This window comes from Thamnophis elegans, chromosome Z (assembly GCF_009769535.1).
Source record: "Thamnophis elegans isolate rThaEle1 chromosome Z, rThaEle1.pri, whole genome shotgun sequence".
Classification (NCBI taxonomy): domain Eukaryota; kingdom Metazoa; phylum Chordata; class Lepidosauria; order Squamata; family Colubridae; genus Thamnophis; species Thamnophis elegans.
The window spans coordinates 120,813,892-120,885,980 of record NC_045558.1 but is presented as its reverse complement, the minus strand read 5'-3'; the positions used below and the strand labels follow the sequence as shown (position 1 = coordinate 120,885,980).

The 72,089-nt window shown below is 42.0% G+C and overlaps 2 protein-coding genes across 2 annotated transcripts in view; one reads left to right on the top strand and one right to left on the bottom strand.

Moving 5' to 3' along the window:
* The window catches only part of DBP (D-box binding PAR bZIP transcription factor), a 27,699-nt gene extending 7,720 nt beyond the window's left edge, over positions 1–19,979 (top strand). The window contains exons 3-5 of the mRNA XM_032235412.1: positions 3,018–3,350; positions 11,378–11,598; positions 18,261–19,979. Coding sequence (XP_032091303.1) covers positions 3,018–3,350; positions 11,378–11,598; positions 18,261–18,476 — 770 coding nt within the window. The 3' untranslated portion in view covers positions 18,477–19,979. The remainder of the gene's footprint in view (positions 1–3,017; positions 3,351–11,377; positions 11,599–18,260) is intronic.
* Positions 19,980–38,690: 18,711 nt separating this feature from the next.
* On the bottom strand, positions 38,691–71,245 carry SPHK2 (sphingosine kinase 2). The gene is made up of 6 exons (XM_032236724.1): positions 70,972–71,245; positions 69,504–69,966; positions 49,305–49,454; positions 47,073–47,167; positions 45,427–45,542; positions 38,691–42,019 (listed from the first exon to the last, which is right to left on the bottom strand). The coding sequence occupies exons 2-6, from the start codon at positions 69,925–69,927 to the stop codon at positions 41,005–41,007; spliced, it is 1,800 nt and encodes a 599-aa protein (XP_032092615.1). The 5' UTR covers positions 69,928–69,966; positions 70,972–71,245; the 3' UTR covers positions 38,691–41,004.
* Positions 71,246–72,089: the final 844 nt, after the last annotated feature.

Here is a 72,089-nt window from a genome sequence, read left to right as displayed (position 1 = left end):
CCTGCATCCATGCAAGTCAATATCAGGAGAAACTAAAAAAACAATGAAAAGATAAGGAATCCCATAGCTGAGAGGTGGTGGGTTTCTCTTGTGGGCACTCAAGCCAAAGCTGGAAGGCCATCTGTTCAGGAACCTTTAAATCTGATCTTTGAATGGAACAGGCAGATGGACAGCCTAAATTACCCTATGATTATTATTAAGTGTTGTACCTTATGATTCGTGGTGAATGTATCTTTTCTTTTATATACAATGAGAATATATGCACCAAAGACAAATTCCTTGTGTATCCAATCAAACTTGACCAAAGAGAATTCTGTTCTGTTCTGTTCTGTTCTGTTCTACTCTACTCTACTCTACTCTACTCTACTCTACTCTACTCTACTCTACTCTACTCTACTCTACTCTACTCTACTCTACTCTACTCTACTCTACTCTACTCTGTAGTGTGGTTATTAAGTGAATCTGGCTTCCCCATTGACTTTACTTGTCAGAAGGTTGCAAAAACCATAGCAATGGTCATAATATGAACCAATTGCTAAGCATCTGAATTTTGATCATAAGATCATGGGGATGCTACAAAGGTTGTAAGTGTGAATAATGTTCATGTCACTTTTTCCAGTGACTTACATTCTAACAGTTGTAACTTATGTTGTAACTGTTGTAACTTGGAGCTTGGAATGATTATTTTATTTGACACTTTACAAATCTCTCCACAGCACAATTAATCACTGTAAGTAAGTTGATTCAAACCAGGGGTGGGTTCCTGCCAGTTCTAACCTCTTCTATAGAAGAGGTTCCACAAATCTTCACTGCCGTTTAGAACCAGTTCCAGGTCCCTCCCCCCGCCCATCCACCCATCATCAAGATGAAGAGCGAGAGGAGGAATTCTGGGAGTTGAAGTCCACAAGTCTTAAAGCTGTCAAGTTTGAATACCCCTGGGTTTTTTTTCCTAAAGGGTTAGGGGTGCAAGGGTCTTGTAACTTAACAGCTTTAAGACTTGCATGCTTCAATGCCAGAGTTCCTGAGCCAACATGACTGGAGGAGGAATTCTGGGAGTTGAAGTCCACAAGTCTTAAAGCTGTCAAGTTTGAATACCCCTGGAATTTTTTTCTAAAGGGTTAGGAGTGCAAGGGTCTGACAGCTTTAAGATTTGCATGCTTCAACTGCCAGAGTTTCTAAGCCAACATTTTGGTAGCTAAGCAAAAGTGTTGTTAAATGAGTTTCACCACATTTTACAAATTGGCCACACCCACCCAATCACATGACTGCCAAGCCACTCCCACAAAGCAGGCCACACCTACAGAAGAGGTTCTAAAAATTTTTGAAACCCACCACTGATTCAAACAGACCTGTGTGTGAAATCTAATTTACTTAACTTGCAAACTATAATAACTTAGTGCTAAGTTAGTTTTTATTTTTTACATTGCATTCTGTATCCCTTCCAGACAAGAAGTTCCTCTTCACTTTGTCTGTTAAATAATCTGAAGCCTCCAGTTGTATGTAGGAAGTCCTCACTTTAGGACCACAATTGGCACTGGGACTTCCATTGACAAGCGGGCAGTTGTTAAGTGAATCATGCCTGATTTAATGAACTTTTTTTTGCTGCTGTTGTTAAGCGAATCCAGCTTCCCCCACTCTGACTTTGCATGTCAAAAGCCCCTTGGGAAGCTTGCAAATGGTGATCACATGATTCCTGGATGCTGTGACTATTGTAAATACATGCCAGTTGCCAAGTGCCTGAATTTTGATCATGTAACCACTGAGACAGTCATAAGTGTGAAGACTACCTTTTTCAGCAGTGTTATATGTTTGAATAGTTATTAAACAAATGGTCATAAGTGAAGGACTACCCGTATTGCCATTTCCAAAAATTCAAGGTAAGTAGGTAAGTAGGTAAGTAGGTAGATAGGTAGGTAGAGATAGATGATAGATAGATAGATAGATAGATAGATAGATAGATAGATGATAGATAGATAGATAGATAGATAGATAGATAGATAGATAGATAGATAGATAGATAGACAGACAGACAGACAGACAGACAGACAGACAGACAGACAGATTGATTGATTAACAGAATTGGAAGGGACCTTATAAGTCATCTAGTCGAACCCCCCTACCCTCCCAAGTAGGGGACCTATACCATTTCTGACAGCTGGCAGTCCAGTCTCTTCTCTTTTGAAAGCCTCCAATGATGCTCCCACAACTGCTGAAGACAAGGTTAGAAAACTATAAATGGAATTGGAGCTAAACATTTTGAACTTTCTGGAGTTGGAAGATGATGAGGTTCAATGTTTTCTGCTTTTGAATGATTAACTTTCGGTTTGGGAAAGGCGCTTATCATTGCTAAAGGCATTTTTTATTCCTTTTGAATTATATTTTCCTTTAAAACGGGTGGGGAACAATGGCCCTTTTATGATTTGTGGACTTCAGCTCCCAGAATTCCATGCTGGCTCAAGAATTCTGGGAGTTGAAGTCCACAAGTTATGAAAGGGTTAAAGTTCTCCATCTCTTCTTTAAAAGAACATCACCTTTGGTTAAACGGCTTAAATATGCATAGCTGTAATTTATATTCATTCATTGTTTTCCCTTTCCTCCTCACATTAGGTCGTTCTTTTTTTTAAATTATAAACTGCTTTGGCAAGATATGGCCCTTGTCCCTTTAAGATGCAATGTATGGTGTATCGGGGAAACAATTATTAACCAATTAATTAATTATTCTTCCTGTCCAAGTCCACTTTGTTTCTAAAAGACTTTTATGTATGACTTTTTGGCACAAGTTTTTCAGTTTCCTTAAGCATCTTATCTCAAGATTTTCAGCCTTCAGCCTTCTCCTCACAGCATGAGCAAATTCTGGTCTAATTTTCCAGATCCTGACTTTCCAGTTAATTGCCTGTCTTGATTTTGATCGCGTTTCAGTAGATTCCTATTCTTAGATCATACACATCACACACATCTTGTTCTTTAATCTGCGTTTCTCCCTTTTGCCCTCCCCTGCTGCTTCTGTTCCATTGCAGGTGTGATCAAAGACAAGGAACGTAAAATGGAGGACGATATGAGCGTCGCAAGGCCTGGGCACTGTGCATATCTGGGGTCCCTGCTGTGGGAGCGCACCCTGCCCTACAACGAGATTGAATATGTTGACTTGGACGAATTTTTGCTGGAAAATTTGCCCCCAAGTCCAGCTCATCAGTCCTATTCCCCAAGCAGCCAGCCCACCGCCTCGCCTTCCAGTGGGGTAGTGGTAGACCTTAGCCGACCAGCTTCTTGTGCGTCATCATCTTCAGTCTGTTCTTCATCTGGTGAAGGTCTAGTTGGCAGTGATTATGACCAAAACTGCAGCAAGACAGGTAAATTTGGCTGTACATTGGGTAAGAAGATAGTGGGGGGGGAAGATGAAAACCTAGTTATTGGCTTTTGTGGGTCTGCTTTTGGGATGAGATTTGTAAGAATCTCCTTTTAACTCTTTCCCAAAGTCTGTTTTTGCTATAGGAGAGAGTATTTGTAACTCAGGGTTGAACTGTGGGATCCTTGTTACTTCCTGAGGTTGGTGGTTGTTTTGCAGATGTTTCATTACCCAACCAGGTAACATATGCACTGATGGTGTTACCTAGTTGGATAATGAAATGTCTGCAAGAAAACACCAAGCTCCAAGAACATCAAAGATCCCACAATCTGGATTTCCCCCCCCTCAGTTTCCAAATATTTTAGCAGTCACATCCAGCACAAACTGGTTGCAGGCCTAAAACCATAGATGGCCACACAAATACTATTTGTTGATAGTATTATAAAGCTAGGGTGCAAATTAGAGTTGCATTGCTATATGCTTTGCTTTGTTTTCCTTTTGTAGTGCCTCTATGGCAGAGGTGGGGAACGATGGACCCTTTATGACTTGTAGACTTCAGCTCCCAGAATTCCTGAGCTAGCAGGGCTGGCTCAGGAATTCTGGGAATTGAAGTCCACAAGTCATAAAGGCGCCATCGTACCACACCCCTGCTCTATGGGATAACAAGAAAGCATAATTTAAACTTGTCCTTTAAAGTTATAAGGGGCAAAGTCCTACTGTAATTTATATTTTATTTAAAGACACACAGGCTTGAGGACCTGCATCCAGGTTACACATGGATGCATGTAACAAAGCATTCCTTATTTAAAAAAATTGATTTGCAATGAAAGAGCAGCAAAAGAGAGGAGTGCGTATAGGTTCCCCCCCCCCCCCCCCCCCCGTTAGTCATTTTTTCTTTTCTGAATCATTCCTTTCAAGTTACTTTTCTTCCTGTGGCTAAATCTGTAGGAAGAGAAAAGGACTTAGTGCGCTGAGCAGAGAAAATTGCATTTTTTTCTTCCTTCTGCTCCAGATCTCAATTTTAACCCCCTATTTTGACCCTTGTGCTAAATGTACTCTTGTTTGTCCTGTTTGGCTAGTTCTTACATTAAAAAGAACTCTAAAATTATTTAAAATATATTTATTCTTGGATTAATAAAAAGACTCAAAGGTGCTTTTTTTTTCTTCAAAAGACAATTGGATAATTTTTTTCCTTGAGAAAGAAAAAGGTTTGCTTCCCATCTAAGAAGCTTCATCAGTTCTGATGGTGGGGGATGGAAAAATAGATTCATCAGAACTGATGAAGCTTCTTGGATAAGAAGCAAAACATTTTATCTCCCCCCCCCCCTTCTTCCTCAAGGAAAACACAGCCCAGTTGCCTTTTGAAAGGGGGAAAAAAACACCTTTGAGACAGCTATGACCTGGATGATTGAGAATCTCCATAGATAACTGCAGAAAGACTATTCTTTTGAAACATGGTGTATTTTGCAGACTTAGCAGTGGTGTGGAGGTGATAATTTTTTTTATTTTAGCATCCTCAGTGGGTTAGAGAGGGGAAGGAAGGCAGTTTCGTGTTCCTCCCTAATTGTGGCAAGAACTATCAGTTTCATCTCCTCCTAATTGCAAATAGTTTTCAGTCCCACCTCCTGGTTGTGGGGGCAGTGACAGGCTTCTCCTGGCTGTTCAGAAGTCCAACCTCTCATTCCTACCCTAGTTGTCACATGCCACTACAGACCAATACACAAGGAATTGTGTACTGCTACCCCACACCATGCACCTAGGAAGGAACGTTATTTTTAATCCCAACCTAATTTGTATAAGAATTATTTTCTCTACCTGTTGGAAGTTTTAGAATTTCAGAGACGTTTGAAGCTTCTTTGTGGTTGTGGAGAATTGTGAAGAGGACCAGGAAACAGATTTTATGGAATAATCTGAAGGCAACTAACGGTGCAATGTTCTGTAAATAAGCCTATCCTAACTTGATCAAAGGTTCACAGTAATCTTCATCAATGTGTGGACTTCAGTTTCCAGAATTCCCAGCCACTGAATTTTAATTATAGATATTGCAAGGAATTCTGGGAGATGAAGTCTATACAGCTTAGAGCTACATCTATTGAGACAATGGATGAAAATCCCATGTTTTAATAAAATTGATATATTAAAAAGTACATGGAATGGGATGGAGATTTAAGACAATTTCCAACAGTAAAAACATTGTGAATTAATGCATATAATCAACTTTATTTTACTTTAACTGTCTAATAGTCTTTGGGGATGTTTAAGACGTTTGAGGTGGATATTGTGTTCAACTCCCATGCTGAAAACAATCACTTCTAAACTTCAATTTCTTTGTCTAGATTTGCACAACATGCTAAGTTTGGTTACTTTTAACCTTGTTTAGGGTTTTGGTGGAAGGATTAGCACGTTGTACAAGTCCAGCCTGTTTGAATAGTTTATGGTTCAACAACATTAGAAAATGGATTAATTCAGTAAACCAAATTCACTGCATTGTGCAAACCCCACCTCAGTGGTAATATTATTGTTTTTAACTTCATTTCTGACTGAGACTTGTTCTGATTCCCAATAAAAAGGTGGAGAGTGTGGATTTTTAAAAAAACAGAATAATAAGAAGTTTGAGTTGGATAATATTTAGAAAGCTATCCTGAATATTGCTTTTTGGCTTCCATTTAGAAGTGTAATTGTTGAGAAGTTGGAGGAAGTTTACAGAGCTTTGGATGGGAAAGTGGTGCTTGCAGTTATGCTGAAAAATATCAAGAGTGCAAGTTACTGGGGATCAATTGATTCCATCCATTGTGTTTGGGACTCCTTGGAGGATATGCAACACCAGAATTGTGCTCTAGAGCAGTGTTTTTTAACCTCAACAACTTTAAGCTGTGTGGACTTCATTTCCCAGAATTCCTCCAATTCCCAGAATAGCTGACTGGAGAATTCTGGTGCACATGCATGTGTAACAATCAGCTGGAACAATCATGCTCATGCTGGGAAACGGAAGACCAGCTCTTCCAGTTTCCAGCACTGCCGCACGCACAAGCCCAGGTGAACATTGTGTGCACATGTGTGCCAGAAACCTGGAAGAGGAATGGACAATGCCATGCATGCCAGACAACATGGCTCCGGGTGCCACTTCGGGCACACGTGCCATAGGTTCTCCATCAAGGCTCTAGAGTCATTCTTAGACCAGTGATGCTCCAGTTGATTTGCACATCAGTAATGTTTTGATTGCCTCAGTATCATCAGTAGGGTGCAAAAGTGATGCAACTAAACTAATGTTCAAGATAATGCAGGCTTTCAAGTGAATTTCTAATTCCTATATTTGATAAATGTATAGTGTCCCCCACAAACTTTAAGACTTGATGCTACATCAGCCCTCCCTACTTCCCCCTACCTCCCGTAAAGTTTCTTCTCAATAATGATTCTTCACTTTCTCTAACTTAATTAGCTCAATGTTAATTGGAAACCCCCCCCCGTATTTCTGAATGTTCCATTCAGACATAGGCTTGTAAGACATAGGCTGGATTCTCACAACACACTAAAACCCCATGGAGTTTGGTGACCCAGCACGGAAAGACAACCCAGCCATGATCTTACCTTGTGGTGTGCACCAGGCCATCACATTGTGCCATAAAGTTTTAATTGTTTGAGCACATTATGTGAAATGAAGACAGAAATTGTTTTGTTCATCCAGATGTATTAGTCAGTGAATCTAAGACCACTGCAAATATTTTTCTCTATTATTCAAATCTAAAGAAAGTAACTGGAGCTCTTGGGGTGTGTGCGTGTGGGGATCCAAAACATTAAATACAAATTGCCTCCCCCCCTCTAGATGTTCTTACATTTAAGTCAACCTGTAAAACCTCTGTGGGATCCTTTGTGCTCTCTGAGCTTGGTGGTTTTCATCCAGATGTTTCATTACCAAACTAGATAACCTCATCAATGCACTAATGATGTTACCTAGTTTGAAAATGAAACATCTGCAAAAAAATCACCAAGCTCGGAGAACAACAAGGACGCCACAATTCAACCCCGAACGACAAATATTCTCTTCTGTCTAAAAACTCTCTTGCCTTCCAGGAAGTATGGAATCCTGATATTTGCCCTGTACCCTTTATCCCCCCACCCCTTGTTGCTTCATCAGCTATGTTAGTATTTCTGAATACCAACAAACCTCCATTTAAAAACAGAAAACCCTCCCCTTTGCATGAACACTGCCCCATAACCTGGAGATCCTAGATGTAAGGCTTTTGCCCCACTTACAAGAAGGAGAACTCCCCGGGATGAAGCTTTCCCCTTTCTTGAACATCAGCTGTAGGTCTCTCTCTCCCCCCCCCCCCTTAAGGAGCATGTTTGAATGTGTGTGCACGTGTCCTGGAGTAGAGACCCAGCCCTAGCGTGCCAGGAGGCTGCGGGGAATCCCGTGTTACTGGTGTGCCAGAGCCCTGTGTCAACCACGCCCGCTCGGAAAGGCCCAGTCTCGTGTCTGTGCACGGAGCCTCCTGCTTTTGCTCACGTTTCTCACCCTGCCTCTGCGAACACATGTCGCTCGGCTGGGCTCTGCGCTCATCGCTCCTGCCAGCTGGCAGCCTGCCCCTTCCTCTCCTGCCAGCTGGCAGCCTGCCCCTTCCTCGGCGCAGGGCGGGGCGAGCGGGCACGTGGGGCTGCGGTGTGAGGCAGGCAGGGCCTCTCCAGGGGTGCCTGTGTGGCTCTCCCAGCGGGCAGGTTCCCACGAGGGGCCAGCAGCAGGGGCTTGCAAAGCGGGGCGGAATAGCCGTGGGGTTCTCCTCCAAAGGGAGGTGGGTGGAGCACTCCAGCAGGGCGGTCATTTAGGGTCTCCTAGGGGGAGATTAGAAGGGATAACTGGCAGATGTCTGGGGGAGGGGGGGTACCTGGGTTCTGCAATAGGCAGGAGCACCTGAGTTCCTCGGCTCTGTTACAGTAGAGCGGCGGGGGGGGGGGGGGAGAGAGACAGCATTAATTTGTTTACAGAGGAGGAGGAGAGGGAGATGGTTTGCTAACAATAAAAAGCTAGAATGCTGATAGGGAAAATGTTGGCTAGAACAGGAAATGGAGGTTAAGTGCAAAAGGGACTTTTGGATCCAGGATGGATCTTAGCAGCTGATTGAGTTGCAGGTTGTTGGTGGTGAGCATTTAAAACTGCACATTATAATTTATGAAGGTTATATTACTTTGTGACCTGCATTTTGAATTCACTTTCTAGGTCCTAAATCTTGAGGAAGAGGGAGGGAAGAACCAGGAAATTTGGAGTTAGGAAGTGGGGGGGGGTGTTTCAAGTTGAGGATTTCAGGGGAGCGTTAAAGATTGGGAGGATTGTCAAGATATATTGAATATCTGTTTTCTGGCAAGTGCTCTCATTATCCATTGCACAGGGGTGTTGCAACATTGCAAAATTCCAAGCCATCGGTGCTTTTGCTAGCCACAAAATGACCTTCTCCTTCTCTGTCACATCCCCTGATTTCTGCAGGCAGGGTAACTTAATAAGCTTTTAAAGCGATGTTTCTCCACCTCAACAGTTTTAAGAGGTGTGGACTAACTCCCAGAATTCTGGCTGGGGAATTCTGGGAGTTGCAGTCCATGCCTCTTAAAGTTGTTGAGGTGGAAAAACACTCTTTTAAATCAACCATCCCTTGATTTGGGGGTTGCCAGAACAAGTTTGCTTCTATGCTCTTTCTCTGACTGCTTCTTATGTCCTGTCAAACATGGAGGGCTCCAGAAAATCCAAATGGGGTTGTTGGGATGCTTTTTAACCTGCATTGTTTGTTTGTTTATTGGATTTATATGCCGCCCTTCTCCCAAAGGACTCAGGGCGGCGTATAACATTAAAAAAACAAAACACATATTACAAAAGTTAAAAAGGAAATTAGATAGAGTATCCAAAAACAAACCTAATTAATATTAACAATAACTTTTTAAAAATTAGATTAAAATTAACAATTAAATAAATCATTTATTTTGTTTTGTTCAGGCCAGGTTGCTGGAAAAGTCAACTTTTTAGGGTGTGCCGGAAGGACCGGAGGTCGGGGATTATGTGAAGCTCCGGGGGCAGCTCATTCCAAAGGGAAGGCCCTCCCACAGAGAAGGCTCTCCCCCAGGGTGTCGCTAGCTGACACTGCCTGGCCGACGGCATCCTAAGAAGGCCAACTCTGTGGGATCGCACTAGACAGTGGGAGGCTACTGGTAGCAGTAGGTGGTCGCACAGGTACCCTGGGCCTAAGCCATGGAGCGCTTTAAAGGTCATAAGTAGTACCTTGAATCGTACCAGGAAAACAACCGGCAACCAGTGCAGGCCGCCTAAAAAGGGCGTAACATGGGAGCACCTAGGTACCCCCATGATAACCCGCGCGACCGCATTCTGGACCAGCTGAAGCCTCTGGGTGCTCTTCAAGGACAGCCCCATGTAGAGAATGTTGCAGTAGTCCAGGTGAGAAAGGATGAGGGCGTGAGTGACTGTGCACAGAGCATCCCGATCCAGGAAGGGGCGCAACTGACATACCAGGCGAACCTGGTAAAAGCCCCCCCCCTGGTCATGGCCGTCAGGTGTTCTTCTAAACTAAGCTGTGTATCCAGGAGGACTCCCAGATTCCGGGCCCTCTCTGAGGGGGCTAAAATTTCTCCCCCTATCATCAAAGATGGAACAAGATGCATAAATCGGGATGACGGAAACCACAGCCACTCAGTCTTGGAGGGATTGAGCTTGAGCCTGTTCCTCCCCATCCAGATCCACACAGCCTCCAGGCATCAGGACATCACGTCGAGGGTATCGTTTGAATGGTTTGGGGTAGAGATGAAAAATTGGGTATCATCAGCATATTGATGATACTGTACCCCAAAACCACGGATGATCTCACCCAGCGGTTTCATATATATGTTGAACAGGAGGGGTGAGAGAACCGACCCCTGGGCCACCCCATAAGTGACGGACCTCGGGGTCGATCCCTGCCCTCCAGTCAACACGAACTGCGACCGATCCGACAGGTAGGAGGAGAACCACCGTAAAACGGTGCCCCCCACTCCCAACCCTCCGAGTCGTCGCAGTAGGATACCATGGTCAATGGTATTGAAAGCTGCCGAGAGGTCTAATAGGACCAGGACAGAGGAGCATCCCCTGTTCCGGGCCCGCCAGAGATCATCGACCAACGCGACCAATGCCGTCTCCATGCTGTACCCGGGCCTGAAACCTGACTGAAACGGATCCAGGTAGACAGCTTCATCCAGGTACTGGGGAAGCTGACATGCTACCGCACTCTCGACAACCTTTGCTACAAAGCAAAGGTTGGAGACCGGACGATAGTTGGCTAAAGAAACTGGGTCTAGGGAAGGCTTCTTAAGGAGAGGCCTCACCACTGCTTTCTTCAAGGCGATGGGAAAGAATCCCTCTCTCAATGAAGTGTTGGTAATCGCCTGAAGCCAGCCTCGTGTCACCTCCCGGGAAGCCAAAACTAATCAAGGGGGACACGGGTCCAGCACACAAGTGGCAGCACTGAGTCTCCCCATAATCCTGTCCATGCCCTCGGGAGTCACAGGGTCAAATTCATCCCAGATAGTCTCCACCCAGATTCAGCCCCGTCGACTCGCCCGAATCTACCCAGTCAGAGTCCAAGCCTGTCCGGATCTGAGTGATTTTATCCTGCAGATACTGAACAAATTCTTCAGCCCTATCCTGCAAGGGGTCTTTTCTAGTTCCTTGGTTAAGTAAGGAGCGGGTCACCCTAAACAGGGTGGCTGGGCAGTTATCTGCGGACATGATAAGAGCGGAAAAATGTTGCCGTTTTGCTGCTTTTATCACCACTAAGTAGGATTTAATATGAATTCTTACTAGTGTTGGCTCAGCAGCACTTAAATGTACTGAGTTGCTTTCCACAATATTTGTTAATCCCTTTCTTGAAGAGTTGAAGTGCACCGAGAAGCAAGAGGGGCGGTTGGACATATGTTCATCAGGAAGGAACAGGGACCAGCAGGTAACTTTTGATGGTGCTTTGTGCAAAATTCACCCGCCTTCTTCCTTACCTGCCTCAGGTCCTATCACGCCAGTATCCCGAAGCACACCCAGCCCGGTAGACCCTGAGGCTGTGGAGGTCCTCATGAACTTTGACCCTGACCCTGCTGATTTGGCCTTGTCCAGCATTCCAGGCCACGAGACCTTTGACCCTCGCAAGCATCGGTTCTCAGAAGAGGAGCTTAAGCCCCAGCCAATCATGAAAAAGGCCCGGAAAATACAGGTTCCTGATGATCAGAAGGTGAGTTGGAATAAAGATAGGCTGCTGTTTTGGGGTTCAGAGGCCTTTGGCTTTCATTTTCCCATCCTCCTCCATGTGGTTGAAATAGCTTGGATGTTTCTTTAAGGAAGGGAGTATAGTATTCAGATAAAGAAAGAACAAAGTTTACTCACAAACCAAGCAATGAAAACAAGACCATAAACAGTTTTTATGTGTTCATTGCACGTATAATAAATTCTTGGGTTTTGCAGTTGGTTGAAAATGATTTAGGAGGAGTTTAGATGTAGCGCAAGCCCGACACTTATGTGTAGTCCTCTTATGAAGGGCTCATTTAACAACAGTTTGAAGTTATGATGGCCTTGGGGAAAAAATGACGTATGACTGGTCCTTAAAGTTATGACCGTCACATCACTCTTCCAGTCACATGATTATGATTTGCAGTCTTCCTAGTTAGCTTCTGACACACAAAATCAGTTGGGGAAGCTGGATTTGTTTAACATCCATGTGATTCATTCAGTGACCATGTGATTCACTTTAGAAGATTAGAGTAGAATAGAATAGAAATAGAATAGGAATAGGAATAGAATAACAGAGTTAGAAGGGATCTTGGAGGTCTTCTAGTCCAACCCCCTGCTCAGGCAGGAAACCCTGTCATTTCAGATAAATGGTTATCCAATCTCTTCTTAAAAATTTCCACTGTTGGAGCGTTTATAACTTCTTGAGGCAAGTTGTTCCACTGATTAATTGTTATGACCGGCAGGAACTTTCTCCTCAGTTCTAGGTTGCTTCTCTCCTTGCTTAGTTTCCACCCATTTCTTCTTCTCCTGCCTTCAGGTGCTTTGGAGAATAGGTTGATCCCCTCTTCTTTGTGGCAGCCCCTTAGAACACTGCTATCATGTCACCCCTTCTTTTCATTAAACTAGACATAATCCAATTCTAGTAAAAACGGATTTGACTACTTAATGACTTACTTAACAACTGCATCACTTAGTGACTGAAATTTTGGTTCCAGTTGTGGACGTTAAGTCAAAGATTACCTGTATGACCTTTTTCAGGCTAAAAAGAAAGTACATGGTTTAACAGAAAGCAGAGAAGTGGTCTGCTGGTCAGGTTAGATCTGAGTATTTTCAAAAAGTCCATGGACCTAAACACAGGGAGATAAAAACAGGATGCTTAGGCCTTCTCCCTCGTCTTTTCTCTTCACAACAATGAGGCTAAAAATAGGAATGAATTTCAGGGACGCTTTATGGTAGAGTGAGGATTTTAACTCCCATCTTCCTAGTTCTTTCCTTCCATTGTAATGGATTAGTAATGTTTGGGGGGCGGGGGGAGAGAGAATAATACAGGAGGAATGAGAAGTTTTACAAGTGGTCAGTCACCTTGAAGCAGGGTCTCTAACCTCCAGGCCACTGACTGGATAGGTGGGTGGCCTGCTAGTTGTGCAACAAATGAAGCTTTATCTGCGCATGCACAGGATCTGGGTTGCAAGTGAAACCATCTTCTCTCCCCCCCCCCCCCCCCCCTAAAAAAAAATAAGTGGAAAAATTGTCTTCCACGAAACTGGTGCCAGAAAAGTTTGGGCTGTCTTGAAGGATTTCACTTGTTATTCATTTGGTTGCTTTTCCCAAATTGGAGTCCCTACCAATGATGTACATATATCCTTTTACTCTAAGAATGCCTTTGTTAGCATTTGTTTCTTTATTGATTTATATCCCACCCTCGTTCAGAAGACCATGTCCCTTGCTAACAGATGTGCAAGATTCTGAGTTGAATCTTGCACATCTGCAGGCCGTGTTGAAGAGCCGAGGTGGCACAGTAGTTAAATGCAGCACTGCAGGCTATTTCAGCTGACTGCAGTTCTGCAGTTCGGCGGTTCAAATCTCACCGGTTCAGGGTTGACTCAGCCTTCCATCCTTTCGAGGTGGGTAAAATGAGGACCCGGATTGTTGTTGGGGGCAATATGCTGACTCTGTAAACTGCTTAGAGAGGGCTGAAAGCCCTATGAAGCGGTATATAAGTCTAACTGCTATTGCTATTGCTATTGAAGAAAGATTGGAGTGCCATCGAGTCCAATTCCCCGCTCAACGCAAGAAACCAGGTTAAGGCTTCCTCCGTGGAGGGATTTTCAGCTTTTGCTTGGATGCAGCTGTGAAGGAAAACACACCATCTCCAGGCGTTCCTATTCTACTGCCAAAGTGCTCTTAGATGTTCGTTTCTAATCTTACAAAGCCTTCTTGTAATGTAAATCCAGCATTTCATGTTCTGTCGTTCTGGTCATGCATGACATCCTTGAAAGTATTGGTACAGAGCTGTCCTATTCCCACTCTGCCCCGTTTTTCCGTTCTTTATAGAACTTGATTTCTTCTCCCAGAATCACATTCATTGATCTTTTCCAAACCAGTTGGTTTGGTTTCCCTAGGGTTTGTTTTCCCTTCAAGTGCAATGATCCCTTGAACAATTGGCTGAAAATTTGACTGGGGAATCTGATCTGTGTAGGATGTAGTGAAACTATTAGTTGTGTAATGTGAAAATAATCCTCCTTGGCATTCCCCTAACCTTAACAAGGAAGCTAGAATGAAATGAGTAAAATAAATTTAGAAAAGCTTGTCTTGAAGTAGCCATCTTGACTTCAGGTAATTATTGCATTGTTTTCAGGATGCTTATAGATCGGTTGCTTTATGGTCCCTAGAATTTCCCCAGGTATCAGTGACAGGTTTGTGACTTCTTAGATCCACCTTTCCTTCTTTTTTAAAGACAGATATAATGCATCTTCGGTCACTAGATCAGTTCTCCAGGGTTCCTCAAAGGTTCAGCCAGAGTGGAAAAGGTGCTGTTGGATCCAATACAGGTGTATTCAGAACTTTTCCTGGGCTGGGAGATGTGTTTGAGTTAGGAAGATAGCAACAAGGAGTCCAGGTAAAAGAATCAAGGGGCTGCCCACAGTTAGAGCAAGTAACACCTGCTCTGAAACACGTTTTCTGCTTTGGAGCCAAATACTGCGGTTCCACCACAAAAGCGCGTAGGACAAAATCGCGCTCGACAAAAGCGCGCTGTGACGTCATCACAGCGCGACGAAAAAGATCGAAAAATTGTAAAAATAAAGCGAAAACCTTACCCTAAGCCCCCCAAACCTAACCCTAAACCTAACCCTAAACCTAACTCTTAACCTAACCCTAAACCTAACCCAAAACCTAACCGTTAAAGTAACGAAAAACCTAACGCTAACCCTTATCCTAACCCTAACGCTAACGCTAACGCTCTAAAGCTAACCCTAACCCTTAACCTAACTCTAACCCTAACCCTAACCCTAACCCTAACCCTTACCTTTATGTGAATCGGCTTGCTTTAATTTAATTTTTATTAATTTTTATTTGAATTTTTCGATCTTTTTCGTCGCGCTGTGATGACGTCAAAGGCGCGATTTTGTCGATCGCGCTTTTGCCGTCCGCGCTTTTGACAGGTCACGAAATACTGCAGGCTACAGGTAGTCCTCAACTTACAACCAATGGGTTGGCAATCCTTCAAACTTACAATGGACCCCCCTCAAAGAATACTTAGAACCTGCTTTCAAAATTCCAACAGCCACACACCCTTCCACAGTCATGTCACACTTGCAAACTGGCCCATATTATGACAATTTATTGTTTTTGCTAGCAAACACAACCCATTGGAAACAATGAGTTCACTTAACGACTGTGGCATTTGCTTAACAACTGCAGCATTCACTTAGTGACTGTGGCCGTTGCTTAGTGGCAGCAGTGTTTGTTTAATGACCACAACAAAAAGGTTGTAAAATTGTACATGGTCCCGGGGTGGCCTGCGTAACGGTCAGCATGACTTATAATGGTAAAGCAATAGCAATATAGCAGTAGACTTATATACCGCTTCATAGGCCTTTCAGGCCTCTCTAAGCGGTTTACAGAGAGTCAGCATATTGCCCCCAACAATCTGGGTCCTCATTTTACCCACCTCGGAAGGATGGAAGGCTGAGTCAACCCTGAGCCGGTGAGATTTGAACCGCTGACCTGCTGATCTAGCAGTAGCCTGCAGTGCTGCATTTAACCACTGCGCCACCTTGGCTCTTAATGGTAACTCTGGGCTCAATTATGGTTGTAAGTTGAGGAGTATCTGTAATTTCTTGCTTTATCTCAGTCCTGTTCCTTCATTTCAGCTTCTCAAATTAGAGAAGAGAATCAAAATAGAAGTTGAGTAGATCTGGTTTTTTATTTGTTACTTGTTATCATTTTACCACTTTTGCTCAGCTGCTTAATTTAATGTACAGGTAGTCCTCAACCTACAACAGTTCACTTAGTGACCGTTGAAAGTTACAATGGTACTGGAAAAACTGACTTATGATCATTTTTCATACATATGACCGTTGCAGCATTCCCAGGGTCATGTGATTTATATTCGGATGCTTGATTCATTTTTATGACCGTTGCAGTGTCCCGGGATCTTGTGATCCCCCTTTTGAGACCTTCAGATAAGCAAAGTCAATGGGGAAACCAGATTCACTTAACACACCTGTTACTAATTTAACATCTGCAGTGATTCACTTAAGAAATGTGGCAAGAAAAGTCGTAAAGTGGGGCAAAACTCACATAACGAATTTCCCACTTAACAATGTAAATTTTGGGGCTCAATTGTGGTCGTAAGTTGAGGACTACCTGTATCTTCTTCTTTTTAATTCTTCGATTTAGCTAAAAAAATTCTTGTTTATTATTTCTAGCATCCTTCATCCACTCAGCGCCTTCTTTTAGTTCTGTTCCCTAGCACTTTTTCTAGTATTCTGGACTAGCTGCCTGTAATGTTTCATTTTCGCTTTTCAAATGGTCGCTAAACTTTTCTTCTACTCTTTTGAAAGAGAGCGTTGCCAGGAAGACAAAGTAGGAAGCTTTGCAGCAGATATTGGAGTAACTAAACTCCTTAGTTAGTTCACACTCCTTGGCAAAATCTGCCACTCATTTGCATGAATGGATTACTTTTTTGTCTGGCGCCACTGAAAGGTCATTGAATGGAGATTCTTCCTCAGCTGAAACCCTCCTGGTGTCTTGGACTCCGGCCCTCTCTCATTCTTTTCAGCCAGGGCAGTTGCAGGCCCATCAAGTTAGGAAGATGGGAAGCATGAACTAAAGCAGCCATTTTCAAACTTGGAAGCTTTAAGATGTGTAGACTTCAACTCCCAGAATTCCTCAGCCAGTTTGAAAAACACTAGTCTAAACCCAGATTCCACTGTTTTTGGCAGGACAGGGATCACTTTTAGGAGGGTCAGCCAAAGGGTACACTCCAGAGATGAGTTGCTGCCAGTTTGGCCTGGTTCAGCTGAACCGATAGTGGAATTCAGGCCTGGGTCGCAGAACCGGCAGCGACCCAGGACTGCCATACCCCGGAACCGGTTCCCTCGCTGCCGCCTAACCGCTGCCATTTTGTATTCTAGTGACTGTGTATGCACAGCTCATTGTAAATTGTTCAATTTACATTGAGTAACGCACGCGCAGGGCACAAGCAAATGGAGATTGGTTTTAATTATTTTCAGTTAATATTGAAATTCCCTTGAATTTAACAATGTTCTTATCACAAATACTCTGTGATATTTTAACTTGCATTTTAGAGGTTTTGCTTATGTAAGTTGTTTGTGCTAGTCATATCATCCCTGATTAACATGACATCAATCCTGCGTTCTTGTAAGATATTATGTCTACAGAACTAAAAACCCACAGATGGTTTAATATTTTTGGCTGTATAAACATAATTTTACAAGGTCGTCGACTCGTAGCTCGTTTCCACAATTCACCTAATCACAAAGCCACACTAGGAAAAGCAGAGAGCCAGATAACTTCCCCAAGGACTTGTTGAACAGCTGGCGTCATATACCACGCATTCTAAACTAAATTGTACTTTATTTTTCCAATGTGGTTCAAATTTGGGTTATCTGTATAAATTTGACCATGAAGCTGCCTTAACCACCAGACCAAACAAACTCTCCTTTATTCAAAAGGTGTGGATATTTGTATCAAAAGCAGGAGTGGGTGGCGCGGTGGCACAGAGATGGACCTCTCGTGTCACAATCAGGAGGCTATTGAGTTCGATCCTAGGTAGAGGCAGATAATTCTTTTTCTGGGCACAATGAGAATGTATCTGCTGAACAAAAAAATCCACACTGGTGACAGGAATGGCTTCCGGCCATTAAAACACTGCTAGCTCCATTCAGTTGCCCAGACTCCACCCCCCCCGCCAAGGGATTAAGGGTTCATATGATGATGATTTCTATCAAAAGTGGGAAGTCCAGAGTGGGTATGCTCACTATAGTTTTCAGTCTCTTTTTTAAGGTGATGGCAGATCAACAAGGTCAGCAAGAGATCCTGTCCCAGATGATCCAAGCACGGTACACCTTTACTTGAAAAGATCATTTTAAAATCCATTTAAAACCCTTTGCCTTAGGCCCATGAAGCTGGCACAGGATTCGGCACCTTCAGTCGCTTTTCCTAGTGTTGTTTGGCTCATAAAAGTAAAGCAGTGTATTTGTATTTTGCATAGAAACATTTAAGTGATGCAGAGCCTTGTGGGAAGTTGTCAAAATTATCTAGTGCATAATACTTATGTGATAGTTTCTTTGGCATGTCACTTTTTTCTTCTTTGTCTCCGCCTGTCCCCCCCCCTTTTTTTCCCCCATGTTGCACCAGGATGAAAAATATTGGAACAGGCGGTACAAGAACAATGAGGCAGCAAAACGCTCAAGAGATGCTCGACGCCTGAAAGAGAATCAAATCACCGTTCGGGCAGCTTTTTTGGAGAAGGAGAACGCGGTCCTTCGCCAGGAAGTGGCCAATATCCGCCAGGAACTAACCCGCTACCGCAGCATCCTCTCTAAATATGAATCTCAGCACGGCACCTTGTAAAACCCACAGCAGGGCGCTGTGCTCTTCTCCAAGATCCTGCCATTGAGATGGTAGGGCCACCCTGGTTTTTCAACCCAGACCCCCTATCCTCCCAAACCAGGCAAACAAATAATCCAACGACCGATGTTTGGAACAAGGGAAAAGTCTGCGGTGAGCACTTTCCACCTGCAGGGACTAACCGTGGTTCTGGGTGCACAAAGGAGAGTTCCTGGGTGGGCATGTCCCTCCCCTCACCCAGAACAGGACAGCAGCCAAGATGTTGAACTGGGCATCGTAGATACCTGGAAGGCACAAGGGCTCTGTAGCACGTTGGACGATGTATTGCACACACTAACACATACATGTGCACGTACGTTCTCTCTACACCTGTATCTTAGGGTTTGGCTTGTAGATGAACTCTCGATCCAAAGGGCAATTCAACCAGAGACCGTAACATCTGCAAACCACTGTTCTGTGTGGCATTTGGACGGGACTTGGATATGGTTGACCCAGGAGCTCTTTAGGCAGATCTTGGTGCCTAGGCTCGGTCACACCAATAGTTTTTTTTTTTTTCCAGCAGATGATTGCACACAAGTTTAAACCCTTTCTCATTTCATCCATCGACCGTGGGGTTACGATTAAGGGACAGGCAAGCCAGCTACAAAAGTGGATGTGATATCCAGGTTTTCTGGGCTCATTCCTACCACTATGACTTTACATGCCCCCCTTGAGGAAGCCTCGAAGTCTTGGACACCCTGAATGGAAAATCCTTCTTTTTGAGATCAGTAAACATCAAGACTCTTTTGTCTATAGAACGCCAAATTAAATCAAACGGGTTGCTTACTCATTTTATTTCCACACTTGGCCGAAGGGGACTTTACATCTGATGGCAAAGCTAGGAGTCCTTAGTTTTAATTGTTACAGTTATATTATTCTCTCTTGTTTTTAGTTAAAAAAGGCAAGTGACTGCATCTGTTTCCTCCTAGCACTGCCCAGCGCAGTGCCATGTGTACAGAAATGATAAAACACGAGACCTCATTTGTGTCCCTTCTGAATATGAAATCTATACAAATACTTACACACACATAGATATATAGAGATATAGATATATAGATATTAAGTTTTGTTTCATCTCTTCTTTTGTAAAACAAGACAAAATTTGTGGTTGCTATGTGTGTGTGTGTATATATGTGTATATGTATATACACGCAGCCACATTCACTCCAGGCCAGATTCATGAGATTAAACTATGTTCTTCTATTAAGGGAAGAATGGTTCTTTCGTACAGAAAGGGAATGCTGGACAAACATGTTTAAAATCTCCTTTGGAGAGATTCCTAATCTTTTTAATTTTTCCATGTAACAGTGTTGTTAAGAACTTTTGGAGAGGGCCCGATGGCAGTTCCCACCCACCTACCAACCCTACCAAAAGATGTTTACAATTATATGCTACAAGCAATGAGGAATAAAGGAAGATGGGATTTTACAAAATACAATCACTAAATAAATTTTCTGTCTCTGTTCACATACCTGTCTGTAGATGTAATGCAGACATACACACAAGATAGTTCCTTGGTGCTGTATCAGCTTCTATTTTTACAGGCTGGCCCATTTTTGGCTTTGGATCAAACAACCACTTTCCTTTTTGTTTTGTTTTTTCATTTTACAATTCCCTTTCTATAAAGGTTGTTCATATGCATGGGAGAGAATGTGAACAAGGAAAGCAACTTTGCTGTAATAAGAACATCTTGTGACACCTGGAAGACTAACATATAATAAAATGCCACATACTGGTAGGCCTTGATTTAATGACCACAATTGACCCCAAGATTTCCATTGCTAAGCAAGACAGTTGTTAAGTGAATTTTGCCCATTTTACAACCCTTCTTGCCCTTGTTCCATGATGGTGAGCTTATAGCACATGTGCCCAAAGTGGCAGAGATACAGAGCTGTATCTCCAGGCATGCCAGCCATCTCCTGTTGGCCTTCTGGTTTCCAGGGCTGGCCAGCTGGTCTTCACACACACATGCATGCCAAAACCTGGAAGACCAGGTGACTGGCGCACATGCTGGAAATTGGAAGCTCAGCTCTTCCGGTTTCTGGTGCTCCTGCGCGTAAGGTTCACCAACACTGCCCTAGTTGTTAAGTGAATCACTGCAGTTAAGTCAGTTACATGGTTGTTAAGTGAATCTGGTGACATGCCAGATGACAAGGGTCTGAATTTTGATCACGTGACCATGGGGAATGCTGCAACAGTCATGTGAAAAACGGCCATGAGTCAGTTGTAACTTTGAACGGTCACTAAATGGATGGTTGTAGGTTGAGGACTACCTGTAATGATTATGTGCCATCAAGTCATTGTTGACTCTTAGTGACCATTGAGATTTTCTCCATGGTGATCTGTCCTTACTGAGTCTTCAGCTCTCATTGCTACTCTTAACTGGAGCGATCTATCTTGTTGCTGGTCACCATCTTCTCTTTCTTTCCCGGCATTGGAGTCGTCTCCAGGGAGTGAGATCTTCGCATAATGTGTCTGAAGTAGGATAACTTGAACCTGTCTTTTGTGCCTCAAATGAAAACGCTGGATTGATTTCTTTTATGATCCATCAGTTTGAATTGTTGCTGTTCATGGTACTGTTAGGAGTCTTAAACACCAAAAAGGGTTGATATTCTTTCTATTTTTGCTTCGACAAAGTCCAACCTTGGCTTCAGGGGTGAAATCCTACTAGTTTGGACTTGTTCAGGAGAACCAGTAGCGAACATTGGGCCTGGGTCGCCGAACTGGTAGGGACCACTGGCTGGCCACACCCCTGAACCGGTCCAGCTGTCACCGCTCGCTCGTCCTGCCTAGTCTCTGCTTTCCACCATCCCAGCCTGCATCCCCTACTCCCACGCGGCCGGCAGCCTTTCCATGCTTGCCTGCTTTCCACACAGCCTTCTCGGTGTCCCGGTGGCCAGCTTGCAAAGGCAGGCAAGCGGAGGGCCGCATGGAAGGTAGGCAAGCATGTTGGGGCTGGCTGGCTGCGGGGAAGAGAGTCCCTTCCCCAGAGCCCTACCATGCTTGCCTGCCTTCCACATGGCCTTCCTGCCTAATCTCTTCTTGGAAACCTCCAGTGATGGAGCACCAACAACTTCTGGAGGGAAGTCATTGCATTGATTAATTGTTCTAATTTCTCCTTAGTTCTAGATTGCTTCTCTCCTTGATTAGTGCCAATTTAACCCCCTGGAAAATCTTCCCCCAAGATTTTACATAACAAACATGAGAAGTTATGCATGAACCCCTTTGCAATGCCATGTATATTTTATTTTATTTGCCTAACCCCTCTCCTTCTCCTCCTCATCCAGATCTTTCAGGGTGGGAACTTCCTCTCCCTGCCCAGACAGATCTGGAGGAGTGGGGGAAAGGTTGGAGGAAAGCAGCTTGACTCACCCACCCATACCTTTGGACACAGCAATGATTATAAATATGAACCAGTTGTCAAGCATCTGCATTTTGATCCCATCATCTTGGGAAAACTGCAAAGGTCGTCATGGTGAAAAGTGATCGTAACTCACTTTTTTCAGTGCTGCTGTAACTTTGAATGGCTCATTAAATGACCTGTTGTAAGTCGAGGACAACTTGTACAGAAGACAAGTTGGGAGATGAGGGAGTGGGAAGGGATGCTGCATAAGGAAGAATCAGATAAAAGGCGGCATAGCCCGCAGCTGCATAACGGGCAGAGAAAAAGAAAGGAATCTCCTTCTCGGGCGGTAAAAGTGACAGGGGAAAATTGTATTTCCAGATTTGCAAGATTGATGTCAACTTTCCCAGACAGGAGATATAACCAGATGAGTTTATCCTATTTTATTGTAGCAAAATCTTGCAAGTCTGACATTACAGATCTCCTGCAGTCTTTTTTACAATCTGAGAAGCTAGGGAAGTTCCTTTCTGGATTTCTTTCTCTGCACTTTATGCAGTGATGGGCTATGCAGTCTCTTATCTGATTGTTCCTTAGACAGCATCTCTTCCTTGCCCCTCTAGGCAATGACCTTCCTCGAGATCATTGCCATATATACAGGGAATGTTTTGTCCCAATTCCAGCTTCTGTGCTCCTAGATAAAATATTAGTCATTGAAATTTGAGTTCAACACCAAATCTAACTGTAGTCTTCAGCTGCTGTTGCAGACTCAAGCTAGTCTCTGATCCCTGTGGATGTGTTCAACGCACACAGCCCTCCAAGCAACAGTGGCCTTTTGTAACCTTCAGGTGTGTCTCACATTGCCCTACACTGGTGTAATAAAACTACAGTCTCAAAGGCTCTTTGCTCTTGGTGACTTCAAAGATCCTTTTCATGAATCTTTTTGGCAACAATAGGGAAGTGACTTGCTCCTAACACCTTAACTTCATGAGCTATCCTGCAACACCCATTTTCTGCTGGTTACTCTTCCATGTAACCTAATAGGATTCAAGTCAAACTAATAGCTGGACTCCAGATTAGAAAGGGAACCAACAGCAACAGCTCTCCTAACTCCAAGGTTGGGAGATACACAGCTATATGTCAAACTTGGGTCAAAGCCTCTCACTTCACAAGAAGTCCATGCATATTTTTAGAACGGAGCCTGCTTAATTACTGCGGAGAGGGTAATCCTTTAATGAATACACCCCCACAAAGAAATCCTGAAAGTGATAAAACAATTGCTCTTATTACTCAGAGCAACCACATCCCCTTGTATTAAAAGTGAATTTTTCGCTGTTTCTCAGAGTCACTGATGCAGTGGGAGAGTTGCGTGGTTATTCCACATGAACTAGAAAGTCAAGCAAGGTAGCTATGTAAAAACAGTAATAATAATATTAATTCAGCATCTGAAAAGAGTAAGCAGACTCCAAATAACTTTTGTGATGGGAACTTGTCAAATGTTTAGAATAGAATAGAATTCAATTCAATTCTTTATTATTGCGTGATTGGACACACAAGGAATTTGTCTTTGGTGCATATGCTCTCAGTGTACATAAAGAAAAATGAAATAGAATACATTCATCAAGAATCATACGATACAACACAGTGATAGTCATAGGTTACTAATAAGCAATCAAATCACACTAGGAAACAAATAAAATAATATAAATTATAAAGATACAAGCAACATGGTTTTAGTCATCAGGAGGAAGAGATAGATATAATTTGACAGTGTTGTGGGAATTAGTTTTTTAGTAGAGTGATGGCATTCAGAGGAAAACCTGTTACAGGCAAAAGAAATGAAAACATTCACATACTACATATTTCTTTTAAGCAGGGGACAATCACTGGCTACATAAACTATGCATAAGCGGCATGGGGAATTTTAGGTAGAGAATGATGCATGATTAACTGGGCCAGAGTCTAAATATCTAAACACAAATTTAGAAAATTCCTAATTTGACTCTTACTTGTATCTATCTCCCCCCCCCCTTTTGTCATACACACACACCTGAAGCAATTAGCTATCCCCCTCATCTCTATCCACCACCACCCCCAATTCTAAATCCGCCCCTATACTCTGAATAGTCAGTAGCAATTAACAGGGCCTAAAGTAGAGGCCCAGGCTTTTATTTTTAGTCCTACAGCCACCACAGCGACTCAAAAAGGCCTCCTTTCAGCGTTCCCCATGTCACACAAATTTTAATGAATGGTGCAATTGCCCCAGTAACTCAGGACTGCCCAGGAACTTTCTGTTGACAGACAGACAGACAGACAGACAGACACGTGGCTTACCCACGGCTGCTCCAAATTGCACAAGGCCTTTATTCTTGAAGTGGCTTTTGAGAATGCCACTTCAGTAGCCTCTGAAAACTATGCAAAGCACACCCCATTCTTGCCCAATTTTCAGAGTCTCCAGAGGCACTGAAAAAGCAATGGCCTTCTTGCCTGACTTTCCTGATGATCTGTCTGCAGGCCTCTCAAGAGCAGTTCTCACACAGGCTCCGCAGCTTTGAAAATTACATAAGGATGGGACGGGGGACGCTTTCGAGAATAATTGTTGATGAATGTTGGTGAACACTGGCACATCATCGAAAATGTCATGACACATGTATCATAGGTTTGACATCACTAGCTTAGCAAGTGGCCAAAAGGAGCTATAGAACGGATGGTTTATTCTTCCTCTTGCCTTTCTTTCTTTTTCTTTCCTTCTCTCTCTCTTTCCTTCCTTCCATCTGTCCTTCTTTCTTTCTTTCCATCTCTTCGTCTCTCTCTTTTGTTCAAAGAATTTTTTATTTTTTTAATTCTCTTACATACCATTTTAACTATACATTCACATGATTTCTTCTTCTTCTTTACATTTATCATTCTTATACATTTATTATTTCATTTAATAGGTTACAATATACAGTTTGAGTTGCTTTATTTACCATCCCCTCCTCCTTTTGTAACAGCACCTTGTTTTCCCTTTCTTTTCTCCCTCCCTTATCTATTTTCTTCCTTCCTCCTCTCCTTCCCCTTCCTTCCTCCCTTACTTTTCTCCTACTCCTACTCTTTCTTTTCCCCTTCCTACCCTCTCTTCTTCTCTTTCTCTTCCTTCCATCCTCACCTCTTTCTTCTTCCCCCCTTCTTCCTTTCATTCTCTCCTCCTGTCTCTGTCTCTGTCTCTTTCTGTCTGTCTGTCTCTCTCTTTCTCTGCCTTTCTCTGTCACTTTTTCTTTCCTTTTTCTTTTTTTCTTTCTTTCTCTTTTTTCTTTCTTTTCTTTTCTTCTTTCTTTCTTCTTTTCTTTCTTTCTTTCAACAAAATTCTGACCAAGATTGTAAATAATCCTCTGGATGGCGGTACAAATAACTTTTGAAAAAAGGGAGGGGTAGCAAAACAGGAACTGACCAACAAACCACAAAGCATGTAAACTTGGTTCATCTGTAAAATGGATTCTGAATGCTTTGAATCTTTAATAAGCCATGTTCAAAACAAGCCATGACTTCTTAGCAGTGTTTGCATATGTGTATGTGAGAGACAGACAGAGAAATGAGACAGTCAAAATGAACCAACCTATTTATTATAGTGCAGGATAAATAATCGACAATACACCCATCTATTGTCAACAAAGTTAAATAAATAAATAAGATATATGGTATGAATGCCACCTGAAACCAAGACCAAATCAATTTCAAGTCCAATATAGCTAACATTCTTCTACATTAAATGATGATGGCTCATCTTCATGATCAAACTGTGTTTGGAAAAAGAAAATACTACATATGGATTTCTATAAAGAGGTTTAAAGTAGAACCTTCTGTAGTTCTGATTTACAAGAAAAACCCTCAGCTGGAAGAGGCCAGAAAGGAAACTTTCCTACTATGGTGCTGTGGAGAGAAGCCACAATAAAGTTTTTGCAGCTCATTTTATTTGTAAATTCATATTTATGCTCAGTCTCTGCAAACCCCCCACCCCCACCCCACATCCTTTGATTGTTCTTTAGTTTTAGCATTGGCTGAAAAAAAAAACGTTTGATCCATAGCATGGCTGCCACCTTGTGACCAAAGTCACAATTACAATTCTAGGTCTCCTGTTTAGGATACTTTATTTTATTTTTATTTTATTTATTTTGTCAAGCATCAATTAGACAACAAACATAAGTATAAATATGATTATGAATACATGAAATGAATATGAATACAAGGGAATATTATGACATGGACAGAGGACACACTGGTGCGTTTATGCACGCCCCTTACAGACCTCTTAGGAATAGGATGAGGTTGACAGTGGATAGTCTAAGGTTAAAGTTTTAGGGGTTTGGGGAAAGAAGCCACTGAATCAGGTAACACATTCCAGGCATTGACCACTCTTTTACTAAAGTCGTATTTTCTGCAATCAAGTTTGGAGCGGTTTACCATAAGTTTGTATCTATTGTGTGCTCGTGTGTTCTTGTGGTTGAAGCTAAAGCAGTTGTTGACAGGTAGGACATTGTAGCAGATAATTTTATGTACCGCACTTAGGTCGGATCGAAGATGGAGAAGTTTTAAGTTGTCTAAGCCCAAAATTTCGAGCCTGGTGGCATAAGGTATTCTGTTGTGAGCAGAGGAGTGGAGGGCTGGACTCATTCGATTGTATTAATGTCTGATACATTTGATAAGAGAGAGGAGAACAATGCTGGGTATCTTTCCAGCCTTCTTCATAGCCCCCTCCAACAAAATCTTTCCCATTCTTTAGAGATATGGAACATACAAAAATTGTAGTGCAATCCCATTATTATTATTATCGCAACAACAGAATTGTACCACAGCGGCCAGTTGTTTTGCTGGATTTGGCATTAGTTACTAGTCGGGCCCCACCCAGGGGCCTAGGACGTTGTAACGTATTTTTGTAATATGCATGCGGATCCAAGCAGTGCGGCTTTTTGCATTTGACTGATGGTGATTTTGTCAAATCCTGTTTTAAATGTAATTCCAGTGCTTTTGGAGTAGCAGCCAGTGTGCCGATTACCACTGGAATTACCACTGCTGGTTTGTGCCATAATCGTTGAATTTCAATTTTTAAATCCTGGTATTTCACAATTTTTTCATATTCCCTCTCATCGACCCTGCTATCACCTGGTATTGCAATGTCTATGATTGTAACCTTGCTTTTCTCAACCAGTGTGATGTCTGGTGTATTATGTGCCAGTATTTTGTCCGTTTGTATGCGAAAATCCCCCAAGATCTTGACCATCTGATTTTCAGTGATTTTTTCAGGCTGATTATTATTATTATTTGCACAACAGTGTGAAATCAATCTGCCAGTTCTGCCAGTCCACTAGGCAGATTCTTTTGTCTTTCTTACCAACAATTGTTAAGCATTGTTGCTATTTTGTGATGCTGTTGTTTGTAGTCAGTCTGTGTGATCTTGCAGCTAGTCCACTCTTTCTTCAGGTTCTCTGCACAGGCGACATCGTCTATTGCTTTCTTCCCAATTCTGACTTTGTATGCATTTGTTCTTAAAGTTTGGTCTTGTGCAACCAGAATTAGGCCCCCGACTCTTTCTTCAACTTTCCTGCTCTCCACCATTGCCAAGTGTTGTTTCTGCTTCACCCATTACCTTTTTTTTGTAACAGCCATGTAATTTTTTTGTTTTGGCATTTTTAAAAAACTTATTCTTAATGTAGTTTGTCTTGTAAGCTAATTTGGTCTCTCTAGTATCCATAAATTCTCCATGGTGTACTAGCTTCAGTGCAGGGGTGGGATTCAGCCGGTTCGGACCAGTTCAGGCGAACCAGATGTTAATCTTAATCTGGTTCGACGAACCAGTAGTTGGAAGGACTTGCTGACCCTGCCCATCCTGCCCCTCCTCTCCCAGAAGTCTCCATGCGGTCCACTCTTCATGCCAGGTAAGTGCAGGACCTGCACGGAGGATCTGGAGGGCAAAAAATGGGCCTACCAGAAGTCCGGAAACAGGCCCATTTCCAGCCTCCAGAGGGCCTCCAGAACCCAGGGCAGGTCGTTTTCACCCTCCCAGAGGCTCAAGGAAAATCTCCAGAGCCTGGGGAGGATTAAGACGTTCCCCCACCCAGCTGTGGTGCAGGAAGCCGACTAGGCCATGCCCCCATGGCCACGCCCACCTAGCAACCAGGCAGAGACCCGGTTGCTATTTTTTTTCAATCCCACCCTTGCTTGAGTGCATGTTCTTCAGTGTCCTTCAGATATTCTTCCAATGCTCTTTTCCTCTTCTTCATCTGTCTGGCGCACTTTGAACATTCCACAACTATATATCCTCCATGTTGAAAAACAACATTGAGTCAATGAAGGGCATGTTTTTATCTTTCTGGTCTTCCTATCTTATTAGTTCAGCTTGAGTCCAGTTCACTTTTCTAGCTGTGTATCTAATAATTGGAATTGCCTCAATATTCATTGCTGTTCATTGAACAGCCAGGTTTTAGTGGCTTTTCGGAAGGCCGAGAGAGTGGGAAGGGTCCGGATCTCTGCGGGTAGATTGTTCCACAGGGTCGGAGCAGCTACAGAGAAGGCCCTCCCCCGAGGGGTCGTCAGCCGGCATTGTCCGGTCGACGGCACCCGGAGGAGGCCCAGCCTGTGAGATCTTATCGGCCGTTGGGAGGTATGTGACAGGAGGCGGTCTCGCAGATATCCAGGTCCTAGGCCATGTAGGGCTTGATGTTCTAAACTTGAAGGATGCCCAGTTATTTGTAGTGGCTTTCTTCATTCAGACTCTGTGTTATTTCCATTGGATATTCTGATACCTTCAGCTTTCAACCATTTTTCTTCTATTGATGAAAAAGGAAACACATTTGTCCAGTCTAAATTTAATTGCAATATCTTGGCTGCATATTTAGACAGTGTTGACCAACGATTCTATGTCAGATTATGCTTTTTCATACAGCTTCAGATCATCCATATGAAGAAGGTGGGAGAGCCTGAAATATGTCTTTATTGTTTGATAGTTATGGTCTAAGTTGTCCAATATTGTTGTCAGAGGAATCAATACAATGACAAATAGCAATGATTGCTGTTTGTCATTGCATTGATCCCTCTATTAACAATACTGTTGTTATTTTTGTTGGTTGCACCGTCAGTCAGATATTTAGACTGAGTTTGGTATTTTTATTCACCTATCTAGTCCTTCCTAAGAACCTTGGATAGGCAGATGTTGTTGTTTAAACATTTAAACTTTCAAACGTCAGGAAAAGCAACAAAAATCCAGTTTTGCCAGGGCACCATCAAAATTATAGTTCCATACTTGAGGGTGCCAGTGTTCTACCCTGAATGTTGTCTATCTATCTCCTGACTACTGAAAACGTGTCTGCTCTTGAAATTGTGTGCGTCAAAATGTTTTGCAATCATCACAAATATGAGCCAGTTGTTAAAACATCTGATTTTTTGATCACATGACCATAGGGATGCTACAATGTTTGTGTGAAAAACAGTCATGCCATTTGGTTGCCATTTTAACTTCGAACAGCACTAAACAAATGGTTGCTAAGTAAATGTCTACCTGTATGTTAGATTGGCAGAGGAGCTGTTAATCTCTAATCATAATTAACCATTAAACTCATCTAAAGTCAAGAGACTTCTAATCATCAAAGCTTATAAAAAAAAGATTAATAGATGGTAGATGTTGCTGATGGGTCCTAATAGCCCATCATCCAGGGGAGAAGTTAAAAATGAATCTCGTGAATACTGCTGCTTTCAACATACTTATAAATTTGGATGAAGGTGGCAAGAGATGGTCATTCAATTTGCACTCCAAAAAAAATGTCAAGGACTGGAGCCACATCCAAAATAATTTCAACGAAGGTGAAATGAGCCTGAAGAAAAAGGAAGCAAGCTGCCCATAAATGTAAAGTTCTGCATTGAGGTAAGAGAAAGTGAAATACATAGGTAAAAATAGGTGTGAAAATAATTTAGGGACTTCAACAGACATGTTAAACTGAATTGACAAGTGTGATGTGGTTGTTAAAAAATATTAAACACTATTCTAGGCTGTCTCAACACAGTACAACATAGTATAATTTCTGCGTTTTAAGATATGTGGTCTTCAATTCCAAGAATACCCCAGCCAGACCATTGGGTTCCCAAAGCTGATTGGCAAAGCCAGTTTTCAGGCCCTTTTGGAAGGCCAAGGGGGAGGTGGATCTCTCCTTGAGGAGCACAACATACCAGAGAGTGGGAGCCATGGCAAAAAGGGTCTTTTTCTGAATCCCACCAGCTGAAAGTCCTTGGTCGATGGGGTCTGCAGCATGTCCCTTATATCAGGGTGGGATGATCCAATCCCATTGGGATTACATGGTTCCTCAGGAGACTTGGACTCATGCCATAAAAGGGCTTTTTGTAGAAAAGGCAGAGCCGAGGAGTGGAATTAAACAAGTTTGTCAGCTTAAGAGTCTTTTTACTGTTGTTAGTCGTGAAATTGTGTCCAACCCATCGTGACCCCATGGACAACGTTCCTCCAGGCCTTCCTGTCCTCTACCATCCCCTGGAGTCCATTTAATTTTTAGAGTCCTTACAGCACCATAAATGATTCAAGTCCAGCTCCCTGTTGTGACCCGCCAGTGGCCAGCAGAGCTGGAAGCAGATTCAGACAGTGAAGAGGTTGGGGAGGAACATGGGCCAGTCCTGCAGTCTAGGGAAGGCTCTGATGAGGGCTCTGCGTCGGAGGCAGAGATGGGGCCAGGGCAGTCCGACAGTTATTAGCTGCGTTTGGGGTTGGAGATCAGTGGGGCAGAAACGCAGGAGCCCGTTCCCAGTGTGTGGCACGTGCAGAGTTGCCAGACAGAGGGAAAGCTGAGGAACAAGGGTTGCCTTGGGAGTAAGGCCACAGGTGGACAGTGAATGGCCCCTCCCATAGGGAATAAAAGAGGAGTGAAAGGGGAGGGCTGTTTGCAGGAGACAATTCATTCCTTCATTCTTGCCAAGTATTGCTTTTGGCCTGGCTACTCTCCTAGCTTGATAAAAGTCGGTAATTGTGAACTATCTTTAAATTTTGTGGTAGAGGAAAGACTTTGCTGGAGAGGAATTCACTGTAAATTAAATAAAAGGGGTTTATCAGGACAAAGGCTTGGCTTCGTGCTGGTGGGGAAGCCTAGGTCAGAACACTCCCCTTAAATTCCATTGACCCTTATCTAGTGCAGATTCGAATTTGAACTTTAGGTGACCAGATTTATTGCTCAAGCCTATATACAAGACTCTAAAGTTCAAACCTGAATCGACACCAGATAAGAATCAATGGGATTCAAGGGTGGCTGGATTTGGATTGCTTGTAGCAATGTAAAGATTCTAAGATGATGATGCATTTAATTCCATCCTCATCTCTGCCTGCTCTTCTCCTCCACTTTTGTTGTCCTTCCCACTGCTGCACTTAAGTATTTCCCACCCACTCTTGGTTTGACAGAAAACTCTACCAACATGGACTCTCTACATTGCCAATCTCTATGTTGTGTCTGCTGCCTCTGTTCCCAGTCACTGCAGCCACCTGGAAAACCACCAAGATCCTAGGTGACTAATGCAGTTCGCTTAACTGGGGGATATCTCTGGATAGAGCTGGACTCAGAAGGAACAGGCTGCTATAAAGCTGGAACAGTTGAGGACAGCCTCAGCTTGGTCACTCATGGGCTGGGGAGATGAAGAAACTTGACGAGAACATAGTAGGAAGAAGCAGATTGCCAGTGCTGGTCTATGTTGTGCTTGGGTTAAGGACTTTTAGGAACGACAGCTATGATTTCATAGTAACTGTGGTCATGGCTTAAAAATAATATGTGTGCCATAATGATTTGCTAACGGTTGACCTGGAATATGAGACTCAGCTAGCAGGTTCAGATTACAAGGAAGCAAATTTAGGCTAAACATTAGGAAGAACTTCCATCTGGCCTGGATAAGAGAATAAAGACTCTAGAAGTTGTCAGAGGACTGGTTCTAAGTCACTTAACTGAATAACAGAGTTGGAAGGGGCCTTGGAGGTCTTCTAGTCCAACCCGCTGCTCAAGCAGGAGACCCTATACCATTTCAGACAAATGGTTCTCCAGTCTCTTCTTAAAAACCTCCAGTGTTGGAGCACTCACAACTTCTGGAAGCAAATCAACCTACCGATTAATCGTTTCTGTCAGGAAATGTCTCCTTAGTTCTAAGTTTGTCCTCTCCTTATTTTCCTTGATTTTTTTTCAGTGTTGTTGCAATGTTGGTCGCTAAACAAATGGTTGTTGAGGGCTACCTATATTATTTCTTAGCCAAGCCCCCGGAGAATGTTGCCATCTGAAGTGAAGCAAGTACCCCTCTGTTCTGCTAACCTCCCAGTCAGCACAAGAAGACAAGGACCAGGGCTTCATGCTATTGCTTTTATTGCATAGGATGTTTTTGCTTTGCTGTTGTTTTACCGAGTTGCAGAATATTCACTTTAAACATGATTTAGCTGACAGGCAACACAGTAGGGGCAGCTAGAAACAAAATGTTTAAACTCTACAACACATTCAGAGGGATAAACATCCCAAATTACTCCCCTCTCCCATTTTCTCCAGTTGTTAGGTGCCAAGGAAAAGATTCCCATAGCTGGAGGATCATAAAGGTGCCATGGCTAGAAAGGAAGGGGGGGGGGAGAGATGAGACTAGAAAGCCTTTATTACAGTTGATGACTGTCTAGGAAGGAGACAGAATAAGGCAGGAGGAACAAACAGGCAAGGCTGAAATGCATTCATGGAGAAAAATAAGTAGATGCTGTGGAAAGAGAGAATTATGCCTTGTAATTAAGATGGGTCTACCCTAATGGGACCATTTTCTGCATTTTTACAGTGAAGGTTTTACAGAGAAGGACCAGAAACACACAAAAAAACAGCATTTGCTAATGGAAGGGGATGCATTGATGCCATTCTCTCACCGTTTCTAAAGCAGCTTGGTACACAATTCTTGGCATTTTCAAAAGTTGGCCAAGCCACCTGGGAGCCGGAAAAACTTCTATGGCTTTTTCCCAGATAATGCAAACAAAAAAACCTTAATACAAAACAGCCAATTTAAATGTCTGACCTAGAAAAACATTACAACCCATGAAGAAATAAGCAACCACTCCACTAAAAACATGCAATAAGTGGAGCTTGCCAAACCCAGCTGGAAGTTTTATACTGAGGAAGTGAGATCATTACTGAAAAACCTTTTTTTCAACTTCACCCTTTGGATTGCTGGACCTCAAGCCCTTGAGTTTATATTGCAGGCAGGAAAAAAAAAAACCCAACCAGGGGCACCCTTTGCAACTGATGGGATCTGAATGTTGGCTAAAATTTGTAAGCCAAAACTAGCACTTAAAATCGAGCTACAAACTAAACAGCTGCAATGCGGAGGTTTTGTTTTCAGATTGCCTCTAAACAAGAATTATAGTCATCTAATCTCAGTGGGAGCATTGCATTCCAGAACCTAAGCAAAAAGGCCTTTTACCAATTGGGAGTCATATGGGCAAAAAATAAACCTCTTTTGGGCAATACTAAGCAGACAGAATTGCATCAGAAAAGCAAGCTCTTTCCGCTGTTGAAAGGGTGAGATATGAGAATAAGAATGTGTCCATTTGCACCATTTATGAAACCTCGGCAAACAAAGAGGTACAAGCCAAGTTTTAATTCACACAAATATAAATGAAAATGACACTGTTGGTGTGGAAATGTTTCCTAGGAATGGTAATGGGATTACAAGAAGAGAAAACAAAATTTCAAATGTCATCTACTGAGACAACTGAAAGGAGCAAAGGGCACTTATCCACAAAAACTACATTTTCGAGCATTTCTACATTTCTATAAACATAACATTCCAGCAGCTGTCAACAGAGTTTGGGTTTCAGCTATTATATTCTTTTTACACTGTCTTCTATTCCAACTGCAAAGTATAATATAACATGCTATGCATTTGGCTACCCATTTAATCTGTATTTTCCCTTTTTTCCCAGGGGAGGGGAGATGAAAAGTTATTTTTAAGTGGTCTCCTGCTCCTCCTCCCCATTTTTTCAACTTTGCTTAATTTCAGCAACGCTGAAACACAAATCACTGTGTGGGTTACACCAAAGCTGTGGTGTGTGCGATAAACATGAATACCACCCAAGTAGTGGGACAGGCTGGAATAATTTGGAAAAGGAGGCAAATAATTTTTAAAAAACCCACAGAAAATCAGTTTGGTACAGTGATTAAAACACAGGCTAGAAACTGGGAGATTGTTAAATTCTGCCTTAGCCACAAAGCCAGCTGGGTAACTTTGGTCAGTCACAGTCTCTCAGCCCCAGGAAGGAAGCAATGACAAACCACTTCTGAAAAATCTTGCCAAACTTGTAGGCAACCTCTGAAAACCCAACACAATTGAACAGAAGAAAAAATATAGCCAAGGCAGGAAACATACTTAATATTTTTGCCTATTTTTCCCAAATATCCACCATGTGAGGTGTGTTGGGCTGAGATAGTAATTGGCCCAAAATCATGCCTAAGGTGGGACTAGAATTCAGTCTTCTGGTGATTGGCCCAAAGTCACTCAGTTGGCTTTCATGCCTGAGCCAGACCCATATGATGTCCCTCTCACTAAAAAAATAACAATCCCACAAACCTCCTATAAAATTAATGAGACAGAAAAAAAAAAGTGAGTCGCAGAGTTTACAAAGTCAAATAACGAAATAATGAATCGGGATTTAATTCTTTCCCGTATAATAGAGCCAAGATCATTCTTTCTACATAATTGTTTTATCACGTCTGCTAAATAATTCTATGTTGTTGAACAATGGATCGCTCAAGTCTTTGTAACTATGTTTTTCTTAATGAATTAACATTTCCTTCAAATTACCAGGATGAAAACAAACAATTCACTGGCAGAATTGATAAGGATTCTTTACAGAAGCTCAACTAGTAATAAACAGGTTTAAATGTGCAATGTAAATAAGTCTTCAGTTCTGTAAAGTAAAGGTTTTTAATCAAATAATTAATAAATTATAAATAAGCCTTCAGATGATGCCCTACCCCAGGGGTCAGCAAACTGCAGCTCTGGAGCCACATGTGGCTCTTTCCTCCCTCTGCTTGTGGCTCCATCACCGGTCGGTGCCACAATTTTGAGAGGAGCTTCCGGGGGGGGAGGGGGGAGAAGCACAGTGCGCCAGGAGAAGACTCTATGGTAAGGGGAGGGTTTTCCAGTTTTCTCCACAATTGTTAGGGCTTTCGGTTATGACAGGTAGAGGAAAAAATACGCCATGCTAGGAGGAGACTCTATGGTGGGGGAACTGAACCGCTTAGGACTTTTGTGGCTCACGGTGTTTTCTTTTCTGTGGGAAACGGGTCCAAATGGCTCTTTTCGTGTTTAGGTTTACTGACCCCTGCCCTACCCCATTACCAATTGCGTGTGTTGCAGGATATTTACAAAATATATGTCACATTTTTGCCATTACTCCAAACTTCTGAAACTGCCAAGCAACGTGAATAAGCTCCATACTGCCGGTGTACCAATTTCAAATGGCCTAGAAGGGATTGGTCTCTGGGAAAAGAATTTGGCCACGAAAACAAACGTTAGAAAGTAAGAGAAAGAGGGCTCAACAAGAAAGCGAAAGGGCGTTTAAAATGAAAGAAAGGGATTATTGAAGAGGAAAGAAGGAAGGAAGGAAGGAAGGAAGGAAGGGGATGGAAGACATGGAGGGAGGAAGGGAAGAAGGGAGGGAGGGAGGAAGGGAAGGAGGGAGGGAGGAAAATAGGGTTTCACTGTAAAACCTTGCTTAAAATTAGCTTTCTTGGGAAGCTAAAATTTACAGCAAATCCCAGACAAAGATACACAGCATTACCTGTTATAATCTTTATTCTGAACTGGACTCTTACCCCGTCCCTAGACCAAGGTAGGAGGGACTTATAAGGCTAGCAGCAAAAAGAAAGGCATCTTCTCACATTCTAGACTTCCACAAAAATGTTAATTAGGTGAGAGCAAGTACCAGCACCCAAACACAGATATATATAAAGAGGAAAAAGTGAGGAAAGAGGGGGGGGAAATGAATTTGGCAATTCTACTGGCTTTAAAATCAGTTAAGCAATCCAAGAATTACTCCTATGTGCATATATAAGTAACAAGCTGTTAGGCTTAGAATCCAGAAAAAAAGAGAGATCCCTTAATGATCTTTCATGCCACCAGTGCCAAAAATACTCCTGAAGAGGTTAGAGCAGAAATATTCATGTTAATGCAGAAGAAGAAGCAGAGCTGGATTTTTAAGATACCTGCCAGAGCCCATAACCCCAAAGAGGCCCATCCTTCAAAGCTCCCTGGCCCTCTTGCCCAGCTTTGCCACATGGACAAACAAAACGAGCACAGGAAGCGCTCCATTCTTCAGGAAAATTGTGAAGAAGGGCAAACCCAATCAAGATGTCTTGACCAAAACACTTTCTCTTTTTCTCCAAAACACTGCCAGAAAAGCTTCATGTTCAACCTCAGCTTGGAGGCAAGTAGTGCAGCGCGCGAGGGGAGGAAGCGTGGGTGGGAGTTGTGCACGCATGCGCATGTGGGGGCATGCTTTGCCAGCATACATGTGCCATCACATTTTTGGCACCCAACAACGAAAAGGTGAGCCATCACTGCTTTAGGGGAAGTAGATTGTATGTTCCACACCAGTGTTTCTCAAATCTTGCCAACTTGGTTGGACTTCAACTCCCAGAATTCTCTCTTTTGACTGGGGAATATAGGAAGTAGAAGTCCACATGACTTCACACTTCTAAGGTTGAGAACCACTCTCCAGATCTGTCCCCAACCTCTCCACATTGATGGGAGAGATTTCTAGTGATGGTGCAACCACATTTGGAAGAGCTACAACCTTCTCTGAAATCAAGAATCCCATGAATATAATTGTGTAACTCAATTCAGCTAGTAGCTGCACACCCATTTCAGATATTTCTCCAACAAGAAAGGATGGGGATGAAGGGGCCGAACACCAGCACCCTAATATTCCCAAAACAGTTTTTACAAATACTTCATGGTAACTATCCAACCCCTCGAATTCATAGCCAGGCTCAAGATAAGAAACTTTTGTGCATTGTGCAATATTACTTATGAGCATCAGTTCAGTTGTTAAAGAGGAACAAGCAGCGGAGTGACTTAATAGGCTGCCCATGAGGTTAGCAACAACTATAGTCTTTAAAAATGGGAGAAGAGGGGTTTCATCCTTGGGAAGGACATGCTCCAATTTGTCACCTGGAGTGCAGCAGCAGTGACTTCTGCCATCATGTTCCCAATGCCATATTTTTTGGGGACATAATTTGAGGATCTCTCTCTCTATATGGTCCAGGAAAGAGAGGGATTCAGGCTTGCATTAATCCTTTCTTTCCCCTTGCACCAAGCAGAAAATCAAAGCATCAATTAGGATGCAATTTGAAAAGCAGGAATTTGTGATGGCATTCAGAAATGGAATACATGGGTAGTCCTCGACTTATAACCAATCACTTAGCGACTGCTTGAAGTCACAACAGAGCTCGAAGAAACTAGTTGCAATCCAGATCTCAAGTTCTAACATCTGCCCCCCTGCCCGAAGATCATGTGACTGTATTATGGGCACTTACAACCAGCCTGCATTTAGTCATTTGCATCATCCTGCGGCCATGTGACCACAAGTTATATTATATTTGCTGAAAACCAACCTTTATTTCTAGCTTCTGGCAAAAACAAAAACCAACTAGCCATAGCAAACAATGGCTTTGCTTAAAACCATGGCATTCTCTTAACCTCCACCAAAAACAATTGTCTGTGATCATGTGGTAATCCAATTTATGACCATTACAACTGGAATTGAGGGCTCAATTACAGTCCTAAATCCAGGACTACCTGTATGGATCATTCTCCACCCTGGAAACTCCATATTTTGCTAGGTTTGCTTCAGTTTCAGCAAGCACTTCCTAAAATTGAGGAAGGTATTTTGTCCCTACTGCTGTTGCCAACATTTAACAAAGAACACCCCCCCCCCTCTACATTTGATAAATGGATCCAAATTTACTTTCTGCTCCTACTTGCTCCCCAGTAGTATCAGGATGCTTGTTACTAGGGATGGGTTGCTGGGGGTTTGGGAAAACCTCTAGCTAAGATTCTGTGCAGTTTGGAGAACCCCCAAATCCCACTCTTGGCTGGCCCTCCCCTCCCCTCCCAGGAGCCCCCACATGGCCCATTTTGGATGTAGGTAAGTGCAGGGCATGCGTAGAGGTTTGGGAGGGCAAAAAACGGGCCTACCAGAAGTTCGGAAAGGCCGTAAATGGGCATGTTTCCAGCCTCCAGACCCTGGGGAGGCCGTTTTTGCTCTCCTGGAGGCTTGAGAAAAGCATCCAGAGCCCGGGGAGGGCAAAAATGTTTCTCCCCTGCTGTGGTGCAGGAGGCCGGCTAGGCCACACTCACCATGGCCACGCCCACTCAGTGCAGAGAACCCCTTGCTAAAATTTTTGAAGCCTACCTGTGCTTGTAACTGAGGCAAGTACAAAGTCACACTATCAATACTCCATGTTGGTAGGGGTGGGGAATAGAAATTAACTCCTGAGAATAAAGGCTGAACCGGGAACACTGAGTCTTGAAAAGACAAGATGGAGGTCTCTTCAAATGCCTGAGAGTATCGCACAGTAGAAAAGTCAAGACCAGCTTGCCTCTCATTTCAGTCTGCAGGACATGGGGTTAATAGGTCTACGCTACGAGGAAGCAGATTTCAATTCAACGAGAGAAAAAGGATTCTTAACAACAAGAGTTAAACAGTATTGAAGCTCATGACTAAGGAAGGTGATGGCTTTTCGTTGCTAGATACTTTCACCGTTATATAGCTTCCTATCTGGGATATTTTAATTTGGATTTTTTTTGAACTATGGAAGGATTGAACTTGGGAGACCTAAATGCCTAGGTTTCTATGATCTGGTTAATGAAATACATCCCAAGGTATCAGCTTCTGGCCTTGTCCCCTTGTTTTTATGGGCCAGATCCTGTGCTTTCATAACTACCCCCTTTCTTTACTCTTGTCATCTTTTTTGCCCATTCAATCCTCTTCTTGCGACTCTCTGAGAAGACAAGGCAGACCACAAAAGGAACAGCCATCACTACTGGCTGCTTCTTCACTCATGTGCTTTCTTCCAGCTTGGAGCTTGATGACAGAGCGGAGAAAGGTCGGAGCAATAGGACATGTCCGAATTTGTATGGTAGATGTCCCAAAACGTCCACACGAAGGAGAAAGCCTCGTGCCTTCGCATTTATCTTTCCCAATGTTCATAGAATAACCCACGGTCAAGTCAGTGAAGGCCAAAGGTTAACTCCTGGTATATTTATGTCCACGCAGTTTTCTTGGAAACATAGTAAAAGTAGTTTGCTGTTTTCCTCCCAGGTTCAGGATGTTTTTTCCAGTTATCTTACAATTTTGGCTTTCTAAGGGGGCCTCTCACTGAAGAATTAATCAGGCACTCCTGCTCAGCTTTTTGAGATCAGCCAGTTTCTACTAAACTTGCCATAGAACCTGAAGCCACTTGAGAGCCAGTCTTAAGCAATCACTTGCTCTAGGGATTATCACTGTATGAACCTGGGAAAAGTTGGGCAAGGGAGATGTTAACCAACTTGATCTCCTGGTTTGAAATTAGTTACAACAGAGAAAGGGAGAGGGAGAACACATATTATAAGCATTGTCTCATATACAGACACTTATCTATTACAGTTTTTGGATCTTTTAATTTCTTGTTAGCCCCCACATAGTGGGGAAGGGAAAAGCAGCCACCTTAGCATAATTTTCCCACAAGAAAAATCCAGTTACATTCATCCAGTGTATTCCTAAAATGAAGCCATCTTCAAGTCATGATATGAAAGGGAGATGTTACTTCAAGCTCCCTCTAGCATACCCTAAGCGGGTTAGAAACCAACAATTGTAGGTCTCAGAAAACAGGGTTCTCTTCCTTTCCTTATATGGCTTTGGTCATCCATGGAGAGGAAGAATAGCAGGACCACCCAAGCGCAACCCCCTGTAAACCAGGAGAGAAGACAAAACAATTGGCCGTAATTAATGCATCTGAACAAAACAGAGAACAAAACACTCCAACAAACAAGCAAGTTATCCGGTACATTCAACGTCCAATTTCAGGTGCATTTCCCTGGCCTGCATTTAGGCTGGGAAGCCAGGGGAAAACTGTAGTGTTCAAATATTTTATCTTGGCCCCAGCCCATATGACCAGCAATCAAGGATGGGTTTTGTAGTCCATCAGTATTTGGAGGGACCTAAATTTCCCAACTCCGGTTTATATGGAGGGTAGGTAGCCTATCAAGTGCATGTCAACAGTGCAACCATCAGGGCCTCTAAATGAGTCTGCCTTGCTCAGTCTCCCTCCTCTAGGCCTTATGAAATGTGAGCAAAAGAAGGCTAAGACCTTGGAATAGGAAGGAGACTGACTTGGCCATTTGGGGAAAGGGGACAGAGGAATCCCGTATCACCAGTGGAACCTAAAGTTTTGCTTAAATGCAAAGTCCAGTGTTTTAAATCAAGTGCTGAAAAATCAGGCTAATTTCAGTTCCAAGGACTAAAGTACAGAGGGAGCTTTAGTGTTCAATTCTTCTGGGACTTCTTCAGCCAAACCACCATCCCGGCCCTACAACTTTAAATAAAGATTTTTGAGGGACTGGCAAAAATATAGGGCAGATAGATGGCTGCTCACTGCCTCCAATCTTCAATAGTGAGAAAGGCTATTGCCAAGGTGCCTCTAAGTCCTACAGGAAGAGGTAACTTAGCGTTGGAAAAGTATGACAGAAAGAAATGATGGGTGGAATGATGGAAACCCCGGGTGGATAATTGAGGCATTAAAAATACATATAAGGGTTCTACATTTGTATTCCACCTCACTCAAACCAACAGATTGGGAACCCGGTGGCTTCTGAGTGATGGAAAATCTTGAGGCAGCCTGTCCAGGTACTGAGTTGAAAGAAGGAAGTCATCCTTCATATTATTGCATCTCTTGGAAAGCAATGGTTAAAACACTCTAGATGCATTAATTAGGATATACGATGTGTGCGCTCAAATGCCTAGAAGGGTAATGAGTCATTTTAAGCAGCTTGCCCTCTAGTGGTTGGAGAACAGATAGAAGGAAACACACGTCAAATTAGAACCGTTAGTCTCTGTAAGAGAATTAACACAACCTGTCAGAAGGTAGTCACCTTAGACCGGTTGATCCCAGTAACTAAGTTGGCAATCCCATGATGGATTTGTCCCTGAATGGGTCCATATTCCACCCTTTCACCATCAATGGTGATGATTCCCTTGTGAGTGAGAGGCTCTATTCGGAAAGCTCGGACGGGGAGGTGCGTAAAATAAGGATTCTCGTGGTCAATATGAGTGCCTTTCTCCATAGCTAAGAAGAGGCGAAGCATGGTTGCCCGGGAGACGCCTGCCCTGACAAAGCAAAGATGGATAAGACCATCATTAAAGCCAGCAGTGGGCATGGTGAAGAGGTCTGCCCCTAAGTGAGTTTGGTAAATGGCCAATACCAGTACAAAATCATCCTCCACCGTCACCCAGGATTTGGGCACCGGTTGTTCAAGAGGGGCCAGAAAGTCATCCAAAGGGCCATGCATTTGCCGGGCAGAAGGCAACCGGTTTGGTAGAACTTTGGGCAGATCAGCAGGCTGGGACTCCTTGTCTACCGTCACTTCTGACAGGCTTTCAAAACTGAAGTTGGATGCTTGGAAGCTGGAAGAAGGCGGGGAGCTGGGTGAGGGAGTGGGCTCCTCCGCTGACTCCATCTCACGGTAGCAGAAGGATTGGCGCTCCTCGCAAAGGCCCATATCGGAAACCGTGCGGTGGAGGGGCAGGCGTTGGAAGGGAAGGCTCCCATTGGCGGCTACGGTGATGCTGCGCAAAATCGGCCGATGAGTTGCACAACCAAGAGCAGGAAGGTAAGAGAGCCGGCCACGGTAAATGTTGAGGGAAGCCAGGCGAACCATGGTCCCTAAGGTGAACCGGGCTGGGCCCATGTGCCGATACTTCTCACTTTCGATATCCACATCTGAAATGAAGCCCCAGGCCACACTCAGGAAAGAGAAGACACGGGTTCCTGATGTGGTGGTGATGGAGACCAGGTCCAAGGGAGAAACTGCCCCATGGCAGAGAAGAAGAGTGCAGTTTGTCAGCAGCTCCTGGCCCAAGACCTGCTCAAACCTGGCCAATAGGGACAAAAACAAACAAACAGAGACAGAATAATGAAAACTGCTCAGAGTCACTTGCCAAGTGGATGGCAATCCAACCCATCAATCTTCATCTCTTTGGAGGGGCAAAAAGGGCAGGGCAGCCTCAGTGAATAAGCATTCAGAAACAATATATAAGTAATCATCAACGTACAACTACCATGGGCCCCAACCTTTCTGTTGCTAAGGGAGAAACTTGTTAAGTTAATTTTGCCCCATTTTACGACCGTTCTTGCCACAGTTATTAAGTGAATCACTGTCGTTGTTAAGTAACTAAGAAGGTTGTTCAGTGAATCTGCTTCCCCGTTGAATTTGCTTGTCAGAAGGTCGCAAAAGGTGATCAAATGACCCAGGGGATACTGAGACCGCCTTAAGTATGAGTCAGTTGCCAAGCATCTGAATTATGAATGCGTGATCATGGGGAGGATGCTGCAATGGTCATGTGAAAAACAGTCACAAGTCACTTTTTCCCAGTAACTCTGAACAGTCATTAATTGAACGGTTGTAAGTTGAGGACTACCTGTGAAGGAAATCTACTTTACCTGCAAATTTAGGAAACAAACTACCATATTTCTTGGAGTATAAGACACATCTTTTTCCACCAAAAAGAAGTTGAAAATCTGGGTGCATCTGAATACAGCATTTGTGGCCTCCTGAAACCCCGCCCCCTTTGCAAAAATGGCTGTGCATAGCCTTTAGGAGGCTTGTAGAGTGCCCTAGGGGGCTGGGGAGGGCAGAAATGAACAAAAAAGGGGCCGTTTTTTGCTCATTTGGGGGGGGCGCCCCCAGGAGCACTCTACAAGCCTCCTAAAGGCTATACATGGCCTTTTTTTGACAAAAAATGGGCCGTTTTTGGGAGGTCTGCAGAGAGCAAAAACTTTTTTTTTTTAAACTGCCTCTTCAAAATCTTGGTGCGTGTTATACGTCGGTGCGTTTTATACTCCGAAAAATATGGTAGGTGGACAATCATTTGTCCTTGGGGTTTTAACTTTGTTTTTATCTTCTGGAGGGCTGCCTGCAGACATGGCAATGGTCACTGACCGACATAATTAAGCATTTGTCACCATATTTGATTCAGATGATATACAGGTAGTCTCGACTTACAACAGTTCATTTAGTGACCGTTCAAAGTTACAATGGCAATGAAAAAAGTGACTTATGACTGTTTTTCACACTTACGACCTTTGTAGCATCCCCATGATCATGTGATAAAATTTTAGATGCTTGGCAACTGGTTCATACTTATGACTGTTGCGATGTCATGACCTTCTGATAAGAGAAGTCAATGGGGAAGCCAGATTCACTTAAGAACCACGTCAATAACTTATCAACTGCAGAGATTCATTTAACAACTGTTGTAAAGGTCATAAAATGGGGCAAAACTCACTTAGCAAATGTCTCACTTAACAACAAAATTATGAGGCTCAGTTGTGGTCGTAAGTCGAAGACTGCCTGTATCAATTGCTGATACATATATATCCCTATGGGGAGAGAAATCTGCCTTGAACTGTTCATTCCTGTCTCGTATGCACTGGGAGGTTGCTATTATTATTTATTAGTAAACAAGAGATTTTCAAAATTCTAGATCTCAGAAACAATTGCCATGTGTATGTGCTGAAAAGGAATAAGTTCTTAAGCACAAGGTCTTCCTTTGGCAGGGGGCACTTAAGGCTGTATGAGCTTTTTCCATTCAAAACTACTGGAATAATTTTTACTGTAAACTACCTGGAGTAACTTAATTAAGATGAATTATGTAAAAATGTAATAAATAAATAAACACATGGAGGTTAGGACCAACGTTTTCATCCTTTTTGGCTTGAGAGAAGAATTGAATAAATAACAAGGGAAAAGTGAAAATGTTAAATTCTTATAAAGAGACTTAACCCATCTAACTTTTGTCCTCTTTTTCAAAGTTTTAAAAAAGGAAAAATTACTTATTCTTATCTAAATCCTAAGTACGGAATGAAAGCTCAACTTCTGGTAACACTTTTTCTTGGTTACATTTCAGAAGTGGGATGTTATTGTCTTCATCCTGGATCCTCTTTGAACATTCTAACCTTCAGCCCTGCTATTTCTTAGCAATCTCCCATCCAAATAGGAGCCAGGCCTGACCCTGCTTAGCTAATGATCCTAGACATAATCAGCCAGGTATTACTCACTGTCAAGATCCTTACGGTTATTAGGAGTGTGAAACATGGGTCGAGCTTTGCAAGACAGAAACTTAGTAAATGGTTACTATGTTCATTACCCCATACCACAAAGCAGGTCAATTGACATACGTAAGTGCTCCTCTCTGCCACAGTAAATGCAAATGTATCTTCTCAAACAGGCCACTTTTATCTAATTAATTACAGGACTAATTTCAAAGCAATATCCTGCAAGCTTTGCTTGTGAATTGCAGGCACACAGAAGCTGAAAGTTATTATTTGTGTAGGAAGGGTGAAGACACTCTGTGCATGTTCCCCGATACTTTTGCATGGTTTAGTTTCATCTATCCAAGGACTGAACCTTATAGAACACAAAATTCAATGTTGCCACTATACTTGTGCATTTGGTTTTTCTTGCCTAAATGTAGAACCTTACTTTTCTCACCACTGAATTTCATTTTGTTAGATAGCATCCAATGTTCAAGTGTGTCAAGATTCTTCTGTATCTTAAGCCTATCTTCTGGAGTGTTGGCTATTCCTGCCAGCTTGGTGTTGTCTGCATCTACCCCACTCATCCAAATGATTGATGAAGATACTGAAGACTACTAGGCCTAAGACAGAGTCTTGGGTGTGAGTGGAGAAAATATCCATTGGAAAGTTGCAGGTAATAGGCCTAGGAGTGAGCTTGCAGGCCTCACTGAACCAAAGTTTTAAACTAACATAATTGCAAAATGTACCAGACTAATATTTCTAATGTGCTGACTTGTGTCTGCATTTTCTGCAAAGTTTGTACTTGATATGGATATATTTAGAGCAGGAAGAATAAGATGATCGGAAATGAGGAACTGAAAGTAACAAGTGTCTGAGAACTTCAAATGTACACAGATATTTGCAGAGAGTGATGGTCAGTAAGACAGAACAAGGAAGTAAGTTGTGAAATGCGTGCAGTAAAGTATAAAAAGAATGTCTTGGGAAGAGTTCAGGGCCACTGGCTGTAGCTAATCCTTGCTGGATTCAGCTATGACAGTGGAACTTATTGCAATAAATTGCTAATCTAAGTAATGCTATGTTTGCTATTCATGTTAAAAATTGCTCATGAAACAATAAACCTCTGATCTTAAAGTAAGATTTATTACTTGTGTTGCTTATGGTTTCCCTTTATTTTATATATAGAGATATTTTTATAACCTTGGGTATCCCACTGCCTATTTTTTAGCGAGACTTCCTCACTTACCCAGCACTACAATTAATAGCAGCTGCCACAGCATTCCCAGATCCGCAGGGAAGAATCCCAAGAGGCATTTTAACTGCTTCCTCCCAGTCAGGACGTTCCATCAAACCGTTAATAACCTGAAAGGAAAGCAGAGAAGGGTGAATACAGGTAGTCCTCGACTTATGACTGGTCACTTAGTGACTGTTCGAAACTATGACCTATCTAGGGTTACTTATGATCCAGATTCAAAGTTATAATGGTTGTTCCTCCTCCACACAACCACACTTTGGGCACTTAGCAAATCTGGGCCAAACTCACAGTCATTTGCAGTGCCCTCTGGTTCACATTACATTTTACAAACCTTTTGTGAAAACAGGTATTTACTTCTGGTTTTCTGCAAAACCAGCCCATAACAAACCCATTCAGACTTCATGAAAAAGTTCATAAAATTGTGTGATCGTCATAACTTACAACCATAATGAGTATGTTTCCATTAATTCAAGGATTATCTGCACTTCTAACGTGCAGCTCTTCATCCAAAAGCCAGAGCAGCCCATTCAAGCAATCGGAAATCTCACACACTTGTTTAATCTCACACACTCTTTAAATGTTCTTCCAAAGAATCCTAAATTTTACAAAAAAAAATTGGTAAAACAAACAAACAAACAAACAAACAAACAAACAAACAAACAAACAAACACCCTTTGCTCAACCAACAAGATTCCAAAAAGCAATGTTATTCTGCTGTGGATATGCAAAAATCCAGTGCATCTTTCCCTCATCTGATGCCTTCCATTCATTACATGTAGCCGTCAACTTCAGTCTATTCAGTTATTCTATTCTGAATATTCTGCCTATTCAATCATTCAAAGTTATGGTGGTGCTGAAAAAAATAAAGCCTGTCCTCACACTTATGACTGTTGCAACATCCTCACTGACACATGATAAAAGTTCATGAGTTTAGCAACTGGCATGTATTTACAATAGCTGCAGAGTTCCAGGGTCACATGATGCCACTGAGGATTTCCCCAGCAGAGCTTCTGACTAACAAAGTCAATGGGGGAAGATGGATTTACTTGGCTGCATGATTCACTTAATGACAGGAGCAAAAAAGGTTGTAAAATTGGGCACTGCTCACTTAATGACCACATTGCTTAGAGATGGAATTTCTGGTCCCAACTGTGGTTATACATCGAGGACTTCCTGTACATGGAAATGAAAATCCAACATATAGGGAGGGTACCAACTGAGGAAAGGGTGAGCTAATGTAGCAAAAATCTGGCTCAGGAATAAGTCACTATTTATATATGATCTCTGGCTAATTTGTCTGCTCATGCGCTAAATAGTTTAAACACGAACGCCAAAAAGACATACCAGTAGATAGAAAAGTGCAAAACAAAATCCAGGAAATTCCAATTTTCTCAATTAGCCTCTTTTCCCCCCACTCCCGTTTTATACATTGTCACAGCTATCTTTATTTTTTATCTTGCCCATTAAAATATGTTAGTTGGAGGTGAAGACAGAAGATGGAAAGAAATATCCAAATCCCACCCAAATAGACCAGAGGATTCCCCTCCCCCCCAGTTACAGGAAGCAACAAAAGAAGTGGGCCTGAGCAGGCAGGAGAACTATGAATTATCTTCTTGTTGTGGTGGTTTGAACGATACCTCGTGAAGGAGTCCGTCTCCTGAAATGACCACAATACCATCCCATTCATCTAAAGAGATGCTCTGCACCAGCTCCCGGGCATGATTCGGTCTCTCTGGGGAAGACAAGGACAGGCATAAAATTAAGTAGCTGAGCTCCAACTCTGTTTTCTGACTTGACAGTCCGCTTCAATGTCAGGTCTCCTGGAGACAACTGTGAATTGTCTTCTGTGACAAGGAAGTAGCTATTTATAAGTATATGGAACCAAGATGCTGTTGCATTAATTACTGAATGGTTGAAGTTATTGCATAGAGTGGTGTGTGACACGCTGCTGTGGATGAAAATCTGGGGCTATAAAGTAAATGGCTGTAATTTCCACATTTAGGTGAACAATTCATTCTAATCATATTTTAGTGATTATGCAAACCTTTGGGCGAGGTGCTTTGTGTTTATGACTTTACATGCAATGTCGGCAGCAGGAAGCATAATTATTCTCAGTGGTGCTGGAGTGGAGGACAGAAGCGGAGGGGAAATTGTGTTTCTTTAAAGGTTTCCTAGGAAAGGCTTGGCTGCAGAAATATTTCTCCTCCCTCCCCTGCCACCAGCAGCCCCACTCTCGTATAAGTGTCCTTATGGACACCCCCGTTCTTAAATGTTGCAAGATTTTCATTTTACTTGGTAAAATCTAGTACATTCTAGATCGTTCTGCCAATGTAGTCAATCCTGCCCTTTGGAGAGCCCTGAAGCAAAGACAGATATAGCAAATTCTAATATCTAATCCTGAATTTTGAGATTTCTTTTCATTAACCTAATTAATAGATGTTTATGAGTTAGGCTACCCAGAATTGTCTATGATGATAGTTTCATTGTTTTCTACAAGAAACCGTGATCCACCAAACAGATCATCTCGTGGGGGAAAAGTATGTTTTATTTTAGCAGAATTTCAGTGAATCTCATAGATCCTCTGGCTGTTAGTATTTTCTATACCTTTTTTTTAAATATGTGGGCTGCCAAGAAGACTTCATGTTTTCACTCCCCATAAATCAGTATATCCGACAATGGATGAAAATAGTATTGAGTTTAGCAGCTGGATTTCATATTTTCAAAAATGGGGCATCAAAACCTGTGGCTTTATTTCTTTGGAGAACTGTTGTTTGCAGCCACTTCTTACACACAACAAGATCTAACTCTTGTTTGGAGATTAACTCCACTATATTTCCAAGATTAACTTGGTGAAAACATGAATAGTAAACATACATCTATCCTTCTGTTTTGATGAATTTTGAAGCATCTTGGTTCAATTTAGCAATAAAGTACTATACCTTAACCCCCAACACAGAATACAGGTAGTCTTCAACAGTTCATTTAGTGTCTGTTCCAACTTACAAGGGCAGTGAAAAAAATGACTTATAACTGTTTTTCACACTGACAACTGTTGCAGCATCCCTGTGGTCACATGATCAAAAATCAGGTGCTTCACCACTGGCATATATTTATGACAGTTGCAGTGTCCCTGGGTCATGTGATCACCCTTTGCGACTTTCTGACAAGCAAAGTCAATTGGGAAGCTGGAATCGCTTAATAATTGTCTTCTAACTTAACGACTGGACTGATTTACTTAACAACTGTGGCAAAAAAGGTTGTAAAATTGGGCAAAATTCAGTTAACAAATGTTTCATTTAGTAAAAATTATGGACTCAAGAGTAGTCATAAGTCGAGCGCTATCTGTAATAAATTTCATTTCAATAATGTTTGGTTTTCCTCTTCATGTGGGATTTATGCCCAAAGCGGGATTAGAACTCACGGTCTCCTGATTTTTTTTTAGTCTGTTGCCTAACCACTATAAGAAACTAGTTCACATTAGGATTACTCTAGTAAAAAAGGGCAAAGAATATCATCATCATTCTCACCACCACCACTGGCATCCTGGAAAATCACAGTCATTGATCTGTCTGTCTGTCAAATCAGTTTTGCATTCTTGTTCTACTCACAATGGCTCCAAAACATTAACTCCTTAAAAGGAATTTAATAGGTTATGATTTGTTTTCTAGGACAACTTTTTCCATACTGCTGGCCTTCTGATGCATATGAACTGTGACTCCCAGAATTCCAACTTGCAGGGCCAATGGGATTCTGGGAGTTGCAACCCTAAGGCATCTGGAGGGCACCAGTATGGAGAAGGCCATCAAGAGAGAAAGTCATCTAGTTTTCTTACGGTGACACCCCCCCCCCCCACTCAGTTGAAGCTTTACCTGTTTGGATCAAGTTGAAGCTGACATCTGCCTCAGTGATCATGGGAAGGATGTGATTCTGACACCACTGCAGTGCATTTCCTTTGCCTCCAAAGGGGTTGAGCAAGAGGAGGAGGCGGCGGGAACGTGGCAGTAGATTACTGCTAATCTCTGAAGGGACAAAAAGACAACAAAAAGATTAAGCATTCTGATTTCCAAGGAGCACTGAGAAAATTAGATAGATAGTTAGATAGATAGATAGATAGATAGATAGATAGATAGATAGACAGACAGACAGACAGACAGACAGACAGACAGACAGGCTTTATTGTCATTTTTTATTGTGGCATACATTAAAAATGAAATTCTGTTGCGCACTCTCAAAAAAAGTATATATCCATACATGTACATAACACACACACACACACACACACACACACAAACACAGAGTGTTTGCAGCTTCAAAAGCACAGCTGATCATTGCAGGGCGCTGCAGTGAGTACAGGAGGTGAAGCACGGAATCGTTCAAACAAGGCAGCAGCTGTTCCAGGTTGCCATTTTGGCTTCTGCGCCTAGCGTTTTCAACTTTGGAATGTTCTGTTTGAGACCCATTCAAGGCTGCGGGAATCACCAACGCACATCGCCACCAACTGCGGCCCAAAAATGTGACGCACCGAGGCAAAAAATGGGGTTTGCAGAGGCCAAAAAAATGCAATGCAGAGGCCAAAAATGCAATGCACAGAGGTGGCGAAGTGCTCTGGTGATCCCTGCAGCCTTGAACAGGTCTCAAACGGGGCGTTCTGAGGCTGAAAACATGAGGCGCAGAGACCAAAAACACAAGCCACAGAGGGGGGGGGCGATGGTCTGTGGCAATCCCTGCAGCCTGGAAATGTGTGGAGGCAAAAGGATGGGGGGCAGCGGGTGGGCAGGCTATATTTGGTGTATAAGACACACCCAAATTTTCACCCTCTTTTAGGGGTGGGAAAGTGTGTCTTATAGTCCAAAAATATGGCATTTATCTTACTCCTTGTCCATTTTGAATACAGGGTCGATACTATATGGGCAAAGCTGTGACTGAATCCAGATGTCCCAAAGGTGCTTTTTAAGAGGCAACTGGACATTCTGATTTTTCTTTTAAGACCTTTCGTTTCCCATCCAAGAAGCTTCTTCAGAGTTGAAGAAGCTTCTTGGATAAGAAGTGAAAGGTCTTCAAAGAAAAAAAAGAAAGTTCAGTTGGCTCCTGAAAAAGCACCTTTGGCACAACCATGACCTGGATGACTGAGAAACTCCATAGAAGCTGAATCCAGATATTCCGCTTTGGATACCACAAAGCTCCCTCACAGAAAGCAACAAGGAAAACTGGCCATACAGAGGATGGGTAGCATCCCTGACAATAATGAGGACCTGATCAAGCAGCGCTTATATGCTATGTACTGGATAGAAGGAAGTGAGCTAATTCTGCTGTCTTCAGCAGGGTAAGTAACTATGGACTTATCTTCAACCTAGTGCAAAACTAAAGTATAAAATACAAGATTCAGTGCTGCAATAAAGGACTATCAGCAAAAGCTCCTGATATTCTAATCTGTGCACATACCAATGATAAATTAAATGGATCCACATACAAGGGTGCAAAGGGCAGGAAAACTGATTGTTATCAGAGTAGAACAGCCAAGTTTCTAAAACTTGGTCACAGTCAACGTTTAGATTTATAAGAAAGCAATCCTAGGTGCATGTCTAAAAGGGAAAGAAATTTAGTCAATTATGAGGCTGAATTTGAATTGATGAAAAACTGCATACAGGGAGCCCTCAAATTGGGACCACAACTGAATCCAAAATTTCCATTGCTAAGACAGTTGGGATGTGAATCTGGCCCCATTATACCACTTTTCTTGCCACACTTAAGTGAATTGTGGCAGTTGTTAAATTAGTAACACGGTTATTAAGTGAATCTGGTTTCTCCATTGACTTTGCTTGTCGGAAGGTTGCAAAAGGTGATCACATGACTCAGGGACACTGCAACTGACCCACGTATGTGCTAGTTGCCAAGCAACCAAAATCTGACCATGTGACCATCAGGATGCTGCAACGTTCTTAAGTGTAAAAACCAATCATAAGCCATTGTAACTTTGAACGGTCACTAAATGTATGGTTGTAAACTGAGGATTATCTGTACAGCATTACATTCACTATGGCAGAGTTGTCAAACTTGCAGCTCATGGCCGGATGCCTCACGTGCTGGCTCCGCCCCAACCCAGTTTATCCAAGGGGCGGAAGTCCTGATATATCATGTGACTCCGCCATGGCAATGCAAGTTTGACATCCCTGAACTATAGGATATCTTCCTACAATACAAGGGAAAGCATCCCATCACTTCAGCATTTGCTCAGGTAAACTAGCTAAATTCACATTTTAGGAAGCAGAATCTGCCGTCTGGTGAAGGCATGAAAAATCTGCTGTCTCATGAAGAAATCTAAAAATGCCAGCATGGTAGTTATAATCCTTCCATATTGTGCAAGCTTCCTGCTCAAATTCCACCCACGAGATAAAAGCAGCTTTTCCAAACCGCAGGCAAGTTGGAAAGACAGATTAGTGGTTAAAATTGAAGCCTGCAGTTCCAAATAACTCATCTTCTCAGGATCTGCAGCTAATCTGCTAATTTTAGGTCACAGGCGCTCAGCATTACAACACTGAATCCTCACAGCATTTGAAAGCTGCCTGAATGGTATTTTTCAGTACTTTGGTATAAATAATGACCTTTCATGCAGTGAGTTTGATCTCTGAGGGTGCTGTAAGGCTGGCTGCATGCACCGAATTGTATCGTATTTACACACATGGATCTATAGTTCTACAAATGTACTGATGTATCTGTATGCATGGCTATTAAAAAAACATCAGCCTCAATCCAATTAAGGTGAAGGCATTTAAGAATTGTGGACTTCAATTTCCAGAATTCTGAGAATTGAAGTTCACAGGTCTTAAAATTGCTCTGCTCTAGAATCTGGTTTCTAGATTCTTATTGTCTCCCGCTCCATTGTGACTATTGGTTTAACTATTCTGACTTTTATTATCATGATCTTATATTAATTGATTTTAGGGAGGAAGACAAATCTCCTTATTTCTCCACTACACTATCCATTGATACCAGAGGTGGGTCGCTTCCGGTTTGGCCCAGTTCGGCTGAACCGGTAGTGGAATTCAGGCCTGGGTCACAGAATCGGCAGCGACCCAGACCTGCCATGCCCCTGAACCGGTTCCCTCACCACCACTGGGCCACATGCGTTAAGAACAATTTACTTTGAGCAGCACATATTTGCACACCGGTAGTAAAACCGCCAGCAACCCACTCCTGATTGACACATATTCTTAAATCCAAGAAAACAAAACCACCATCTTCAGTTCTTTGATGGCAAGTATGGATTTGCTAAGAGCCAGTTAAGGTAGTGCTTAAGTCATTATGCTCAAAACCAGGAAACTGTTTAAGGTCATGTCCTGCCCGAGGCAAAACATTAATATTATTTTGATTTCAGCTGTCATCTATTCCAATCCTCCCTTTTTAATAATGCATTCAGTGTACAACTCAATAAACATGGTATTGAGGTGTGTCCTCATTTCATTCCCTTCCCTAAATCATCTATTTCTCCAAATTTAGTTTGTTAGCACATGTTCTTTTATACCGTAGCATTTGTATTTATACATCAGTTGTGGTTAATTTTTAAATTATCATTAACATTGATGTATTACTTTTAACTTGTAAATGTTAACATTTTTAATGTTGTTTTTAACTGTGCTTTTAGTCGTATTTTATACTATTTTATTTGTAAACTACCCAGTCACTTAAGGGGTCATTTAAGTCACTTAAGAGGGCCGTGAAAATATTTATGGACCTCTTGCATCCTGGACATAAATTGTTTCAACTCCTACCCTCAAAACGACGCTATAGAGCACTGCACACCAAGACAAATAGACACAAGAACATTTCCCCCCAAACACCATCATTCTGCTAAACAAATAATTCCCTCACCACTGTCAAACCATTCACTAAGGCTGCATTACTATTAGTCTTCTCATCATTCCTATCATCCATCTCAGGACCGGGGGCTCGAAGCCGTCATGGACTGGATGAGGATTAACAAGCTTGTGCTCAACCCAGAAAAGACCGAGTGGCTGTTGTGTTTTCCTCCCAAAAATTCGGCCATTAATCCAACACTCAGGCTGGGGGGTCAAATTCTACACCCCTCAGAGAGGGTTCGCAACCTGGGAGTCCTCCTGGATCCACAGCTGTCATTCGACCATCATATAGCGGCTGTGACCAGGGGGGCATTCGCCCAGGTACGCCTGGTGCGCCAGTTGCGACCCTACCTGAACCGGGAGGCGCTCACAACTGTCACTCGGGCCCTCGTGATTTCTAGGCTGGAATACTGCAATGTGCTCTACATGGGGCTGCCCTTGAAGAGCATCCGGCGACTTCAGCTAGTACAAAACGCAGCCGCGCGAGTGATCGCGGGTGCACCTCGATTCACCCGCATTACACCTATCCTCCGCGAGCTGCGTTGGCTACCTGTCGATCTCCGGATGCGCTTCAAGGTGCTATTGACCACCCATAAAGCCCTACATGGCAGTGGATCTGGATACTTGAGAGACCGCCTTCTGCCAATTACCTCCCTACGGCCTATAAGATCTCATAGGTTAGGCCTCCTCCGCATCCCATCGGCCAGCCAATGCCGGCTGGCAACCACAAGGAGGAGGGCCTTCTCAGTAGCGGCCCCGACCCTTTGGAACGAGCTCCCCGTAGAGATCCGCACCCTCTCCACCGTCCAGGCCTTCCGCATAGCCTTGAAGAACTGGCTCGCCCGTCAGGCCTGGGGATAAGGACCATTGCCCCGCCCGAATGTTGTATGCATGTTGTGTATTATTTTATTATGTGTTGTTGTTTTAGTATTGTATTGTTTTGTATTCCCCTCTCCCTGGTTTCTGTGAGCCGCCCTGAGTCCCCTCAGGGAAAAGGGCGGCCTACAAATAAAATCAATTCAATTCAATTCAATCTCCTCCCATTTATGACTGCATGACTGTAACTTTGTTGCTTGTATTCTTACAATTTATATTGACATTGTTTCCTGAATGCTTATTTGTACCTATGATTACCTTAAGTGTGATTCTTGATGAATGTATCTTGTCTTTTTATATACACTGAGAGAATATGCACCAAAGACAAATTCCTTGTGTGTCTAATCACACTTGACCAATAAAGAATTCTATTCTATTCTAAAGCGAGATGGGTGATATAGAAACTTGATAATTAAAAGATTCTATATTTATCCTGTACGTTGCCCTGAGTAGGACAGCCTTACACATCCTTATATAAATAAATAGCCTTGCTCTTGTGAAGAAAACAAAGATGTTTTTCTTGCTCTTTATTTATTTATCCTGTGTTAGCTCTCTGCTATGACATTCTCTATTTTTCTGAATCCTGTCTGGCTATTTAGCACTTCTTTCTCAGTACATTGTGTATTCTTCTTTGTAAGTTCTTCACTGAAATTTGACTTCCATGAGGAATTAGTTCAATAACATGCATACTTTTTTGCATCTCATTTCTTTGGTATAGATATGTAAGACTATATATTATCCAATTTCTTGATTGCACGGATTTAATTCACATTGGTTGATATAGGGAGGTTAAAATTGTAATTCTTTTGCACTGATGATGTTGTCTAGTTTGGGTAATGAAATGTCTGCGATTAAACAGCCAAGCTCAGAGATCACCAAGGACCCAGATATTTTTCTTGCAACTTTACACATTCAATAGTAATTCATCTGATCTTAGTGATTTCTTATTTGATAATAATTTGATAATTTGCTTAATTCATACATGACAATAGTTTGACAGAGCAATTGTCTATTGTACCTTATTTTCTAAGGGTTGTCACTTATATTGTTGAATATAATATCTCTCTGTCTATGGTTCTGTCCTCCTGTGATTTCTTTTGTGAAGCATTTTACAGGTAGTCAAGTTACAACTATAATAGAGCCTGCCCATCATGGCCATAAATTATGAAGAGCATAAGATGGTCATGTGACCAACCTGATTTTAATTACCTTTTTTGTGGCGGTCATAAAGCAAACCAATTATTTGCTCTAGGTGTGGTTTTGCCAAGAACTGGAAATAAATACCATTTTTTGGCAAAATGGTTGTAAAACATGGTCACGTGACTAATGGGGCTCTATGATTGACTGTATATGCAGCCTGGTTGCCAAGTGTCTGAAGTATGGTCACATGACCAGCAGATGACCTTTGGAACTTTGAACCTGGGTCATAAGTACCTCCTCCCTGATAGGTTCAACGGAACTTCAAACAGTTGCTAAGCAACTGGTCATAAGCTAAGGCCTACCTGTATTTTCATCTTTAATTTGCTTCTATAGAGATAATTAGAGTATTCTTGAGATTCTTTCTTAGCTGTAGTATTTTTAATCTTCTGTTGACATTCTTGGAAAGAAATGATAGAGATTTATTTCCTTCTCCTTTGTTATTTTCTGTTGGAAATCTACACTGAATCATCATTATCCTGTTCTGGTTTACTCACAAGGCTTCTGCCCTTCAGCTTTCGTGACATGTCGTTCTAAAACTCATTTGAATTTTTCCTTGGAAATTTTTGAGATTCTCTCCCTTTAACTTTTAAAGTATATCTAATCTCTTCCAGCAGTGTTCATCTCATAATTTAACCCTAGTGAATCTGCTTTTGATTGATCTTAGATTCTGATTAGACATCTTCCAAGTCAAATCTTGTTTAATCAGTTTTGGTAATAATAATTTATGTCTATTTCAATCTGCACCTGAAAATATACTGACTGACTTGCACTTTTTCAAATGTGATCCCCAATTGATTCCATTGTGTGTATTGTCAAATATTTATATTTTTTGAAGCAAGTATTGACAATATTGCATTTACTTAATTTACTTCCTGTTCAACATTTCCATTTTCTTTTATTTTAGTCCAATTACCACTGGAGGTACTATATGCTTTCCTGATGCTTTATTTAGTTCTACTTGCAATTTGCCATATAATTCATCAGTATGCCATAATACTTCCGTAATATAGATGTTAAGTAGATATCCACTAATTCTAATAAACACAGTCCTGTTGTTTATTAGGTTAAAACCAAGGGCTGTGCTTATTTAGTAACGCTACCTTTTTGAATTTCACTGCTATTTTATTCTTTCATATTGCAGATGACACACCTTCCATTATGAATCACATAATCATTTTATTTAAAGTGATTCTCCTCTATCTGCAATCTTATTTCTAAAATATCCATTTCTATTTTGACAAGTCAATTGTTTCATGTTTATCATACTCCATCTTTCCCTTGCATGAGTTCTCATAAAGCAAGAAATTCCTCTTTAGATATCAGCACTCTGAATAGATTTCCTTACAGCTTTGGTCTAATCATACCATCACTTGTACATCCGCTCCTCATTTAGTGACTACTTCAGTTAAGGACCATTTGCAAATTCATTTTCTGACCAATTCATTCCTTTATGGCCATGCAGTTATGTGAGAGTAACACACTGGAAAAGCAGTACGAGAAATCTGAATGAGACAGCAGCAACCTGTAGGAGATGACCAGGGTGTGCCTGAAGGAGGGGTCAAGCACATCATCAGTTTGGAATCCTTTTGTGGACCCAAGAGATCTAAGTCCAGGGTTGACTCTTATCTGGTTTGGTTTGGTTTGGTTTATTGGATTTATTATCTACTTGCCTTGAAGATTAGTAGTGCAGATTCTTGTTAAGAGATAGCGTGGAATTAACTTGTACTCATTTGAATAACTTTGTTTCCTAATTTCTTGCACCTGATACAACCCTTTATCTTCATAGTATCTTTCTCTTGTTCAATTATGTGTTTCACCCTGTGAACATTTCACCTAAAGACTGATCACTGGAACATAAATCAGTTGCTCAATGAGGAGTGGGTGTATTTCCTTGTGAAAATTCATTATTTTTTCCTCAGTAATTAGAGGAGTGTTTCCTGACTTGAAGGTCTTTTCATCTGGTACCCAAACTTGTCTAAATAGTTTATAATCATAAAGTTTTCTTGCTAACAGGCTCTGGCTGTTTTCTAGGAAGCTACATTTAGCTATGGCATCTGCATTGTGGAATATTCTACCTCACAAGATCAGGATGATCGCATAGCTTCTGAAGGTCTTTCAAGATTATGCCAGATCTTTGAGGACCCCAAAGGACAGGTGAATTAGTGAGGTAGCTGTTTTTTATAGCTTTTAAATTTTCTTGTAATTGTTAACCATACTGATTTTAGATACTTGTTATTTTAGTTTTGTTATACCCTGCCCACTTATTACTTATAACATGGGTAGTTATATTAGAAAAATAAAAGAAAAATGTAACAGCAATTTATTGCTGCCTTTATCAGAGTTGACTTTGGAATTTGTTCTTCGATAGGATGGTTGTTTGGTAAAAAAAAATATTAAAAGTTTATTTAAGAATTAGATCTGGACTTCACATATCTTAAAATTTGAGGGCAATACTGATGGAAACTATGCACCATAGAGAGCTCTTCTAAATGCAAGGACAATTTATTAGCTTTTACATGATTTAGAGATTTGGCATTTGTATTGAGAACTTGCTGATCTAGGCCATGTTATGCTAGCAAAAGGTCAAATATTGGCTCCGGTTACTAATCATTAACTATATAATTAAATTTTATAGAGATATAAATCTTCAGAAGCACAAATATGCACAACACATTAGGCAATTACATATTGGTATTTGCCAAAATTTTATATAATCAGGCTTTGAAGATCGTAGAAATAATTATTTATTCAACTTTAGCCACTGCCCTCAGCTGAGATGTAATGAGTATGATCTGTAATAAAATCTCCAAAGTATAACAAATCAAATAAAAAATAAGTCCAAAAATAACATCATAAAAGAACATGAAAAATGTAAGTTATAACAACAGCAAGAAATAAATAACTAGATGGATGTATTCAGATGTCAAAAGTCCTCTTGAATAATTTTTCCTTTAATACTTTCCTAAAATCCTACAGTTTAATCCTCTGGCTGGTGCAGGACTGGACTGTCAAAGAAAACATGACAGATGGCCATCCTATTTCTATAATGGTGATTTAATAAGCACAACCTGGACTTGTGGATTTCAACTGTCAGAATTACCTAGCCAGCCATGAGGAAATCTGTGAGTTAAAATAAAATTCCGCACATCTTAAAGTTTGCAAAGGTTCCATCCACTGTTCTGGATGGAAACTTATCCCAAATTTGGACTGTTTTATCATGCTGTCTAAGTGCAACAATCTGGCACAATTCAACTTAAATAAAAGCCCCATGCTCTGTAATGCACTGACAGCAAGTAAGGACATCTTCAGAATGCCACAAAGCATGACATCTTATCATTCCCCCAAACTCTTGTCAGATGAGCCTTAGAGAAAGGTCGTTTTCTAGGATGATGCTGGTTTGTGGAGGAAACTCTTCCCAATATTTATTCGGATGCACAGAATGTAACACTAAGGGTGAGAACTGAATAGGTACTTAAGCCTCTGAGAAGTAAAATTAGGTTGGTGCTTCAGAGGTCAGGCTCAAGGCAAAGAAATGGGTGGGGCCATACATAATAATCTGACCTCCAAACATTGATATTAGAATTATAATATATAAAGTATTCTGTTTAATAAGTTTCCCCATTTCTAGAGTTAGGCCAGGGATCTGCAACCTTAAACACTTGAAGAGCCATTTCGACCGGTTTCTCACAGAAAACACTGGGGGACACAAAACCTGGGTGGGCGTGGCCAACTCAACATCACTCCCACCCAATCACATGACCCCCCCCCCAGCCATGCTTACTCAGGTTTTGTTGCTCCTAGTGTTTTCTGTGGGAAATGGGTCTCTCTCCCCCCAAAAAGTGTTGGGCCAGTGTCTCAAGGCGGAGAGCAGGTTGTGCAACTGGGTTGCTAGGGAGCTGCAGGAGAGGGATCAAAGAGTCACATATGGTTCTAGAGCCGTGGATTGATTCATCCAAGTTAGGCAATCACTAGAGACATTATGTTCTACTTTAAGTTGAAAAAAACGTTCATCCAAAATGTGCCAAGTGAAATCCACCCTCTCCTTTGTACATGGCATCCTTCTGCTGTTTCTTTAAGGTGACCATACCCAATTTCCTACATTCCAGATATATATACAGGCAGTCCTGGATTTACGACCACAATAGAGCCCAAAATTTCTGTTGCTAAAGGAGAGATTTCTTAAGGGAGTTTTACTCCATTTTACGACCTTTTGTGCTACAATCATTAAGAGGGGTCCTTGATGCTCTCTGAGCTTGGTTGTTTTCTTGCAGATGTTTCATTACTCAAACTATGATGCTATTGCCTTGTTTGGCTTTTGAAACATATACAAAAAGCAAAACAAAACCCCAAGCTCAGAGAGCACCAAGGACCCGTCATTTCAATCCTGAATGATATATATTTTCCTTTATTAGAGCAGTTAAGTGAATCATTGCAACTCTTAAGTTAGTAACACAGTAGTTAAGTGAATCTGAATTCCCATTGACTTTGCTTGTCAGAAGGTAACAAAAAGTGATTGTGTGACCCAGGACACTGCAAGTGTCATAAATATGAATCAAATGTCAAGCATCTGAATTTTGATCATGTGACCAAGGGGATGCTACAATACAATGGTTGTGAACAATGGTCATAGGTCATTTTTTTCAGTGCTGTTTGAGCAGTCACTAAACAAACTGTTGTAAGTCGAGAACTACCTGTATTGGACTTCAACTCTCATCATTCCCAGCCTGGTTCTAATGCTAGAAAGCCAAGCAGGAGAAACTTACTTAAAGCAAACTAAATGCAGAAATGTAATACAGGTAGTCCTTATTTACAGCCATTCATTTAATGAGGGTTCAAAGTTACAACTGGCACTGAAAAAAGTGACTTATGACCATTGTTCACATTTACAACCATTGCCACAATACCCATGGTCTCAAGATCAAAATTCAGGCACTTGGCAACTGACTCATATTTATGACACTTGAAGTGTCCTGAGATCATGCAATCGTCTTTTATTACCTTCTGAGAAGCAACGTGACTTATGACCGTTTATCACACTTACGACTATTGCAGCATCCCTGTGGTCACATGATCAAAATTCAGACACTTGGCAACTGGCATGTATTCATGATGGTTGCAGTGTCCCGGGGTCATGTGACCACCTTTTGCGACCTTCTGACAAGCGAAGTCAATGGGAAAGCCAGATTCACTTAACAACCGTGTTACTAACTTAACAACTGCAGGGAGGAAAGGTTGCAAAAGGGGTCAAAACTCATGTAATAACTGTCTTGCTTAGCAACAGAAATTTGGGGATCATCTGTGGTCGTTAAGTCGAGGACTACCTGTATTGAGAGGAAGGGAGATGGTCCTCTCTTTTCTTGGCTTGCTTTGTTGGGTGAAGAGGGGCACTCCTGCACAGAGAAAGCCTCCAAGCTGAAAAGTGAACGGATCCCCATGAAATACAAGAGGGTGTTTGTTTAATTTGTCCTTTACAGCTGCTGTGGGAAAGAGCCACAACCCAGAAAGCGGCTCCTTGCACTGAAAGACTGGTGACACTGCAAATGAGTGTCTGGCTCCAATCTGAAGGGCTCCTGTGGAGTTTCTCACCATTAAACTGCAATGCCAGCAGCTGTGTCTGGGATGCAGAAAACGTAACACTCCCAGGATTAGGATTCTATGGTGGAATCTTGGCTTATGTCACTCCCCACAATGCATCTGTGCCTTTTGATATCTCCCAGGTAATCATGGGCCCCGTTGCATAGCAGTTGGGGAGTGTAGTGCAACACTTCCCAAAGGAAGAACAAAATGTTCCTGTGTTTGTTTACAGGTTTTCCTCGTCTTAGCTTGGTTCCTAAGTTCCAATGATTACTCCCTCCGCAGTCACATGACCCCAGGCATTTGGCAAAAACTGGCCCATAGTGAACCGTAGTTTTGGTTAACGAGTGAGGTAAGAAAAGGTTCTGAAATCAGATCAGTCGTGTGAGTGACATTTATAATTGTCATGATTTAAAACTGTTATGCCCAGGCACCATTATGGTCGTAAGTTGAGGACTACCTGTATTATTACCATTACCGTGTTTCCCTGAAAATAAGACATGGTCTTATTTTCTTTTTGACCCCCGAAATAAGTACTTGGCCTTATTTTCGGAGAGGTCTTATTATTTTTGAGGTTCAGGAGGCGGCGGGTGTGGTCACCTCATAGCTGCTGCTGTGTGGCAATATTTTTGGGGGAGGGCTTATTTTAGCGCATGCGCTCAAAAGCCCATTGGGCTTATTAGGGGAAACAGGGTACTTATACTCTTGTCCCCCTTTTTCAAGAAAGTGTCTTTCTACAGTAGACAGCAATGGCAATACAGGCATGTCCTCAACTTAGGACCACAACTGTGGCCAGAATTTATGTTGCTAAGTGAGAAATATGTTAAATGAGTTTTGTTCCATTTTACGACTTTTCTTGCCACATGTGTTAAGTGAATCATTGTAGTTGTTAAATTAGTAACATTGTTAATAAGTGAATCTGGCTTCCCCACTGACTTTGCTTGTCAGAAGAACTGGAAAAAATGGTCACATGACACTGGGACACTGCAGCCGTCATAAATATGAGCCAGTCATCAGGCATCCGAATGCAAATCATGTGACCCTGGGGGTGCTACAATGGTCATAATGGTGAAAAATTGTGGAAAATGGTCGTAAGTCACTTTTTTCAGTGCCATTGTAACTTTGAATGGTCACTAAATGAACTAGAAGACTACCTGTACATGAACAGAAATCATAGTCTAAGTAGCAAATAATATGCTTTAGCTGCCCTCCTGAAGGAAGCCAATAGAAGAGTTTCATGGAGCAGGAGGAACTGTCCCATCCAAAAAGGGATCCACATTTTCCCTATGTTGGGACCATTCCTGACAAAAGACTGTGGGGCTGCTTTGAAGGAGATGGGAAGATCTGATGGATCACTAACAAGGAATAAAATCCTCCTAACTACATTTGTACCCTGTTTCCCTGAAAATAAACCCTCCCCGAATAATAAGCCCAATCAGGCTAAAATAAGTCCTCCCCCCCAAAATAATCCCTCCCCTAAAATATTTAAATGCATGCACCCTTTCTCTTAGTGGCGGCCACAGAGAGAGTGGCAGGCCCATGGATGTTAGGGCTGGCAAGAGCATGCCAGAAACAGAGACAGACCTTCCAGCCCTCTCCGGATCAGCTGATCTGCGGGCCAAAGTTAAGGGGCCTCCTACATCTCAAAAATAATAAGACCTCCTCGAAAAGAAGACCAGGCGCTTATTTCCAGGGTCTTAAATTCGGGGAAACATGGTAGTTTCTTTCACCAACAAACCCCATAGCAATAGTACTTTAAACTTACCATGTTTCTCCAAAAATAAGGCCTATCCTGAAAATAAGCCCTAGCTCAATGTTTTACACATGCACTCAGTATAAGCTCTACCCCCCCCCAATATGCCCTAGTTAAGACCCCCATCCACTCCATTGCACCTAGTTTCATTGGGTGGGGGGGTGATGTGCAAGGGTAATAATAAAAAAGGGTAGGGATGGGGGGTGTGTGAAGCTGCTTACCTTTGGACAGTTGTAGCTAGGCATCGCACATCCCAGCACCTGCCTCACCTTGCTGGCCCACTTTTTCTATGGCTGCTTGCCACCACTCCTGCCTGTCTCCCTGGCCTCCATTTCACTGTCAGAGGCGTTTAGTAAAGGCCTCTGCAGCCGATAAAAGAGCTCAATCCTCAGCTGCAGAAGCCTTTCCTGAAAGCCTCTGCAGGCAAAACGGAGGCATGGAGATGATGCATGCGAGTGGTGGCAAGCAGCCGCAGAAGAAGTGGGCTGGCAGCGGCCATACGGGCTCCTGCTGGGCAGGGCTGTCGGTACTGCCTGTGTGAGGTGAGTCAGTGGAAGATATCCCTGAAAATAAGACCTAGTGCCTTTTTTGCTGGCAAAAATATATATAAGACCAGGTCTTAGTTTCGGGGAAACACGGTATAAACTGCTTCATAGCACTCTCTAAGTAATGTATAGAGTCAGCATATTGCCCCCAACAATCTTGAGTCTGCATTTTACCAACTTCAAAAAAGTGGAAGGCTGAGTCAACCTTGAGCCAGTCAGAATAGAACTGCTGGCAGTCGGCAGAATTAGCCTGCAATAATGCATTCTAACCACCGTGCCATCACACTTCTGTTGTATTATTTAATTCAAAATTTTATTTAGTAATTAATTCAAGATTTATTTGAAATATTTGTAGGCATTGTAACCTCAAAAGGTGGTTCACACAACATTACTAGAATTAAGACATAGGGCAATATCCTAAAATACAAAGTCCATAGAAAAGAACTGAAGACAACTAGACTCAAACTTCCAGATAATGTTCATCAGCTGACTCGTGCATATGTTCAAAAGCAGAGGAGCTACAATAAAGACCTGAGTCCAGGAACATGAGATGAAAGTTCATAAAAGTTCAATGACTTCTCAGTCACTGGTATCTCATCTTCTAGTTACCTGAGGAAATTTCATTAGATATTTTGTATAAGGATGAAGGAATCCCCAGAAACCTGGTTCCGACTGAATGAGCTTTATTTTTATTGATTTATTAATCACATTTACACGGCTACCCATCACACAAGAAGTGACTCTGGGCAGCTTTATCACAAGATATAAGAAATATATCGGGTGAGTATGAGGGGCAGGAGCAAAAATAGCCTGGATCAAATGAAGGTAAGGATGATTCACAAATCCAAGTACATCTAAGCTACCAGGTAGGCAAATAAAGCAGCAACTTCCTGGAGTAATTTAATTCCTTATCATGGTATTTTACTAAACCAATCTGTTATCTGTTACAGAACACCCTGAACTCACAAATCCTACTACACAGCAAGTGCAAAACTACACCACATGCACAAAGAATGCTACTGAAACTCACTAGCTAAGCAATTTTCATGCAACACAACTTTTTGTTGCTCTCCCACAAAGTCAGGAGACCTGCTTCAAAATGCTTAATTCCTATATTGGTAATTTTTGTCTTACAACTATTCATTACGACCTTTGCAGCATTTCCATGGGCACGTAATGAAATTCAGCCACTTGGCAATTGACTCATATTTATGATCGTTGCATAAATATCGCCTTTTGTGACAGGCAAAGTCAATAGAGAAGCCAGATTCACTTAACAATTGTATTGCTAGGTTAACAACTGCAGTGATTCACTTAACAACTATGGGAAGGTCATAAAATGGGATAAAACTCACTTAACAATTGACTTGCGTAGCAATAGAAATTTTGGGCTTAATTGTTTATTGTGAGACGACATCTACCTGTAATTTTACATGTTTACACCCTCCTCAATAAACCAGCAATTTTATTTAATGAAGTGCATTTTCTACTCAGAAAAAATTGTGGCTTCTGTCACTCTCTATTTTATATCACGTGCACAACCGAACAACATTTCCACTTCTGGTTTCTTTTTCCACAAATGCCCCCTCCATGTAAACTGGGATCACCCTCTCTTGCCTAGGCTGATAGGCCAATGGGCCTGGATAATGTTACAGCCCAAACACCACTGTCCCTGAGCCCACCAAGAAGCCCTCTCAAGGCACAATATACAAAAGAGCAAAGTGTTTTATGGATCTATACTTAGGGATTCAGTAAATCTTCCAAGGACAGAAAATGCACAATAGATGCAAACCTTTCAAAAGTTGGCAGCAACTAGTAGTTCTTAATGTGATAGAAATGGAAACTCTCCTTGGAGACTATGAGAATTCCATCAATAATGAATAGAACTGAGTGCAATCAGTTCGATCCCTCTCAAGTAACTGAACTATCCCCATGTATTATATAGAGACTATTTAATTATACCAATCCCCATAGACAATATGATTAAATACAATTGAATTTAAATGCCATCTTCTCTTCCTGCTGGCAATGCCCACTTCTTTCCTGCTGCCCTCTGCTATTTCTCTGCATGCCATACAAAGATCAAGAATGATCCTTGTGTTGTGCGTTTTGGAGACTAGAGAAAGGAGGTGCCAATGGGCCCTTCCACCAAAGTTCTGCTGTATGCTCCATAAATAGAGGTAGTCCTCATTTAATGTTTGTTCAGTGACTGCTCAGTTATAATGGTACTGAACAAGTGGTAGTTATGTTGTAAGCCAGAAGTCTCCAAACTTGCCAACTTTTAGGTCTTATGGACTTAAAAGGCTGGCTGAGGAATTCTGGGAATTGAAGTCCACAAGTCTTAGAAGTTGCCAAGTTTGGAGTTCACTGTTCTAATTTTTTGGGGGGCCAGTCTCCAGTATAGGGCTTAGATACCAGTTGTGCAGTGTTGAGGACTTACATCATCCCTTAGGCTTTACCATTATTATGGGAACCCATGTGGAGACCTATTAGTAGTCTCACTGTGTTTGCATGTTTGTGTGTGTGCGTGTGTGTGTGTGTGCATGTGTACACAATGGAGAGCATCAGGATAGAAATGGTTCTCAAATGACTTCTCACCTGTATACTGGAACTTCGGTGGCAGAATGTTATATACAATATTCTAAGTACTGCTAGCATAACAGGGTTTCCATCATTATAGTGCTATAATTATAAGACTGGTACTTTGTTAGTAATGATTTATAGGCCTTTTTTCTTTCAGCATAGACAGGTGTTCCAAGGTAGCTTTCTACTGGGAAGCTTCAACAAAGTTGTGTCACTATGTAATTCGGCCTACATTCTTGACATATAAAATGTATCTACTGATACAGCTTCTCTTGTATGCTTTACTGTATAGCTTTTAGCTTAGAGGGATACCTGCCCTCAGGGTTCATTTGTATTTTGATTAGGTACATACAGAAAAGTACCAACTGACTCTTAAAGTACTGCTTTTTCTCCTCACTCTTATCCTCCATAGATCTTTTCCAACTTGACTGAGCAGCTGAAATTCTTCAGTGTTTTTTTTTTTTTACTTCATTTGAAAAACATACCACTGGTACAAAAGCAGAGGTGACACATTTCCTGTCAATGGAAATGATATATTGAAAGAGGCTGTAGGTATGAATTCTTGGTCCAACACAACCCCTTTAGATTTTATCCTGTCCCACAAAATCTTCTGGATGAGGAGAACAGAGCAAACAAGTTTAAGAATTTGGAGAGCGAATGAAAATTCTTAAGTTAAACATTAAAAGAAAAGATGTTTAGTATCATTTGAAGGAAACACCCGAAGCACAAATCCTATATCACGCAGTAAGGAAGAAACCTGCATGATGTGGGTTTTTTTTTTTCCTGCCAGACCATCCTTCTTCCACAAAATCACTAACCACACCATAAAAGCATTCATATAAATCTTCTAGCAGTAAATGCATTCAGCAACCCATCAGCAAGGGGTAATGCATCACACAGAAATTCCTGGCCACTTTCGAACTAAAATGAATGGGGGAAACTGTGTGTTTTTAGACAAATTCCCTTTTAATACCAGCCCTCCTATGCAATGTTCAGCACTTCCTCTGCAGTTCTTTAATTGCTGGTATAGCTGTCTGTGTTTAATGCATCATCATCATTATCCTTTAGAAAGCCTGCTCTTTTTCCTTGTACACAAACTCTGAAAGCGAGCACTTGTATTCTAGGAGGGCTTATAGTTCTGTACAAAAAGTACTGCATCTTATGGAGCAGCAATTATTTTGACTTGGTTCCTGAGAATTCTTCTTGCAGTCAGCTGATTCATGACTTCTTTGTGGAATGTGCAAACCAGATGCAAAAGGAGGCCAGAATGCTGTATTTGTATGTTCTTCGTCCTTAAAAAAAAAAAAGTCACCCACTAGTTTTAGCTAGCGCTGAATCCGGAACTGCCAGGCTAAACAGCATGTTGTGAATCGTGAATTCTCAGTCATCCAGGCCATAGCTATCTCAAGGGTGCTTTTTTTCAAAAAGCAACTGAGCTGTTTTTTTCCTTGAGAAAGAAGTAGTTTGGCTTCTCATCCAAAAAGCTGCATCAATTGTGACTGGGTGGTGAATGGGGGGGATGGAACAACAGGTTTTGACAGGATAGTGGGAAGGGGATGGAAGGATATTTCTTGGCAGTCATCTGGTTGTTAGCAGTCTAAGAGCTTTTGAGGGCGGGGGGGGGGTGTTTATTAAGTGGGGCAGATGTGTCATGCACAGGCCACGCCCACATCAGCTCCACCAAGGGGAAAAAACATCGTGAACCATCATGTGATGTCAAAGCAACACGGCGAGTTTGACACCTGTGCTATAGTCAATACTCATGCTTTCATAACTTTTCATTTTTATGTGCTATTTGTGGGGTAGTCCTTGACTTACTACCACTAGGGTCTCCTGCTTGCACAGGGGGTTGGACTAGATAACCTGCAAGGTCCTTTCCAACTCTGTTAATCTGTTAAATTAAGTCTGCCAATTACACTCATTGTGGTTGTAAAGTAGGTCATCACATGACCAACAAAATTTTACAACCCTTTTTTGTAGTGATCATAAAGCAATTGCCATGGTCGTTAAGCAAACCCATTGTTTGCTATGGGGTGTTTTTGCTGAAAACCAGAAGTAAATGTTGGCTTTTAGTAAAAATGTAGTAAATTGCAGTCACATGATTGTGGAATGCCACAATTGGTCAAAAATGTGGGCTGGTTTCAGGGTGCTGAAAATGTGGTCATGGGGACAGCAGCCATTGGAACTGGATTGTAAATTTCTTTTGGGAAATCATGTCTAACTTCAAAGGTTTGCTGACTGACCAGTTGCAAATCAAGGACTATCTCTCTTCTATTTGATTGTCCCTTCCCCTCTGCTATACATTAAATAAGCAGTTGTATATGGTGCTGATAAATAAGAATACTCAATAAAGAATCACTATCAGTCTGATATTACTTAAGCGAACACAATATATTCTGTATTCTTTAGAGTTGATATGTTGATTGGAAATTACAGAATTGAATTCAACACACTTGAATTCAGAGCTGCGACTTGTAAGCAAGTTGCAAGCAATATAAATGGATCTTCTTCCATTTTTCATTTACATGAATTGCAAGTTAAACACATTTGAGTGTGGGACGTGAAGTCATTGCAACACTTGACTCCATAATTCCCAGGACATAATTCCCATGCTCACATTTTAAACAGAAAGTTCATTCAGTTGGCAAAACTGGCCTTTAGGCTGATTATATGATAAAAGGAAAAACAGAGAGGCATATATTCTCTTACTTCTCGCAGACAACATTAGGGATGGAAGGTGGTTTTGAAAAACACAATTGCAGAGAAACATGACAATTTCAGCAGTCAAAACTGATCAGGATGAAGACAGGTTTAATACGATGTAATCTGAGGAGGTTTCAGATTCACAACCTTTGAATTCTGATGGGAGTTGCCTTCCATTATATAAAGGAAGGTCAACACAGCAATAATTTTATTCAAATATGCTGTACTTATTAGAAAAGCCATTACTTGCTTCCATCTCAATTACCAAACATTTCAAAAGCTAACAACACCCTTGAATGCAAGTTTGCATCTTTCCAGGGCAATCCAACATCAAAGATTTGTAGATTGGAGATTAATCTACTTTGTAATCCTAGCAATTTGAAAGTAAGATTACAATAGGATTATAAAAAATACTGACAATCAATAAGTTTGCAGAAAGTATGATGCAAAGATAATTTAGAAAGGATCTGAAGGAAAAGAGTTAGCAAAATGTTCTAAGACAACAGAAATAGGAGTTTTATATTTTCTGGGTCATGAGAGCTTGTATTAATTAATTTTTACTTCTTTAACTAAAGATTGACATATCTGTTGGCAGGCACACTCTAAGCTGATGTTCAGTTTTTCGGATATCTTATAAAATTATGTGGCAGGCCTACACAACAATATTGTATTTATTAAATTTATATGCAACTCATCTCACTGCTGAACCACTCTGGGGCTCTCCTACATTTAAAGCACACACACACAACATTCTTTATCTTCCAGAAAATCATCCTATCAGGATAAGAACTTGTAATGAATTCTCTCCCAATAAGCTGATTGTTTTTTTAAAAAAAAGACTGATAAACACGCAAGCATACATAAGACTTACAGTCCAACAACAGAACAGTTTAAGGAATGCCACCGCATAGAAACAGATAGCATCTGCCATCTCTCCAAGTGAGAAGCAATACTCCCCAATACAGGGCAACTCCTTACCTGTTTCACTGGAAATTGGAATTCCCAGCACTAGGCACTTGATGGCAGCTGCCCATTTTTCAGCCAGAGCCTGGTTGTCCTTGTAGCGCTCTGCTCCGTCCACTTGAAAGGTCTTTGCAATCCGTTGCCGGGCCCGTCCTGAGCCCATTGCTACCTTTTTTTTCTTCAGTGGGTAGGCGTAGATGCAGAAGAATGCTGACTGGTTTGCTACTGTATGGCTGCGCAGTGTGTGGCAACCCACCACATCTATCAGCCGTATCACAGTCCGTTGATCAGTGTCCGGCTTGGGTACTAGGCGCTGGATATGCAATTCAGTCCGGGTGAGGCTGAGGGCATAGCGGATCCCCTTAGGCGGGTAGGCTCCAAACTCCCCATGGAGGATGGCCTCGGAACCTTCTCGACAAGGCTTCAGTACCAGGTTCATCTTGTCATGGAATCCCACCTTTACAGTTGTGCTTTATATCTGTCAAAACAGTTGGTTCCAACCCACCACTACTTAATCTCCTTTTTCACTACTACTCCCACCACCCTAGATTTGAAAAGCAGAATTTAAAATCTTTCCAGTAGCACAGATTTTCCTTAAGTCAGCTGGGCAGCCAGTGCAACTTTCTTTCATCAAGAAACCTGTCTTAAGCATTTTCCGGAGTTAATTGCTCTTTTATTGAGCAAGAAACCTTTGTGCCAAGGAAATGAAACAAGAAGAAAAATACAGGTATGCAAGTATCTCAACTTTTCTGAAAAATGTCATCCAAATTCTAGAGGAATGAACACAGACCAGTTTGGTATAACAGTAGGGTTAATAAGTATGAAAAGAGGCTTTTTTTAGTAAAACAGGTGCTTCTTCAGAAACATATGTAGAAAATCTTGTTTTTGGCATGATAAATTCCCCTCTAGATAAGGTGTTTAAATATTTAACTAAGAAGCTGTCCAACCTGTAAGAATCTCATCAAACAAGCTGACCACAAAACATACTGTTTTAGCAAACTCTTTCCCTTCCCTTTAAAATTTTTTTTTAGAAACCTGCTTCCCCAAAACTTCAAAGAACTTCAGGTAAAAATTAAACAAAATATTGATCTATTTAGGAGACACCAAGGAATGAAACAAAAATACATAAAAAAGGGGAGAAAAGTTGAGTTTGGAAAGAATGCAGGGACACCATCCTACCCTTCAACTAGCAGCAAGCGGGGAAAAATACTTTTATTAAGGCACCCCCGTTTGCCCGTTTAACCCAAATCCCGAGTTTTAGAAACAAATAGTCTCTCACAAATGTTTGCAAGAGGGTCTCATTATAAAAGGGGAGAACAGGGGAATCATTTTACAAAGCTATTTAGTTTTTAAAAAAGTGGAGGAGGGCAACAGAGCTGATCATTATTACACACACACAAAAACACATTTATGCTGGGATGCGGAAGGACCTTTTGAGATACACCCCCCCACCCCACCCCAGAAAGGACTATTCCCCTCTCACCGGGCACTCTTTCTCCAAAAAGCCAGATGATTTTACGAAGGAGTCAGTGGGGAGGAGAGGAGGGAAAGGAGGAGAAGCTCCCGGGCACTTCTCAAGGTCTCCCCATCCCTGACAACCTCCAGTCTTCAGGACCTCTCCCACACTTCTTTCCACGCCATTCCCCGCTTTGCTCAGCCCCAGCTCTTCTTCCCGCTTCCCAAGCCCAGTTCTCGCCTCTGCGCTGACTTGCTCAGCTGCAGACTGCCTTGCATGCTACACCGGGAAGTGTTCTTTTCTACCTGGGGAAGAATGAGCAATGGGGTGGGGAAAAGCTTTCTCCCGCCCTATCAGAGATCAGAAAACCGTAACAGTCCAGTCCCACAACAGCCCCCTCCTCGTACATTGGTGGATGGTTTTGCCATCTTTGACGACAGCGCGGGTATAAAGCAGCAAAGCGGCCATCTTAATTAAGGGACGGGCACCCACGAAGGGACGCAAGTTATAAAGGAACGCCGAGTTCTTAAAAGTTCTAGCGAAGGAGGTTGTTTCTTTCAGCGGTGATAGGTTTTGCTGAGGGGAGAGGGACAATTTGAGCTTTGGGCAACGTCAAGGGAGAGAGACTGCTATCTTTAATAAGTGAAAAAAACGCAGATTCTGTCTCGAGAAGAGGGATGCAGTAGCGGCCATTTTGGATCAGGGCAATTTCATCCTTCACAGCCCAATCCCTAGCCTAGCCCTAAACATTTAGTCAGGGAAACTTCTGCATGCGTCACATAGCGTCATCCATTTTGGATATGGGCAAAACGTGGCACCTTCACCTGGAATTTTTCTTATGAGAGCGCAAGCCCTGATTGGCTGCTTTTAGCTTAGATACTAAAGAGAGCCGCTTATGGGAGGACTTTCACTCCGAAATTCGCATATAATCAATTATAAATATACAATATACAGTCTCCACATCATATCTATTCATATTGTTACAATCTCAAAAGAAAGTGGAAAAGTGGTATGCAATAAATTTGTTTATATACGTGTACAAGTAATTCTCTTTATAAAGCAGAATTGGGACTGGCAACTCAGTCTTTTAAGCAGAGCAATCAATAGGTGAAATATGCTTATAATTTTATTTCAGCTTTCCCTTG

Excerpts from the sequence above, each read along its gene's own strand:
- SPHK2 (XM_032236724.1), bottom strand. The coding sequence starts at position 69,927 with ATGAACCTGGTACTGAAGCCTTGTCGAGAAGGTTCCGAGGCCATCCTC. Across the intron at positions 47,168-49,304 it reads CTTCAACTTGATCCAAACAG|AGAGACCGAATCATGCCCGG; the intron begins GTAAAGCTTCAA and ends TGTCTTCCCCAG. Across the intron at positions 42,020-45,426 it reads GCTATTAATTGTAGTGCTGG|GTTTGAGCAGGTCTTGGGCC; the intron begins GTAAGTGAGGAA and ends CCTATTGGCCAG.